General features: G+C 42.6%; 3 protein-coding genes and 1 long non-coding RNA gene across 5 annotated transcripts; 2 read left to right on the top strand and 2 right to left on the bottom strand.

Moving 5' to 3' along the window:
- Positions 1 to 18,968: 18,968 nt before the first annotated feature.
- On the bottom strand, positions 18,969 to 28,784 carry gmppab (GDP-mannose pyrophosphorylase Ab). The gene is made up of 12 exons (XM_062528013.1): positions 28,465 to 28,784; positions 28,054 to 28,151; positions 27,672 to 27,775; positions 27,208 to 27,400; positions 26,827 to 26,886; positions 26,564 to 26,694; positions 23,829 to 23,963; positions 23,569 to 23,666; positions 23,445 to 23,491; positions 22,826 to 22,918; positions 22,374 to 22,542; positions 18,969 to 21,216 (listed from the first exon to the last, which is right to left on the bottom strand). The coding sequence occupies exons 1-12, from the start codon at positions 28,502 to 28,504 to the stop codon at positions 21,116 to 21,118; spliced, it is 1,269 nt and encodes a 422-aa protein (XP_062383997.1). The 5' UTR covers positions 28,505 to 28,784; the 3' UTR covers positions 18,969 to 21,115.
- A 2,231-nt stretch (positions 28,785 to 31,015) lies between these two features.
- LOC134071084 (hepatic and glial cell adhesion molecule-like) lies at positions 31,016 to 36,782 on the top strand. 2 transcript variants are annotated; one of them, XM_062527665.1, is made up of 7 exons: positions 31,016 to 31,094; positions 31,392 to 31,661; positions 31,771 to 32,016; positions 32,446 to 32,715; positions 32,825 to 33,070; positions 35,680 to 35,829; positions 36,153 to 36,782. In XM_062527665.1, the coding sequence occupies exons 1-7, from the start codon at positions 31,031 to 31,033 to the stop codon at positions 36,434 to 36,436; spliced, it is 1,530 nt and encodes a 509-aa protein (XP_062383649.1). In that variant the 5' UTR covers positions 31,016 to 31,030; the 3' UTR covers positions 36,437 to 36,782. The 2 variants fall into 2 exon arrangements, with proteins under 2 accessions (XP_062383649.1, XP_062383650.1); XM_062527666.1 differs by lacking the exons at positions 32,446 to 32,715; positions 32,825 to 33,070.
- A 5,529-nt stretch (positions 36,783 to 42,311) lies between these two features.
- Positions 42,312 to 43,310, bottom strand: LOC134071031 (putative nuclease HARBI1). The gene has a single exon (XM_062527596.1). It carries the CDS (start codon positions 43,308 to 43,310, stop codon positions 42,312 to 42,314), a length of 999 nt encoding a protein of 332 aa, XP_062383580.1.
- Positions 43,311 to 45,438: 2,128 nt separating this feature from the next.
- On the top strand, positions 45,439 to 46,280 carry LOC134071390 (uncharacterized). Its single transcript, XR_009937060.1, has 3 exons — positions 45,439 to 45,514; positions 45,594 to 45,657; positions 46,005 to 46,280. It is a non-coding gene; the product is annotated as an uncharacterized LOC134071390 (long non-coding RNA).
- Positions 46,281 to 72,089: the final 25,809 nt, after the last annotated feature.

Raw genomic sequence — 72,089 nt, 5'->3', positions numbered from 1 at the left:
ATCTAATGCTAACGCTCATGCGTTCATGCTCTCCTAGGGCGAAACACAGGCATCACTTACAAAGGGGGAGTTTTCAGAGCGTGTTGCTTCTCCGCTGCTTAATTCCGATTGGCAGCTTGTGTCGAGCAACCCGAGCCTTTCCCGCGGGGCCTTTATGGGCAATACGTGTCTCAGACAAAGCCTAAAACCCCCCAGTGTCGGCCGCTGAATCTTTCAGGGAGCGGGTCTGAAGCTGTATTATTTAGCAGTCATTTGAAGTCATTTGCTCGTCTCTGGCGGCACCTCCTCCCGGAGCCTGACGGTGAAATATTTAATATTAGAAGTGGGGGTAGCCAGGTGGAAAGTGGCGTTGGGATGGAGGCAGAGGCAGAGATGTTTTGGAGGTTATTAGCGCACGCTGCGGAGGCTAAATTAAGCCCCAGCTATGGAATCAGGGCACTGAGCACACCTCAGTGTGCTCCAGACTGCCACTCGCCTCCAAGCATGTCAGTTGCTGAATGTGTGTGTGTGTGTGTGTGTGTGTGTGTGTGTGTGTGTGTGTGTGTGTGTGTGTGTGTGTGTGTGTGTGTGTGTGTGTGTGTGTGTGTGTGTGTGTGTGTGTGTGTGTGTGTGTGTGTAGGTGGGTGTGTGTGTGTAGGTGGGTGGGTGTATGTCTGCATGTGAGTGTGTGTGCCTTTGTGCTGGGAGACAGTTTCAAGCTGCAGTAACGTTTAGGCAATAGGGAGTGTGTGTGCGCACAGTATATATATATCTATGTCTCTCTCTCCCTTTGTGTGTGTGTGTGTGTGTGTGTGTGTGCGCTTGCTCTGATGCATGGCTCATTAGATTCAATTACACCCTTATTTCAGATAATTAAAATCCCCTCAACATGTAAAACAGCTTTAGGTTAGTGAGGAGGGCACAGACAGAGCAAATCACATCAACACAGGCCGTTTAAGTGAAACATTAATGATCAGAACAATCAGTCTGGGAAGTCAGCACCTGCATTAGTAAACCAACCCAGAGCTGATATCTGATCGTTTGAATGAGTATTTTTTTTAGCTCAAGATGGCATATTCCTCAGATAGCATTGGACCACTTGATTAGCATACAAGCCCAATTAAGGGAGGTCAGAATCGATACATTGAGCAGTCCCGCTGAGAAAGGGCTTTGATTGGAGTGGTCATCATTGCTTATTTTTGGAGTAGAGTCACAACAGTGACTTACTCTCCGACTCTTCAGAAATGCCAGATTCATTAAACATCATGCACTGGCCCAGTGGGTTAGTAGCGTTTCCACAGGGTGTCCATGGACTTAGAGCAAGAAAGAGTTAGACCAGAGAGAAAGTGTCAGGAGCATAGCAGAATAGTAATTGTACAATTAGCATGATAATATTGCAATAATTATATTAGATGAATAATCATAATTAATTATGTTTTGTTTCAATTATTATTATAAACCATTTAACAATATTGTAATGAAATACTCACTAAGTAGTTTGTCATTATTGTTGTTAATTATCATTAATTAACTCTTATTTATTATTCTGAACTATTTATTTTGTTTATTTACTCAAATGTTTTGTTGTTTTGTTGTACTTAATTCCTTTAGCTGTAAATGATTGGAGGGTAGTGGGCAGAGGATGTGTTCTTTTTAGTTCACAAATATCTTTCATTCTCATTCCAGGCATCACTTTTCCTTTTGTGTATTATCTTAGGTCTACTTATTCTTGATTTGTCCTGCCCTCTCTGTCTTTTGTTACTTAAAAATAGACCTTGAATCCTTTAACCATAATGACTAAATGATGAAACGGCAAGTTGTTTAAAGGAATTAGGTGCTGTTGTCTGGACCATACGCAAGCAGTTTGGGTTACCATGGTTATGTATCAGATTTTGAAACAAGCGAGTCATTTGTGTGGCATGAGGTATTTTTAATCTCCACTGTAGGTTTTCTTTGCTCAGACAAGCATTTCCCAGATAAGCTCCAGCACGCTGCGCGAACATGGCTTCCAGGAATGGGACTTAGTGACAGTCTTGGCTAAATTGTCTTAGAGTAAGTGCTGAACCTCCTTATCGAAGTTGGTTTCTTTCTTCTTGGGAAACAAAGTCATAGTGCTCTTCTATTAGTTAATTCATTGGTAATATTGATAATCAAGCAAACATCACTTCACCATGTTAAGTTCTGACAGCATTGCCAATACATTTCTATCCAGTAATCTGAGAAGTCAAGTCAACCCTGCCGGAAAGTCAACCCTGCCGGAAAATTAAAAGCATGAATGGCTGGTTGAAAATGAAAAGCATTTTTTGACAGAAGGCCAGTTATGAAAATGCTTAATGTCTAAAATAGTCTAAAGATGCTTAATGTTCTGTAAATTTGATGATTCCTCAGAAAATGCTCCATATGGTGGAAACAGTTTTTTGCTTTCCGACTTTATATTTTGCACAACACAATTTTTGTTCTTCGCATAAAAAGAAAACATCTGATGTGGGTATACCATGCCTTATCTCTTGTTTAACTGAATAAATACACTCCTCAACCTTAGCCTGTCCCTTAAGTTGGGGTCATTTGAAGCTGCATAGTGAAAAGAGTGCAGAAATGTGTGAATGTGAAGAAACAGACAGAGCCCTATTGAGGAGGTCTTGTATTAAATGTTTGAAGACGTAAAAATAGGATAATGTAGGAATTATGCTTAATGTTTGCGTTAGGTGTTGTGGTACTGGCAAGTAAAATAATTTCGCAGGAGCTGTTTGGTGTGCAGATCTTTACTTTTTTCAAAATTGTTGTTGTTGTTTTGATCCTGTGCCCATCCTAGTGGACATTGTGATGTGTGTGTTTTTTTTGTCATCTTTTATTTCTGATGACTTAAGACATGAAGATCTTGCAAGAATGACGCTAAGTTTTCAGAGAGCACCAAGTGCATTCATTAAATATTGCCTTTTAAAAACAGATTTCATTGCAAGGTCATTTCTTGCCATAAGATTTGTGACTTCAGTGATACTTTTGGCCCAAGACAGTTATTTTTAAATCTCTAGGCCTTGAGATAAAAAGCCCATTTTGGCGACATTCTATGTTCATTATTTAACCATGCCAACCTTTCTATAGCGATAGTCCACCTGTCTTCAGTCAACACTTCTGCTTAGAAAGTTAACTTCAATCTGCCCAATTCTGCCCAACAAATGCCTCACCTACTCCAAGCTAAGCTATTCTGAAAATATGTGTTTGTTAAATGTGTTCTTTGCCCCCTATTCAGCACCATATTCATCTGTGATGAGAAGTTTCAGTTTTGAAGGTTAAAAAAACTGTTTTATTCAAATAAATAATTCTCTGAGTGAGTGAATCTCATCCTACCCACCCACCTACACACACACACACACACACACACACACACACACACACACACACACACACACACACACACACACACACACACACTCCAAACTGCACAACAAAACTAGCATGCTGTTAATTACAGTGCATGAAAATGCACTGTACTGTTCTTCCTAGGCTTCAACTTCTTATTATTCTTCTTCTAACGCACGCAATTCAGCTTCAACCGCTTAACGTAGAAACTCCATTCAAACTATGTTGCGTAGGTCTTACTTACGCGATGTGTGCTTTGTATTTTTCAACTTTGTAACTTTTATACTTTTTAAACTATTAGTTAAAAACTATTACAATTTCCCCCATAGACTTAACATTGCTCATTATGACATCACGGCAGCAATTAGAATCTTACGCCAGGTGGCCGGCCACCTGGGCACCAACTGTCAGTTTCTCTGGCTTTAAGCATACAGTCTCTTAGAAGACTACATATCCTGTTAACTGTTTCCTCTGTCCACAACTGTTTCAAAATAAAAGTCCTCACTGCAATAATACACTATTAAATCATTTAACCATTGAAACTACTCAACTATTGAACTGTTCAACCATTCCAACTGTCAGTTATCATCCACTATGCCTCCAGTCAACTACATGAAACCTCCATGTACCTAGCAACCAACATAGCAACCATTAAAATTAAGTGTTTATGACCGTTTCCATAGCAACCAACATGATTATACTGCAGTAACTTCTTGTTTCCTGATAGTGGCCACCATGGATACCCTAGCAACAAATGTTTCAAAATAAAAGTCCTCACTAGCAAGTTAGCTAGCTAGCATGGTTAGCATAGTTAGCATTGTTAACATTTTTAGCATAACTGCAAAAAATCATCAACTAAGTTATCTAATCAACCTGGTTAGCATTATTAGCACATTTAGTATTGTTAGCATAGTTAGCATTACTGCTAGAAATCATCGGTTAAGTTAGCTAATCAACCTGGTTAGCATTGTTAGTAAAGTTAGCATTGCTAGCATAATTAGCATTTTTAGCATAACTGCTAGAAATCATTAGCTAAGTTAGCTAATCAACATTTTAACATGAATAGAAATCATTAGTTAAGTTAGAACTGGAATGTCTCATCGTTAAACTGCCTACCTTCACACTATCAACTCTCTGTAAACAATGCAACCACCATGTTTACCCTAGCTACACCTTAGTAACCATATCTACATTATCTATCTATTTTTGCATTTTCATGCACTGGTAATTCCTTGGAATTGCATTTCTAGTTAAACTTTCCCACCCTGCAGAAAGAGATAAAGTCTTTGTGGCCCCAGCGCGCTGACTGATGTTCTTAATGAGCTTAAGGTGGAGGACTAGAGAAGAGAAGAGCAGTGGAACAGAACAGAGGAGGGGGGAGCTACAGAGGAGATGAAGGCAGGGAGCCACGGAGAGGTTATTTACACCAAAGATCGGAGTTTAATCTTCCTTGACGTACTCTGATCTCTAATAAAAGGGAAAAGCCATCGCAAAGGCCCTAATTAAGGCAATCCACCACCCTCTCGACATGCAACCGGAGTGTCAAAAAGTGAGTGGGGTAAAGAAGAAAGAGAGAAACGCAGAATCGCTTAGTCATCGAAATGCTACATTAGAGCTTAGGAGTGCCCCGTCACAGCTTGCTAAATGCTAATAAAGGGCGTGTGATGGGGAAAACACCTCAACAGCAACTGCCATAAAGAGGTGGTGATTTAAGAGGTGACTTAAGCAACTGATGCTTGAGGAACTTGCGTTTGCTGCCTGGGTCGGGCAGACATCAATATTTCTGTCGACTCAGTGGGGAAAGACGAGTCAGTATAGTGTGTTCTCAGAAAGCTAATGGAAAGCTAATGAAGATGACATGTTACTTCACTAGAGTATAGGGAGAAGAGTGAGAACCCAAGCTCTAGGAATCAGGCTCACATTACAATACAAAACAAACAGATCATATAAGTTTCTCCCTAGTCTCAGAGTAGGGTTTTATGTAGTTCCGAATCACATGAGCTTATAGAGTCTATTTCATGTGATTTTTCCTGTCGCTGTTTTATGCCTTTATTTTTTTATAGAACTTTTATGTGCCATATATATCCTACTTTTACATACAGTATGTACTCCAATGACTCACAATTGATGATGTATAATAAGCGTTAAGAAAAGGAACAGGCGTTTGACTGTCCACACGGTCCCATATACCAGTTTTTGAGAAGAAGCACTTTGAACTACACCCTGAAGATAAGCCATTTTATTTGCATAGTGCCTTTATCATATGACACCAAAGAGAGTATTAAACCAGGCCTGGTTGTATAGGCCAGGCCTACATTTTTATATAACTGAGGGTCCCTTTATGAAGTAGAAAATGATGTATAATAAATAGCTACTACAGTAAAACGCTTTGTGTGTTATTGACACTAAGCATGAGGAGATAAATGTCAGCCACTGCTGAGACAGCACAGTTGCCGTGAGATGTCAGTCTGTCATATTAGTGGTGCAGAAAAAAAGGCCATCTGGTTCTCTGCCATTGCCTGATGCTGAGCTCCATGATGGACATATTTTTGGCTTTTAAGAGTAGTTGTTCATCTGAGGTATACCTACGTCAAAGGTTTACGCTTTGGGATCAGATTTGGAAGGAACTTTTGTGGTGACTGCTTCGTCTAAAATGACTCACAGTCTATTTTGTTGTACTTTGACTAATAAAGTACATACTGTAGCCATGTAATGAGAAATGTGGTAGAGGATTTCTTCTTGTGTTTTCCCTTTTTTGGCTCTAGAATTTGATTAAGCTGACTGGCTGATTGTCATGCTGTGCGCAGTCAGATACCAGGCAATGCTTGACTCATTTTCTCCGTCTTGTAGCCATTTGTGAAATTATGTTGAAGTTGCTGAATTAATCGAGAAAGCTTATTTAGCTTCAAAAGAGATGGGGAGTTGTCTGACGCTTTGACAGTTGTTTTTATGTTTTAGTGAGTGAATGCTTGGAGAATGATATGTCTGTTCGAAACTGTATTTTTTTCTATCTTTCATCCCATATCCATAAGAGTAGTCTGAGTCAGTTGCTTCTTATTGTCTAGTATCTGCTTAAAGCAACACAATGTAGTTATTTTATCCTGAAAGCAGCACTAAAGAAGATCTCGGGGTTTCCCTTGAGTTGAAGTGCCACAATGAATAAACTAAATATGTGTTTTTTTGCAGTAAAGTATGAACATAACTCCAACGCAGTGTAGAGGGAATGCACTGACAGCACTCTGAAATAGATCTCTGAATTCCTGTAGCATATGCTCTTTTCCATCTCCATATCAGTCAGGGGTACCCTACTGAAAAAACAGCAAGAAACCAGCTCATGCTGGTAGCTGGCTTTAGCTGGTTCTAGCTATAGTCTTTACTGGTTTTCTTCATATTGCTGGTCATATATTCTTCATATTGCTAGTGTAGCTGGTTAGGCCACCAAGTGGACATGCAGGTGTGCCCATCTGAGGAAGCTGGTCATGCTGTTGTGACCAACCTGTTAGGTGGGATACAGCTGGTGTGAGATGGTCATGCTGGTGACCAGCATACCAAGTTTGACATTGTTGATATAAGATGGTCATGCTGGTTAGCTAAAATGACCAACATAAGCTGGCATGGCCAGTAAAAACAAGCAACCAGGAACACCAACTAAAATGACCAGCTTGAGGTGGTACGACAAGCAATACCAGCTGAAAGTATGTTTTTGAAAGAGTTGTGCTGGTCTAGCTGGTCAACCATCATAGGTCAAACAATAGGTCAAACAATCTGGTTAACAAACTGGTCAACCAGCAAAACACCTGAAGCTGGTCAGGGTAGTGATCCTAGTATCCGAGCACCAAACTTCCTATGGCTGTTTTTACAAGCGTTAAAACCCGCTCAGAGTGTGGCAGAAGTGTCGTTCGCCCTGCTAGGAGTTTGCCATCTTAATTATTTTGTAAATGTTATTCTAACTCTTTAGGGGGCCTTTAAATAAATGACTTCTAACTCATGTTGATGCTACACTGACTTGCTAGACAACGGATGGAGTCTCTGACATTGCTGATTAGCACCTGGTACACCTAGTATGATGCAACGTTGCTGTTGTGGGAAGGAGCATGACCCTTTTTGTTAGTATTAAAGAAGTGGCATACTCACAGGTGTCGTAGATGTGCCATTGACGCACGGTCACATACAGGTGAGGCCAAAATGATTAGCCCCCTTGAAATTTCCCCCAGGTCTTTCAGCATGATAAGTGAGTAATTTATTTATATAGCGCATTTAACGTGCACAGAGTGCAACCCAAAGCGCTTTACACAAGATAGAGACAGTGCCGAACGGAGTGGCGTAGTCGCCAGCGTACCCGTGACAACAAGACAACAAACAGATTTACAAAATAACAAGACACAAGACAAAAGATGCCGGAGGGAACAGCGTAATCGCCAGCGTACCTGTGACACCAAGACATGCAAGACAGACAAATAAACAAAAATCACCCAATAATGATGGATAATAACCCAAAGCATAGTGAAAGTGGTCCAAAACGTCTTAAAGGATACCAAAATCAAGGTGTTGGAGTGGCCTGCACAGAGACCAGACCTCAACCCCATTGAGAATCTGTGGCATGCGCTTAAAGCAAGAGTGTGTGTGTGAAAACCATGCCGTTTGGACGAGCTGGAGCTAAAGAGTGTCTAAAGAGATATGTGCGAACCTAGTGAAAGACTATCCAAAGACGCTGATGTCAGTTGGAGCAAAGAAAGGCAAAAGAAATTAAATGGTCTGGGGGCTAATCATTTTGAACATGTACATTTTTCCTTTTCTTGTCACAAATCAGAGAATGAGTAAAGAAAATATCATCAAACTTTGTGGACATGCTGTCTTTGCTCTTTTGTAATCATACTGTATAAACTATGCACATTTTTGGAAATAGTCATTTTTATGTATAAACAAAGGATTAAGTCTGATTTCACAAGGGGGGCTAATCATTTTGGCCTTAACTGTATGTTGGAAGACACAACATTCCATGCGTGCTGCATTGATGACGCAAATGGACACAGACGCAGGACCATTTTTGGGCGCTTAGACAAACTGGGCCCCTTGGCGCGACATGTTTAGCCAGATGTTGAAAATGGATGAAAAAGGGAATTCCTACATTGTGTTACTTCAATACATCTTAACAAATATGTATTTTTCTATGGAGGTCTTACTGCTATATAGACCAGGTGACCTTACAACATAAGTCGGTTGCAACCAACGTCAATAGAAGTCAGTCATACAATACCATAGTTTGATACTATAAATAGAGCCAATAGAAAGGCATATTCAAGGACAAGGACGGACAGTCAAGGGCTTGTTAGAGCCGTCATAAGTGACAGTTCTACAAGGGGAATAGTAAAGCGATCAATCTAATGTGTGGTCACTTGTTCACTAAGTGAGGCACATTTTCCCTTTATACGTGTTGACTATAAATGCTCATATCGTCGTGTGGTTGGGGTAGGGTTTGGTTTGGATGGAAGGACTTTTTTTCACTTTTCGTTTGTTTTGGTTTTTTAGTTCCCTTTAGTAATGGCTATTCTGTATCTCTTTAAACACCAAAAACTCATTTACAAAAAAAAAAAAATAAAAAAAAAGGGATGGAAAGAACGGAAAGAAGTCCCCCAATGTGGGGGGGGGGGGGGGGGGGAGCTCATATTGTCACCTTCTTAAAATAATGGCTGTCATTTTTTGTCAAATATATGTATATATATATATATATATATATATATATATATATATATATATATATATATATTCATTTAGTTAAATCATCATTTGATTTTTGGTAAATCATCATCATTCAAACTTTTTTGTATTGTTTGTAAAACCTGAAAAAAAGACTTATGCCGTTATTTTAGGAAGGTGACGATATAAAACTGTATTATGTAAATTCACTGCTCTAGTCGCTTATCTCATATTATCTCCCTCAACAATGGAATTCTCTTCTCTGATTGGCTGATGGGGTGGCCATTAACTTCGTATAACCTGCTACCTTTGAAGTAGGCTAGTTCCCGTATCACACTTGAATATTAATTCGCCAAACTCGTGCAGAACCATAGTAACATTGTAGCATATGACGGAGGTGGATTGTAGCTAGTTTGATGCCGTGTAGGCTTTTGGCCATAGCAACCATCCATTTAGAACTAGTAACGGCAGTTTTGTCCTGCAAGTAGAAAGTTGATATGTGGCGGAAAGTAGTCCCACAGTCAAGACAGTTTTAGCGATGTTAACGGGCGCAACGGTGGAATAAAACTATGTTCTAAATATACAGGTTATGAATACAAACGGGAGATAAGCGGGATAACGGCCTTCGAGGTCGACCGGTTCGATGGAAATAATGGCACGGCGGAGGTAACTCCACCTAGCCATTATTTCCATCGAACCGGTCACCTCGTCAGCCGTTATCCCTTACTTGAGCGTATCTATTAATAAGTGATCACAGTATGGACACATGTAACATCCCCTTCTGATTGGTCAGGCCGGTGTATTCTGATCAGAGAGCAAAGCAGTTTCACTTTGTTTTGGTTTAGTTTGTTCATGTGTTTGTCTGTCTTGTAATGGAAGCAGCGCACACACATTCATCTGTTTGGTCTGTTTTCTTAAATGTGTTTGACACATGCAGCTGTGTTTGCAATGCTGTGTGTAGATTACACTGCAGTTAGGGGAGATAAAATGACAGAGTAATTCAAATGAAAAGTGCCATGATTTCTGTACGAGTGAGACCAGACCATTTGTAACCAACATTAGAAGGTGCTGGACAGGAGAGAGAATCAAAGAAACAGCACAAATGAAGAGATAAAAATGAGAGGTGAAAACAATAGATACTCTTAAAGGGGATATCCAAAGAGCTTTCACATATCTCAGTTTTTCGAGGTTACCCAGTACTGTTGGATCAAAAAAAATGAAAACGATTGGTTTTACCCCTCTAGAGTTGCTACAGCCAGCAGCTGACACAGCTAAGCAGATACAGCACTACACTGGCATGTCCGTGAGCCCCCATGTACTACATGCCCCCAGAGTGTAGCAATGTAGCTGCCTGGCTGCATTAGCTGTGCTTGCTTTTTCGTACCTTTCTTTTTCTCTTTTAAGTTTAGCAACTATTTCTTTTTTAAGTTTATCCAACAGGTGCCTGAAAGTAAGAGCATACTGTATCTCCTCTGGTCCACTGATGTTTACCAATAACTTATTTGACATACAGCTACTTCTTCATCTCATCTTGTGTGGAAAGGGCTTGCCTTTGTCCTACCTCCTTCCTATCATAACATGTATGTGTTTTTGTTGTTGTTTGTTTAAAAACAGAATATATTGACATTGTGCTGACCACCTCAAACACAATTTTTTCAGATGGGTTTTCATTTGCGCTGGTGAAAGCTCTCATGAGCACACACAGCAGCTGTCGAGTGTGAAGACCAAAGATTGCCCTCCAGGCATGTGACGGTGAGGTGCTATTTAAATCCATCAGTGTGACACAAAAATTGCGACACGAAAAACGCCTCAGTTTAAAATTCTTCTGAGACACCTTACTGTTGACTAAAGCACATCATAGACGTCCACCATTGTTATTTTCTGTCTCTCTGTTGTTTAATCCCTCAAACAGCATTCACATCTTTCGTGTGGCCAGACAGAATTGTCTGCCTTGTCAGGAGAAAATTGAGCTACAGAATATAATCAATAGAATTATCTTGACCAGTTGCATTGTGATGAATCTGGCTAGAAATGAGCTTGTCCACTGTTTGTGTTTGTTTGCATACATGCTTGTTTTGGTTTCACACTTAGTTATTACTTAAGTTGAAAAATATTGATGTTACTCAAAACATTCTCTTTTTTAAAAGTACAGTAGGCTATCTCATATAGCATTTGGACATACTAGTCTTTTCCCCTTTGTCTTTGACTTCATCAGGAGTCACCACCACCACACCACAAAGCTTTAGTTGTTTAAAGTATTGTAAACATTGAAAGTATACAGAAAGACTTCACTGCTGATTAGCAGAGAAAGAAATACTGTAGCGGGGTCAATTAATTGGAGTAAAGCTGTCAGACACAGAGGTTGCAGTGAAACAAATTTAGGAATGTATATCTATAATAATTTGTGGGGAAAGGGATGGGGAGCAGAAGGCAACTAAAATCGTTGGTCCTGTACTGATGCAGTCAGAGAGCTCATGCCGGCCTCTGAGACAAAAGAGGAGAGGGAGAAGGGGAGAGGGACACACCATTACTGGGGAGTGTGCGGTCCCTGCCATTGACCTATCCACCCAGCCCTCCTGGTCATCTAGGTGTGTAGCCCTTGAAATTCGGGTAAAAATGTGTGGGGTTAGTTCAGTGTGGAATAATTCTCTAAAACTAACTTGAAGGTGTCAGCACAATATGAGAACTTAAATATCTCTTATTTTTTAGGCAGCTGAGTTCAGTCTTACATAACATGCACAGAACACAATTCAAGTGGAATCATTTGAATCATCAGTTCAGAACTACCAAATCAAGTAGGCTGCTGTATAATACTCCATACAGATTCACAGTATTCTCCTCTTTATTCGTTTCTTTATTTTCTATTTGTTTACCTTGACCTCCCTCCTCCGCACATTCAAAGCACTTAATGGATACTAAGCTGCTATGGACAAACTGTTCCTCTCTTTTTCAGGGTATGGAATTTACTCGTACTTCCATTCACTGTTACAGAGAGAAGATTTTTGGGCCTTAGAAGTTATGATCGGTATATCTCACACAACCCATGTGTGGAGCAATTGGCCTTTTGATCCAAATTGACAGAGCCAGCCGAGTTTCTTTTGCGTCAGAACTTCAACTTTACAGAAACACAACTTTACAGAATGCTAAGAACTTCCAACTTACTTTCTCAATTCTGTCCACATTCCATAACCAACGACAAAGAAAGATAAGACATTATGTGATCTATATTTTATAAAACTCTTTGTTTTTTAAGGCAAGGATAAACAGAGGACATAAGATACCTGAAAAAAACATCTGACAAACGGCCTTTAGCCCAGGGCAGATGGGGTTTGGCGAGCTGAATTGTTAATATTCTCATTAAAATTTAAAAATGTCTTTTGAGTGGTGCGAAGAAAAATCATATCAGTATGCTGAAACCTGATGACTACCTTTCCCTGGTCAGAGAATTCTTTGAAAATGAAAACTTTATTACCAAAGGGGCATTTGAGTTGGACTTCTGCATCACGGGGCAATTACAGCCACCCTGTGAATCACCACCAGTGTGTAGCAGTATTATCTCTGATGATTAATACGTGCTGCGTTCTGGCATTAGAACTGGGTGCCTGAGAACCTACAGTAAATGAGTTCTGTTGCCTCCTTTGAGTGTCTGGGAGGGAGAAAGGGGGGATAGAGAGGGAGAGAGGGGGAGAAGGAGAGAGAAGCTGGAGGGTGCATATACTCACTCACTCATACAGGAATAAGAGAAGAACAACTCAGGAGGCAAACGTGGAATCAGCGCTTTCCCTCCACAGTGAAGTGAGATTTACATTAGTGTGGCATAAACAGAGGTAATGTGTGTGTGTGTGTGTGTGTGTGTGTGTGTGTGTGTGTGTGTGTGAGAGAGAGATAGAGAAAGAGAAAGAGAAAGAGAGAGAGAGAGAGAAGGCCAATGGCTGTGAGTGAGAGAGAAAGAGAGAGAGAGACTTGGAACCACTGAACTTTCATTATGCACATAAACCTGTGTGTGTTTGTGTGTGTGTGTGTGTGTGTGTGTGTGAGAGAGAGAGAGGGAGAGAGAGAGAGACTTGGAGCCACTGAACTTTTATTATGCTCACAAACCTTAAAATTGTACTGTGTGTGTGCGTTGTGTGTGTTTGTGTGTGTTTGTGTGTGTGTGTGTGCGTGCGTGCGTGTGCTCGCTTGCATGATGGAAATTTACAAATTGTTGTGTCATTTGAAACTGAAAAAAAAAAGACTTGGCTTCTTCACATCACTTCGTCTCCCTGAATGTCATTCCAACTGTGACATGCTTTGGGGCGGTAAGCTGAAGGGGTGTTTGCAGACATTATCACGTTGTCCCTTTAACCACGCTAAAAGTATAGGGAGGTGTATGTGTGGTTTGTTTGTGTGTGTGTGTGTGTGTGTGTGTGTGTGTGTGTGTGTGTGTGTGTGTGTGTGTGTGTGTGTGTTTGTCTGGATGTCTGTCTAACTGACTATCCCAGTCCCATTCTGTCACGTTCGGTAAACATTTAGGTGCTCTGAGCTCTTTTTAGACTTCTTCAGAGAGGGAGCGTTTCTCTCCACAGATGAAAAATCCCATTATGACGCGAGGGAGACAGATCCCTGAAAGAGAGACTAACAACCTGGCCCACGACTGCAAACTTGTGGGGTCTCCCCAGGTCGACACACAGGAAAGAAAAACTTACTTCTAAGACTTCTCTTGAACGTTTTAATATCTTTCATTCCTGCCTCAATGAAACACTGTATACAAAATAAAAATATTTTTCTGAATAGGCTACCTTGTCGATGTTGCCTCATAACTAGTGTAACGATAGCCAGCTGTATTATCCAGTCGCTGTGTAGTATCTAGCGCGCTGGATTAGTCCAGTAGATGGGAAGGAAACCTTCCTCCCTCCAAAGGTCTGGAGTTGCAGGTTAGAGCCCTAGGCAGGTCCAGAGCAGCTCCTGTCAGCAGAGATCAACAGGCCCAATTTAATTACATAACATGAACGCTTATTTGGCCCATGGCCCTCCACCAATATTAATTTTTGGAATAGAATTGGGTACCCCTGGTTTATATGGTGATTACAAGAGCTGTTTACCTGATGAAGGGAATGCTTAGTAAATCCCATGTAATAGCACAGCAAGTCATTTCTGTGGACTGACAAAAACAGTATTAATCCTGCCTTCATACCTCTGGGCCAGAGCTTCTGCACTTAAAGTATTGCATTACTCATGTCAAAGGTGCCTTACTCCAAAATGTTAAAGCTAGCCTTGAGGGCCACTCTATTCAATTCGGTGTCTCTGTCAGTTCAGTTCAGTTTCAATAATGATCATATTTCCCAATGAGCTATCTCACACATATTCCATTCAGAATTTCAGATATACCGGTACACTGAAACTGTGACTGATTTAGGAGGTTGATTGATGTCTTGATTCTGGAGCACTCTATTCTCATAGGTCGGCTACAACACATTAGTGTGTCTACTCCTCTGATGTTAAAAATGAACTTGAGTCCTGCAGCTCAGCTCACCTTATCCTGCATCCCCTTACGAACCCAGCAGACCCACCTTATTTACCTGCTGTGTTTGGTGTGCAGGAGTTGCTAGTACAATAGGAGTAAAGGGCCGTTCACACCAAGAACGACAACGATAACGATAACTATAACCATAACGATAAAAGCGTCCACACTGGCCAACGATAAGAAAAGTCTCTCCTCATGTTAATGAATGTGATGGCTAGAATATTATGGGTTCTGATTGGCTGTTGGCTTTTTATCGTTCTCAAAATCCCTCTGAAAGTGATCAACAACGATATCGTTCTTCATGTCGTTATCGTTATAGTTTACGTGTGAACGCTGTCATTCATATTAATGAGAGCGATATTTGTTTATAGTTATCGTTATCGTTCTTGGTGTGAACGGCCCTTAACAGTTCCATTTCAATCACTGTAACATTTTCCAGTGATCTATTCCACACTTTTTTTTTAAACATTGCACAACATGACACAGGAGATAAGAGCAATGCACAAATGACTGATGGCAGTTGTAAATGCACTGTATAGTATACAGTATATTGTCTGAAAAGGTCCTCTTTTGTCGTACAACATACTGTACGCTGTCAGCAGGCCAACCAAAAACGTCGCTGACAAAGCCGCTTTCATGAGCATCTGGTAGACTTCTATAGCAAGTGCTTCTGCCCTGTTGATGTAGCAAAGCCAGTAGCCTCAATAGCCAACAAAGCAATCAAAACAGCAAAAAATAAGTAGACTTCTTTAGCATGTGCTGATGCCCTGTTGATGTGGGCTCTAAGCAAAACCAGTAGCCTGAGTACCCAACCAAAGAACCAAAGTAACAGAAACAACATCGCTTACAAAGCAGCCTTCATGAGTAACAATAGATGTGTCGAGTGGGGTACTTCCTTCAATTATATGGGAAAACTTTGACATCAAATGCATACAAATACAAACAAGAACACCTCCACTTTTTATTACCTTCCGCTATTATTGTCTTTATGTGCACCTTTTCTCTCACTCTCATCTCTCTTAAGTATATAGTATGCATGTACATCAGAGCTATATTTTTTATCATCACAATGCCCTGGAGAGGTTTTGTAGGGAGAGGGAGAGAACACTGGAGAGAAAGAAAGAGAGAGAGAGAGAGAAAGAGAGAGAGAGAGAGAATGAGCAGTTTTTTCCCAGTGATGTGCTGGTCGCAGGAGGAGAGAGTGGAGAGGAGACAACAAACGGCCTGATAAAACTGGAAGAGTGACCTGCTCACAATAGATCCATTATAACTCTTCTGCTTCAGTTCCCAGTCTCAATACACACACCATGCCTCCTACTCGAAGGACCACAGATTTCTCGTCCCACGGAGTGGTGCTTTATCTCCTTGCCCTGAAAGCCTTATTTTTCTATATGTGAGGTAACAACACTGACTGTACAAGAACGAAAAGGAGAGAGGATGGAGAGAAGGAGGGAGAGCAAGAGAAAGATAATGAAGAATGCAATCTCCTCCCACTGCATGCAGGGTTGGGTTTTGTGTTTGTAAACAGAAGGATTGGCCCTCTGATGTGCTGCCTGCATCGCTGCTCTCAGCAGCACAAAGCCATAAATCAGAAATAAGTCCGACTCCATGTATTCACTCCTGTGCCAGTATTATTCTCCTGGAGGAACATACATTCAAGTAGAATAATCATGGCATCCAACTTTGGTGAAAACAAGATCCTGGTAACCCCACTTTAATGAAAAGACATTTAAAACACACACACACACACACACACACACACACACACACACACACATATATATACAGTATATACAAGCCTGAATCAAAGTCGGGATGTCGTGTAAAATGTGAATAAAAACAGAATGTAATATCTCGTAAAATCATTTTTAGTTTAGTAAAAAAAAAAGACACAGACAACATCTCAAATTTGACTATTTCATGGGAAATATATGTTAATTTTGATACCAGCAATACGTTTTTTTTTTTTTAACTCATTGAGTGCCAACAACGTAATATTGCGTTTTTAGCTCCCATGCGTAGAGTGCCAATAACGCAATATTGCGTTTTTCGCTTTTTTTTTTTATTACGAAACTAGACACTCTAACTCACCTTATGTGTGATTTTTGGAAGTCTATCATGACTGAAGTAGATGACGATTGAAAACTCATGAAATCCTACAATCCGGACATTTTATCTGGGCATTATCACAACGCAGCATTTGATTGATATTGCTGCATGAATTGTGTCGAATCAGGCACGTCAAGTCAATACAAGGTCATTTCGTAATTTTGTGGGTTCATCACAAGGTGGCAGTCTCAACAATGGGATAGTCTATCCAGGGTTAGTTAGTAGGCCCTAGATCAGTGGGACCGAGCATCGAGAATCGAGGAGAGAGTTTGAGAACCACCCCAGGAGTATAAGCTATGGAAGAGCCTTGCTACATTAGCCTACCTGCAGCGTGTTATAGAGAGATCGAACTGTTCATTGACATAGGGTGCTTTAAATACACGTAGGCTAACGCTTCCCTTGATCATCACTGAAAAGTACAAGTTTTACTACAAGTAGGTAAGAAATGTCTTTTTTTCACCATTAACAAGCTGCTTGTTAACACTTACAAGCTGCATGTTAACTGATAACAAATATGCTTGTAAGTCACTTTAAATGCTGCTTATTAACACTTACAAGCTGTATGTTAACAGTTAGTTAAAGGAATACTCCACCCAAAAATGAAATTAAGCCAATCTCGGTCACCCCCGGAGTTAGAACAGTGAAAAAAACCTGGTTAAAATCCGTCCGGGCATTGTCCTGCTTTGGGAGCAGCGTTTTTAGCTTTAGCTTAGCACAGTTGCTGTAAATGAAGGGTGTCAGTTATGATGTGATGAGGCTGAATATAGTTCCAAGTAAATATCTGCCCAGGTAATAGCCTTGTTTTGATTTAACATTATGATTTGTACTCGTTCTGAACACACGTCTCACAAGATATATTTAGAAAAAAAATTAGATGTCTCGTCACTTTTTTGGAGGACGTGCTAACTGACACCCTTCCTAAAACTCTAACAACTGGTCTCCACAGTTCCTAAACATTTACAGGTGAAGCAGCACAATGGCCCCTGTCCCAACTCCCAACAAAAAAAAAACATTTTGCTGGCATCAAATTTCCATGAAATAGTAAAAAAGATATTTTCAACATTTCATATGTTCTATATATTTTTGTTGCTAAATGTAGGTAGACATACAAGACTATATCACATATACAGTATTATAGTATATTATCACATTCTGTTTTTATTAGCATTTAACACAATGTCCTGACTACTGTATGTATATAGAGAGAGAGACTGTATAGATAGTTCTGTTGTGCACAGAGTTGCTGAGGAGAGGGGCATACAGTAGGACTTGTTTAATATTAGCTATTTCCTTGATGCTTTCACAGATAGCAAACACAGCTACAGTATATAACGCTAGACTGTGTTTTGTGTATTTGTTTGTTTCTTTGTTTGCTGAAACCCCTTGGAAACCTCTCTATTAATAATATGATCAGCAAATCAGCTGCATTGTCAGGCCATACTTAAAGGTGTACGTAGGTGACATTGTACCTGGAATGTGTCTGATAGCTAAAGACCCTGCTACGCTCTCCCTGTCTTTGATATCTGCCTCGTCCTAGAAATGCAGTGATTAGTGCTGAGCTCTTCCACAGCACTCACCCGCAACGATCAGATGATGTAATGATCTGTTTTGCTGGTGACTGATTTAGGAGGTTGATGTCTTGATTCTGGCGCAATCTATTCTCATAGGTCAGCTACAGCACATTAGTGTCTTCTCCTCTGATGTTAAAAATGAACTTGAAGGGCTTTGGAGAGGAGATGAAGAGAGGGGTGCAGGTTAATGACAGAGTCCTGCAGCTCGGCTCACCTTATCCTGCATCCCTTTATGACCCCCCTATTTATCTGCAGTATTTGGTACACAGAAGTCATCATGCGCTGGATGAGTAATGTGGTAGGATCGTACCATGTGCCTGTGAGTGGGTGGGTGGGGGGTTCAGCAGCTGCTGGGTCATTATTGATAGATGTGCTTCTAATGAACATCAGCAGACATCCCCTTACCCACCCCCAACAGCAGGCCAATGTGGACGGGCTGAATCTGTTCAAGACAAAGCGTGTGTGAGGCTCTTCATCTCATCTGACATCAAGCACTTATCCAACCAACCCATCTCCCACCCCCACAAACACACACACACACACACACACACACACACACTTAAGAGCAGAAACATGCTATAAGTCAGTCAGATGTGTAGTTGAGAGTATGTGTGCCCATATGCCTGTGTGGAACAGCTACTCAGCTCACCGCACAGCGGGCGGGAGATTTGATCCGATGTGAGACGTGACAGAGCGTGCGGCGTCACCGTCCACAAGAATGACTTCTCAACACAGTGGCCATCAAGATGCCGTGTTAAAATATATATTTTTTTATTTCAAACGTTTACAAAACAGAAGGCTCGACAATATGGCCCCTTAGTTTGTCAAAACAAGCCTTCCCATGATTCAGCTTCAGAGGAAATTCAGTAAACTTCACAGAAAGACAAAAACAAATAGATGTTTAAAAAAGTTTCCAGTGTATAATCTGAATTTGCAGATGTTATTAGGGAAACTACTGCGGAAAGTGGTCTTTGCGCTCTTCGATCTTCATTTCTTGTGATCTTCATTTCTATTCTATCCTGTATATCATCATAGAATCACCACATATTGGAAGAGAGTGTTACATAAGAACACAGAGGAATTCACAGGAAGTGTGGGAATTGGACATTGGCTGAACCTGTGGATATTTTGCCCTAACTGCAGATGTTGCCTACAGTAGCTTTACATTACGAGAGAGGACTCAAAAGCCCCAGTCCTTACCAGAGACAGACGCAAACACCACACACACACACACACACACACACACACACACACACACACACACACACACACACACACACACACACACACACACACACACATTTCTGAGGGTTAACACAGCGCTGACTTCTTTGTTCTCTCACACCAAGCAATTTCTCTTTTTAACAAAGCCCTCTTCCTGATTGCTTCGCACTTGTTGCCTTTCAAGGCCAATCAATAATTTCTTTGATTAAAAGAAATGAAAATCAAAAAAACTCCAACGAGAATAAAGCCCAAGTGTTACGCAGATGTGGCCAATTAATGTCACACAATTAGCAGAGGTCCTTGGGAGTGAAGTGGCAGAGTTCAAAACTAGCAATAATCATCTCACACAGAGAGCCATTCTGCTCTGCTTCTACCCAATGTAGCGAGCTTCACCTCACTCACTCTGGAAAAGCAAAGCACTTGCACATAAAGGAGGGCACTAATGCAGTCTAACTGACACTTCATGCATTCAATAGTGAGACCGGATGACTGCAGTCACACCTCCACAGCTCATACAAATGGGTTATCTGACAGTTCATATAAATTAGTAAGGGTTCTTCTTGTCTATGCCGTTATAAGGATCTGCTTCAAATCATTATGAAACGTTAGGTTCAGTGACAGCAAAATAAGCATATAAAATCAGTATTCATCAGTGCGATCAGTAAAAGCATATGCTACTAGTAAATGCAGAAACACTTAATGAAGTGTATCAGAAACACATTAGGCTCTTATGACTCACATGTCATACAGTTATCACGCACGCACGCACGCACGCACGCACGCACGCACGCACGCACGCACACGCACACGCACACGCACACACACACACACACACACACACACACACACACACGTATAATACCCAAATTCCCCAAAGAGTCCACCAATGTTAATGTATACACCTTGTAACTGTGTTTCCCTAGTGCTGGCACTGTGGAGTAGCTTGAGCTAAATTGACAGAAGATGCTACCTGGAAGCAGAGGTTGTTGTAACAACACCAAGATGATAGGTTGAAATCCTATGAAGATGTCACTGTAAATCTGTAGTAGAAGTCCCCTTGGACATAAGCTTCTGCTACATCAATGAATACATACATCTTGAATCGAATAAACAAAAACCTAGTGTGTGACACTTGGGTGTGTGGCTTTTGAGAAATCTATATCTAGTATCAGCGTCAGCTATATTAGCCTCGGCTAAATGCATAAGTAAGTCCTTATTTGCTATGGCTCCCTTGACTAAACTGTAAGTTTGGCATTTTGAGGATTGGATTTCGTTTTACTTCTCATTACTTTGCTTTGACCTAAGTAGCAACCAAAAAGGCAGAGAGGAAGAGAGAAAGCAAGAAATAAAAAATCGTTTAGAAAATGAATGAGGCAAACAAACAGCGATTGCCTGTATCATTAACAGACAGAAGCACTCAGTATGGTTGTCTGTTAGTAGGCGAGTAGCCATGCTCACAATGATTTGGCTTGTCAGTGCAAAAGAGCTCTAAAATTTCAATATTTACTAATAGTCTATGTGCACAACTACATATCCCCTATTCTTAGTGAATGTAACAACTGCCCCAAATATATATACACCAGCAATAAAATCATACACTTCTGTTAGTATGTAGTGTCTCAAATCTCAGTGTGGTCTCCACAGTCTTCTTTGTGCCCAGTCTGTGAGATGCCTAGAGGATGATTTGGTTCTTGAAGCTACGGTTCAGGTCCTTGTGAGGCAGAACTATGGAGTTGCGGATGATGACCTCAGAGGGAATGCTCACCTTGCAGCCTAGAGTGAAATACACAGACCTTTACTCATATGCAGGAAAGAGCAGACAGGAGAACTAGTGTCTGATGGCTGAAGGCAAGATAAGTGTTCACATCCTCACGCTTTTATATGGGATAAAATGTGTTTACATTCTCTCTCTTTCTCTCTCTCTCTTCTCTCTTTCCAACTATTTCTGCTTCTCACTTCATGTCTTTGATTCCTTCTGTACCTGTATCAGTCATTTCTCCAGCCTTGTTGTGAATGACAGATGTGTTCAGAATTGCCCTATCATGTGAAATGAAGCACTCACAGAGAACTGGGTGAAAGTGGGCAACAGTAAATAAAAACAAAAAACAACGCTTGTATTTATAGCACATGTGAGTGCTACAGTTGAGGTTCAATCAGCTTATTTCTTTTCCAGCTGGATAAGTCTTATTTTCTTTTTAGAACAGGGAGCATATTATCAATAGGCAATATAGCTTAAAATACCAGAAATGTTGTGTTATTTATTACATAGTATATTATGATTATAGTTCCAAAAAGTATATGAAATGAATGCTCTAGAGATATATAAGTGATTCTTCATAATACTGACACCCATAGGATCATTACTGTAACAGAATACAACAGCTCCCCCTAGTGGCTATATTTCTCCTCACAGGGCTTTTACGTTTTTGTAAGATTTCTCCTACTAAACCAGGAGTCATATTTAAGCAATCGAAATCGATAGTCTGTGGAAACTGTAATGAAAAACAGTTATTCCTGTCTAATTTGTGTGACAGGGTGGTTGGATTAAGTTTGACAGACCCCCTAATAGTGATGGGAAAAAGCAAAAAAAAAAAACAATGTAAAAGAATGTCAGATTTGTTTTGTTTGTTTGTTTTTGCTTAGTTTCTTGGGTGGCAGACATTATCAAAAAATGACTTTGTGATTTCATTTCAAGTTACAGAAAAAAAAACAAGTTAATGTGACCGGGTGGTATGTCATACCAAGGGATAATAAATTGTCTAATGTCATCAGAAAAATATGTAGAATTTTGAAAACAAACAAAAGTTTGATAGAAATATAAAATTGACCTTAACATTTATTAATAAATGAATAAAAATCCAAAGGCCTACGTTACCAGAAAACACCTGATTGAATGAATCCAAGTCAGTGTTATTACACGTTACACATACCTAGGATAGTGATGGACGGAGTGAGACCGCCATCTCTGAAGAGCGTCTCACTGTCAATCTTGGCGTAGGGGTCATTGGGATTGGGGTCGCTGGGCGTCCCTTCAACGCGCGCCCACTTCCCAACGGTGCTGTCCCATCCCACAATGCTGTTCAGCACACAGCTGTGGTCCTGCAGCCGATGAGAACAGCCGAGAGTGGATAAGTACTTATTTACAGAGGTGATCAATAAATTAACTCACTGGCTATCAAGGTGTATAAAAAGTATCCTAAAATAACAAAATAATAAAGCACTATAACAAACTAATAAAGAAATAAATAAAAGCAAAACACTGCACAAGGCAACCTATCAGTGAGAGCACATCTTTACCGTGTACCTGAGCCCTGTGCTTGCAATGTGGTTGTCTTTGGCACAGAGCAACCTATCATAAGAACTGTAAGAGCAAGACACCTGCCTGTAAAGTGGCACCATGAAGGACGATGGACTCTCTGACTCGTACCCCCGCACCAATGCACACACCTTTACCTATGGACACATTGGGCCCCAGCTGGAGACAGAGGAACAGGCATTCATAAAGAATCAATTAAAAGTAGAGGTTAAAAAGGTATACTGTGTGTGTGTGGGGGGGGGGGGGGGGGGGGGTAATGGGATGTTTGGTGTTTAGGGGGTAAAGTGTAATGGTGTGTGTGTGTGTGTGTGTGTGTGTGTGTGTGTGAGGGGGGTGTACCTGTATGTGGGAGATGTGGGGGCAGGTGGCAAGAGAGATAAAGATTTTATATAAATATAAGATAAAGAAATTTGATTGATTAGAGGGTAGCTGAGCTGATATACAAATAAACAGAATAAAACATAGTAAAGACATTAAACAAACATAGACACAAAGACACAGTGAACAAACAAAAACAATACATACATTTATGAGTGAAGGAAGCAGATGTTAAGGTATGTATGTGTGTGTGTGTGTGTGTGTGTGTGTGTACTGTATGTGAGAGAGAGAGAGAGAGAGAGAAAGAGAGAAAGCAAGAGTGAGAATGTGTTGTGTGAGTCTAAATTAAGTGAATAAGTGTACTTACCACAGCTGTGGGGTCAATGTTGGCTGTTGGATGAATGTATACGTTCCCTGGAAAGGGCAAATTCAGTCATTAGTCAGTGTTTGACGCTGAGAGTAATGATTATGGATGAGTGAGGTGTAATTACCAATGATCTTGGGGCCTCCCTCCTGGTTGATGGCCAGCCTCTCTGGGTGTGTGTGGTGGTACTGGTTCAGGTACAGTCGGCTGGCATATATTGCTGATCTGTTGGGACCATAGAATACAGTATTTCATGACTAAACGGAAATATACTTCTTATCTGTTGGAACAATAGAATGCAACATTTCATGACTAAACAAAAATATATTTTTGATCTACTGGGACAATAGAATAATCTTCTGTACTGTACGTGCTCTGCCTGCTCACCCAGCTGATTTGATCTGGCTCCAGAAGTGCTGTGTCTTGTAGACGTGCAGCTGCTTCTGTCCGGCCAGCGCTGTGAAGATGTCCTGCTCCAGGTGGATGACCTCTTCCCTCTGCCTCCCCACCGGCTGCTCCTCCCTACAGAGGGACAGACAAGCGTGTCACACCCACAGAACAGTACAGTGATAAACCACCAAACATGTGGAGACTCAGTGTGCTTATGACTTTCTCCTAGTAATAGAGTCAGCCATTCTGGCCAAAGGTGTTTGCTATTGGAGCTTAACAGTCAATCATATACTGGTAATAAATACATAAATAATAAAAATAAACATGAAACTGCTATGGGTTTTCAGCATTTACATACTGTAAACATCGGTATCAGTATTGTACCAAAATGTCACAATCAGCGCATCTCTAGTATTTTCCACTATTATATTATGATATGTCACAAAGCCTAAAGCCAACGACAAACAATTCACTCGATGCCTGACTAGTCAGGGGGCCTACGTGGTTTCCGTGGAAATGACATTTTCATTTTTGGAGAGTGGTTGGACTGTCTTCAGTGGTCATTGAACATGAATAAAAATTAGGTCTACATTTTTTTTTTTACCTGTTATAACCCTATTTTTCTGATATTGCTTATTTCACTGTAAGGAGATACACGTGAAAAGGGTAAACATTTTAACTAGCAGATATCTCTATGAAACCTCCCCAGTTGATTACTTACATTAACATAAGAAAATGTATTACAAGTTTTCTGTAATTTAATGTTTGAATATGCAAATTAGGCATGATCTAATTAAATATGCTATAATTTGCTAATAATTTAAAAAACTAAATCTGAGCTTTGGATAAAGCCAGGTTCAAAATTATTATTTTTTTCATTGTGTTAACATATTAGATGGGAGAAAAATTACAGAGGGATTTATGGGGTGTCAAACTTGTTCTGCCTCTTTTTTTTGTCAAAGTTCACAAGCCCAGCCAAGAACTCCAAAATATTTTTTTATCAACTTTGAGGGACTGCTATGACCATGCAGGATCATCCAGACTACTCGTGGTGATTTTACTGCATACTCTTCCTATTTATGCACCAGCATGCAAAATTTGAGCCTCCTACAGATTCTAGTTCTTGAGCAATGAGCAAAAAAAAGAGGCAGAACAAGTTTGACACCCCGCTCCGCCCGTAAAACTGGCTGTTACTTGAAAAGTATTGATCTTAGCGCAAAACCATTTTACAGAGTGTCTCCTGGGTAACATTTGCACGCATGGTATTTTTTTCAGATTTTTTTGAGACGCAAGTGCGTGCGCTGGTTGATTTGATGTGGAATGACCCTGTAGCCTATATTACAATTACATGAAATAGTCTAGTTCTGTATGAAACACATCCTTACTGTGCTCAAATAGTCATTCCGATTGAGTAATCCACAATTGAATCAGGTAAAGTAAGCATACTGTATATATTAGTGGGAAATCCAGGTCTCTCTCTCTCTCTCTCACATTCACACACACACCTGTCCGTTTGTCTATCTGATCCTTTTACCCTTTATTTTCTTCACACTTCATACATAGGCTAAAGAAGGCCTTACAGGCCTCAGCAGGTGCTGGCTATGTAAAAGTCGATTATAGTTAAGTTATATATAAGTTATATATAACAGATATAACAGAGATCTCTGCACGTTGTACTCTGAATGGGTGTAGACAAGAACTGGCAGAGCAGGCTACATTAGGCCTACCAGAAATGTGAGGTTTATGGGCAAAACGCCTAATTGGACCTTTTCAGAATTTGACCTTTGATTAGGGTCACTAAAACCTTCAAAAAAATATGGAGACATTTTTTTTTTTACGCTTAAGAACTCATAGAACAAAGATATAATAGTCTCCAAAAATTAACATGCGATTCCCACGAGCCCCCAAATTAGACACATAGGCCCCTTACACCTGCCTGTTTGTCTATCTGATAATTTTACCATTTATTTTCTTCACACTTCATACATAGGCTACTAAAGGCCTTACAGGCCTGAGCTGGTGCTGGCTATGTAAAAGTCAATTAAACTTGATACAACAGGGATCTCTGCACTTTGTGCTCTGAAAGGGTTTAGACAAGAACTGGCAGAGTAGCTAGGCCTACACTAAAGCACACTAATGGCATGAACTGATAGTATTGCTATTGAAATATTCTTTTAAGCGGATTTTGACAGCAATTTTGAGCATTTTAGGCACAATTCCTTGCTAAAGAGATCAATCATCAGTCTACAAAAATGTTTTATAATGTTGTATTGTTCATGTGGACCACTTTTGCACACAACTTGTAGAATATCTTTACTTTTTGGCAACAAACCCTGTGCTACCAGAAATACCAGAAATGTGAGTTTTATGGGCAAAACACCAAATTTGACCTTTTCGGAATGATGAGGGTCACTAAAACCTTCAAGACAAAATGGAGACATTTTTACTCTTAAGAACCTATAGAACAAAGATGTAATACTCTCCAAAAATTAACATGTGATTTCCACAGGATCCCAAATTAGACACATAGGCCCCCTGACTAGACGCTTGTCAGTTGAAAAACATTTAAACGTTGTCACACAACGTCTCGCACTGCCAATTTCAATAACATTCCATGGTCTCTAGTCTCTGGTCTGACAGCAGCTAAAGATACACTTCTAGCGAATAAGTGTGTCCAAGTGTGAGTAAAAGAATCAAGGAATCAAGGCTATGCATTGGCCTGGCAAACTCACTGAAGTGGCTCCTGCTGGTTGCGCTGGAACACTGCCCCTATATGGGCGAAGATCTCCGGGGTGAACAGGTAGATGCCACAGTTAATGATGTCACTCACAAAAGTGCTGGGCTTCTCTACATAATGCAGTACCTGAAAATAGGACAGATATGTTAGGACTTACTACATGACAACAAGCAAGCAAAAAAAACAATGCATCATAATTCATGGATTATTACACTGCAGTGAAGTAATATACTGTAACAGACACATTTGTTTAGGCACCTCATTGGTCTCTTGGTTCTCCACGATGCAGCCATAATTCAGTGACTGTGTCCTATTGGCCTAGAGAGAATTAAAACATGTCTTAATTCAGTCAGACTCCAAAAGCCAGCTCCAGCCAGAATTAAATAGAGCAATTGCATAAAATCAAATACTGTATGTATTTGCTACACTGTGGGTTGGTTCTGGATGAATAGAATTGCCACTTTGTTGTCATCCACAACCCAAAATCCACTTCAGAGCATAAAAGTTTAAATATTCAAATAAAACAACAGCCAAGTTAAACTGCTTGAACAGATTGATCACCTCTCACCACCAATGATTGACCTAAATTGTACATAGGTATATCACTGAGCAATTAACCTGACACTGCTTTGAACTCACAGTGGTCCCCAGGAGAACACCGCAGTGGGCATCCCCGTGGTTGCCGTGGAAACGCAGCATCTCCGACAGGGGGAATTCCGAGCAGACGTCTGCGTTCATGAGAAAGAAGGCCGAGGGGGCACCAGACAGGATCTGGTCCCGAAAATGATAGATGCCACCAGCTGTTCCCAGGGCGGCAAATTCCTGAAGGTACCTACGATGTACAGGGAAATGGATATCACAGTGACAAAGAGAAGACATTTTAGAAACCTTGTTACATCAAATAACATATGAATAGGCTACATAAAATACAAGGACTTAGCGTAAAAGGTATTATGAGTGACATGTTGCCATGCCTATGTAGATGGAGATGTGTTACAATGAAAGATATATCAACCAAAATGCAATGAAATTCTGCAGGTGAATTGTTGTTTGTCTATTTTGTAGCCCTGTAAGTGGCACTAATTCATGCAGAACAAACAAACCTGACTGAAATTTTTAACTCCTGTTGCACAGTCATCAGAAAGCGATTGAGCTCCTCGTTTGGTTGATAAAAACCAAGCAGTATTATCTCCTTCATCCCAGGCACCTGAGAAAGCGAGACATGCATTACTTATTATTATGCCAAAGAAAGGATGAGGCCTCCCAGGTATTTGATTAGCCTATATAGGCTAATATTTCTGTAGTTCTAGTGCATAATAGGCCTATGTGATGTTATGTAATAAAAGGCTACCTGTAATATCTCTTACAATCTATAGGTAATGTTCAGGCCTAGGCCATTCCTATGTGATTACTATGATATTTTGTCACAAAACAGGCTTCTATAAGATTCCTCGCCTAGTTATTTTCTGTGTAGTGACATCCTACCTTGGCACAAGCCTCAATGTGGTGTTGTAGCATGGGGACACCAGCCACCGGGAAGAGGGGTTTGGGAACCTCGAATGAAAGGGGCCGAAACCGTGTCCCTTGAAGAAAACATCATGACTTAGTCAAGAGCTCTAGCCTATTCAAGAATGACAATAAAATCTCGGGCTCGCACGTTGACAGCAAATCTTAAGATTGTAACTGACGTTACTTCTAGACCAGAATGCTCAATTTATCTTACAGATACAGAGTAGCCAACGCGAATAGGCCTGCAGGTGCCACAGCATCATGTGACAAGTCCCTGTCATGTAGCCTACATCTGTGCCACGTCACCTCAATCCCGATTGTAGCCTATGAGCAGCAGATTTTCATTCATTCCGTGATTAGACGAATGCATAAAGTTGGTCAACTCACCTTTCTGAGGTCCCCCAATTAAAATAACCGCTTTCAACATTGCCGGCTTCTATCTCTGTCAGCACTGCAAACTTACGCGAATATCTCAGCTACCTCGAAAGGATTTGTTGGAACATCAACATGCAGATAAAAAATAGGTTAAGTTCTGGTTATTTATGTTATGTAGCCAATACAAATGAATTTGCTGCTAGGCTTAACTATCTATTTAAACCAGAACTTCTTTTTATTTCCCTATCCGATTAATCCTTTATTTCCATTTGCCTTCTCAGTAAACAAGTATGTGTTTATTATAGACGTCTCGTATGTATGCGAAAGAGTAAGCTTCCAGACATGCGGAAGTAGGCTGCCACAGCGAAACCCATTAGACCCACCCCTTTTCCCGCCCCACTCTGACATCATGTACCCCAGCAACCAATCAACTAGCTGACCTGGCCAGGCTCTTTATTTCATTGAGGCTACTGAAAACGTGTGTATTGTGTCAGGCAGTGACCAAATCCAGTCTCAAATGTGTTATTTGTTTAAGACCTAGAGTCCAATTGCCTTTTTTTTCTTCATAAAGACTTCAGCAAGCAAATTATGAATATCTGTCGATCGAAACGTTGCCTTTTATAGAAATAAAGTAGGCCTAGGCTACTTCTGGAGCCATTGCACAGTGTGCAGACCATCCCCTTCAAACTTTTAACATTCAAGAATCATTCTCCACATTCACAATGTAGCCCACACTCATCAACACTGTAGAAACCATTTAATACCAGTGTTATAAACATTGGACAATAGCCATAATTTAAATTTTAATCAGAGTGCCAAAACATTACACATGTCTCATGACGCTTTACAGAGCTTTAAATCATCACCAACATGTTCTGAATGCCTTTTTCAAAAATCTGACACCACCACATGGCACAGTCCACTTTACTGTGATCAGATAGGCTAATTCATAATTTACCCACCTCTTATTTTAGTATTACTCCCTGCTTATGGGGACGTGTGAAGGTGCTTCGATCCTCGGTCTACAGTATACTGATACTGCACTATTCTATTGCATCCTGCGTCTTGCCTGGGCCAGTTGGGGTGTCCATGGCCATGATATACCGTGACAGGGACAACAAGGCCACTCATATATTTATTTGTAAATGTACATACTGTATTTATTCCTTTATTATTATAACTTACTGGCCCTATTCTTTTTGACTGGTTTTTATGTTATTGTTGAGTGTTGTAGCCTACTTGAGTGCAAAGATTAACCGAGGTCAAATTCCTTGTTTGTTAACGCAAACCTGGCCAATAAAGCTGATTCTGATTCTGATTCTGATTCTGATGCCCTTGTAGCCCAGTGAAATCTGTAGGCTACTCCTGGTGAATCAAATTCACAACCTCTGGTCTGAATTATGCCCTGCTTTATCTGTTTAGTTTCACATACAGGATTTTCTGTCCCATCGGGCTTTCAGTGTTGTTTTAGCCTGCTCTGAATAAGAACCATCAACCATGAGTGTAGTTTGTAGTTGCCTGGGACACCAGTGTAGGCTATTTGATTGGCCCAGTGTTTGTATTTTAATACCCAATATGCCTACACAACATGTTTTGTGATGTAAGTGTTTAGGAGCAAACACGTGTTGGGGTCCGGTTCACCTTTATTTTGTTGTTTGTTTTATCAGAGTTTGTGGATCTAATTTTCGAGTCATAAAAAAATATGATTTAAGGTTTAATTAAGTGGCCTATAGTGTGTACTATATGAACTGAGGTATTGGTATCTGGATAGAGGTCTAACCTTCAGAAATGCAATATCAGCGTCCAACTTCCTTTATGGGAAATTCCAAAGGAAAATTAAACACATCTATGTACATCTATGTACATCTAGGTCTTTTAAAATGAAAATGTTGATCACTTTTCCCAAAACAATATGAAAAGTATTTGAATTTGTGATATCCTCCAACAGACATCCTACCTCACCAGCTCTGCCAGAGGCCAACTACAAATAAGCATCAATAGGTGTCAGTAACATTTTTGAAGATTCTACACTCTGGGCGTATTTGCCTTATTCACATGGCATCTATTGTAAACCTAAATATAGGCTGTATGGGGTACGCCAACCATTTCGTTGTTGTGTTCTATGCAGTCACCAGTAGGTGGCGAGAACGCTTTAAATTATAGTCAATGTACCCCATTGTCTCAATTTGGTTTACACATGGCCACCGCAAGAATAAGGTTAAAAAAAAGTATTGTTGAGCAACTGAGAGACAATCATTTTGAACACTTCCTGCACTGTAACAGTGGTTGCTCAATCTGAAATTATCTGAAAGTGAATTATATTTAAATACTTTAATTCAAGACTATTCCTTACTTGTGAGAGTTGATATATAGGATCATTCTACACCTGTTTGTTAAGATATAAGGGAAATATCAGTCATAACATATAGACGTCATAGAGTCATCTGATTCTGACACATACACAGAGAGAGAGAGAGAAAGAAAGAGAGAGAGAGAGAGAGAGAGAGACAGACATGCACAGATAAATGCATTTCTGTCAGACGAAACTTGCCATTTCCGTGGCAAGACACAATAGAGGATGTACCTTAAAACAGCTTCTGTGTTTCTGAGTCTTTCTTTCCTTGCAATACATGCATTCAAAGGTGGGTAATATTCTATTTTAATTTATTGGATCCATATTTGAGAATCGTAACCCCCAGAATTTGAGCTAAAGTGGTGAAACAGATGTTTAAGGGCTGTTTAAGTTAATCAATTGTCATTACCCGACATGACTTGTTGGTGCTTTTCCACATCATGTTAAACAATTTATTTGTTGCGTATTATTATTATTATTATTATTATTATTATTGTTATTATTCTCAATCGATCATTTTGGCTAGGTTTATATTCTAAGAACGTATTTTGTGTCACTGATCTCATTTGGCCTTCTCTTCACACAGATAGATGTACAGAGAAATTGGAGGGAGACTCCCATACCATTACACTGAATTCAGCTAGGCAAAGAGGCGATAAACTAATCTGGAAATGCAATGATACAGTGATTTATCAAAGGACAAATGACACGGTCCAAACTTCTGTGAATGTGGATGAAAAAGGATCTCTTTCTCTCACAAAGCTAAACAGTTCAATGTCTTGCACATACAAAGCTGAACATCATGACAGCCATAGGAAATTAATTAAAGCAACAACAGAAACACTCTGTGTGCTCCGTAAGTATTCAACCCTAAATGTAATTTGGCAAAAAAAATCTAATGTTAAAGCAATGTTTTATGGCCTATCGTGAGAGGTGGAAGTAATGAGGAAGCGTGTGTGTTGTAGCCAGGGCTCCGGTTCCAGAGTTGGCCGTGAAATGTTCCTCAGCAGGTGTGGCGACCCTCCACTGTGAGCAGGAGAGCATCGCAAGATTCACCCTCACTTGGGTCCTCAACAACAAGGACCTACAAGAGAAGAGGAACCCTTTTCAACCCAATCAGCGTGGAGAAAAGGATCGTTACAGATGCAGACTGAGCAATAGTCTCGGCAAGCAGGACAGTAAAGAAGTCACCATATCATGTGGAGCACCTGGTAAATAACTCTGTGTGTGTGCTTGTGTGTGTGTGTGTGCATGCGTGGTGTTGTATTATTTCATATCATGTCATATAGCTTACTGTTTTCCGTAAGTCATTGCTAAAAGGTCATTGCAAATTTAGAATCTACAGAGCAGATTCCCTCTGTCAAACCAAATGGCATTATTATCAACTTTAGTCAGTAATAAACTACAGACTACACAGTTACAGCAAGTGCATTAATCTGAGAGAAATCAATTAATTGAAAGGGAAGGCTATTCTAAACTAAGATGATTTTGTTGAAAAAAAAGAATGTTTTGTTTTCTTGTTTTCTTTTTGTTTAGATTATTTGTTTGTCTCCTGTTTTTTTTTTTCATGCGGGGTCTCCATAGTTGTACATGGTCTAGCGATACATTTATTTTGAGATGCTGGCCTTCTCTTCACACAGATAAATGTACAGAAAAATTGGAGGGAGACTCCCATACCATTACATTAAATTCAGCCAAGCAAAAAGGAGATGAGCTTGTCTGGAAATGCAACGATACAGTCATTTATCAAAGGATCAAAGAAAAGGTTCTATCTACTGTGAATGTGGATGACAGAGGCTCTCTTTCTCTCACAAAGCTAAACAGTTCAATGTCTTGCACATACAAAGCTGAACATCATGACACCCATGGAAAGTTAATTGCAACAAAAACAGAAAGACTCTGTGTGCTCCGTAAGTGTTCAACCCTAAATGTAATTTGGCAAAACAAATCTAATGTTAAAGCAATGTTTTATGGCCTATCGTGAGAGGTGGAAGTAATGAGGAAGCGTGTGTGTTGTAGCCAGGGCTCCGGTTCCAGAGTTGGCCGTGAAATGTTCCTCAGCAGGTGTGGCGACCCTCCACTGTGAGCAGGAGAGCATCGCAAGATTCACCCTCACTTGGGTCCTCAACAACAAGGACCTACAAGAGAAGAGTAACCCTTTTCAACCCAATCAGCGTGGAGAAAAGGATCGTTACAGATGCAGACTGAGCAATAGTCTCGGCAAGCAGGACAGTAAAGAAGTCACCATATCGTGTGGAGAACCTGGTAAATAACTCTTATTGATGCATATGTGTGAGTATTAGATCAATTACAACTAGGGCATGCAAGCAGCTGAAGTATTGTTCCATATCAGCAATTATACTGTAGGAAGCATGTTTATTTGGAGGAGACAATGTTTCCTTGGACCTTTACAAACTCATGATAGATTGCTGAAATGCTTTGATATACTGGATTATTCAGAAGATTTGATTCCTATGTAACTTGACTTTTAAAGTGGGATCAAATAAAGTATATCAAATGTCTGTACATGCATGCTTGTGAATAGGAATACGGGTTATTGCAGTATGTGGAGTTGCCTTTACAGGCACGTTGCTCAGTGGTCACTCCTCTTTCTGTCACAGTTGTACATGTAGTGTGCAGCTAGTATTGCACAATATTATCATCTCTTAAAAATCGATTTTCTTGTGGTCTTCACTGGCAAAGAATATTGGATAAATAGATTGAAATGTTGGATAGAAGTTGGAATGTACAGCGCCCTCCATAATTATTGGCACCCCTGGTTAAGATGTGCTCTTTAGCTTCTAATAAATTATTTTTTTTCCCCAAATAATATAGGATCACAATGAAAAAAGTGTAAAATCCAACCTTTAATACAAGTGCATTTATTTAGAAGGAAAGAAATCCCTCATTAAGAAATAATTATTTTACATCAAATCATGTGTGCCACAATTATTGGCTCCCCTGATGTTAATGCTTTGTACAACCCCCTTTTGCTAATAAAACAGCACCTAATCTTCTCTTATAATGTTTCACAAGATTAGAGAAAACAGAAAGAGGGATCTTCGACCATTCCTCTTTGCACAAAATCTCCAAATCATCCAGCGACCTGGGTCCTCTCCTCTGCACTCTCCTCTTCAGCTCACCCCACAGGTTTTTAATGGGGTTGAGGTCTGGGAACTGAGATGGCCATGGTAGGAACTTGATACGGTGTCTGGTGAACCATTTCTGTGTAGACTTGGCCATATGTTTAGGGTCATTATCTTGCTGAAAGACCCAGTGATGACCCATCTTCAGCTTTCGGGCAGAGGCCACCAGATTTTGATTTAAAATGTCAAAAAGCTCTAACTTTGTATCATCTGACCAAAGCACACAGTCCCAGTTGAAGGCCCAGTACCGCTCCAGACGTTTGTGCTTAATATATGATTTTGAGTGAGAAAGGTTTTTTTTTTTCGTGCATGCCTTCCAAACAACTTGTTGGCATGTAGATAGGGCATGATGGTTGTTTTGGAGACTTTGTGACCCCAAGATGCAACCATTTGATTTGCAATTCTGTAACAGTGAGTTTTGGAGATTTTTTTATTTCTCTTACCATCCTCCTCACTGTGCGTGGTGGCAAAATAAACTTGCGTCCTCTTCCAGGCTTGCTTACCACTGTTCCAGTTGTTTTAAACTTCTTAACGATTCCTCTGACCATAGATATGGGCAGGTATGTGAGTGGCTATTTTCTTGTAGCTATTGCCTTACTTGTGAAGGTCGACACACATCTGCCTTACTTGAACAGTGTGTTCCTTTGTCTTTCCCATGTTGAAGAGAAATGGCCTCTGTCACGTCATATTTACAGCCCAGGGAAACAGGATGTTAAGAATTACTATTTAAATGTTCCTACATACTCTGATTGACTTTGTAAACTACTGTAGAAATGACAGAAATGACAGAAATACTTTAACTACATTTATTTCCTAGGAATTGTTAGGGGTGCCAATAATTGTGGAACAGGTGATTTTATGAAGATTAATTATTTCTCAGTCAGGGATTTTTTTCCCACTCTAAAATTCACTTGAGTTGAGGGTTACATTTTTCTACAATTTTCAGTGTGAGTATGCTTCTACAATAAAAATTTTATTTATTTTAAGGCTTTTAACGCATCTTAACCAGGGGTGCCAATAATTGTGGAGGGCGCTGTATTTCCTTGTAGTTTGGGGTAGCTGGTGAGGAAGTGCAGTTCTTTTTTATTACAGTACACACAAAGCCTGTTTTCTTTAGGCATCCAGGTCTGCCTGCGTCTGCCTACTGTTATTGCCAGGCTGTTGTTGCTGAGCCTTTACATCATTCTTTCTTTAAAAGTTGGTGTGTCTTACCCTTTTTTTGCTAATTGGCATTCTCTGTTCAGAGTCAAATAACTTTGTTTTTCTGCTGTGTCTGTTCAGTAAGTGAGATATTTATTCTTATTTCTGGGTGTTGATGATTTTGTTGGGATTTATTCTTTCAAGAGGGTTGGCAGTGTCTGTCTTCTTTGATTAATTTTGTAGTATTCAGTTTAAATCAAGAAAAAAGTATCCCATCATCTTGCTTTCATTCTTCTTCTAGTTATTTCCAAGATTTGTCTGAATTCTGTAGGTTTGGTTCATCTGCAAATGTCTGCAAATATTCAGGAGCTCAAGTGAGGCATGGCTTGAACTAAACATACTAAAAGTTTTATTGACAAGGCAAATGGTTACACATGCAAAAAATAACAACAATCACTCCCCCCCGGCACCACACACAGACACACACACACAAAGCAGCAGCAACAACAACAACAACAACAACAACAACAACAATATTTGTGCTCAGAGAGGCATTATGTTCATTCCTTTCCCTTTGGTCTCTCCTAGGTTCAGATACTGTAGGGAACAAGCTGATCTGCATTAAGAAACAGGTGATGCTAGTGGTCCTGGCTGGACTTGGATTTCTGTTGCTGGTTTTGACTCTGTCACTCGTGATTGTAAGCTGCAAGAACTGTGGCCAGCGAAAGAGGAAACACGGTGAGCCAGTTCCCTTCTCTTTTTGCGCAATCAGGAAATGTGGCCCACGTGTTTTGGCACTGCTTTCCTACCGATCTTTCTGAATGCATCAGGGGTGCATTTCCCAAAACCATAGTTGCTAACCTGTTGGCAACTTAGTCAGTTGGAAATGGGAAATTGCATGACAACCTACAAAGTTGCTAAGTTAGTTAGGAACAATGGTTTTGGGAAACGCGCCCCAGGCTATTAAGATCATAAGAGAGGTTTCACATCACTATTGTCTAACGTGTAACATACCTAAACAAGTCTCTCTTGCCTAGTCACTCTTTTATTAATCCCACCAGACAATGAGGAGCTGAGGCTTTGTTACCTCAAGGACACCAGCACGGATCCTCAGCAACTGAAACAAGCCATTGGGGACAAGGACCATTGCAACATCCAGACCCAAGAGATGGTCCCCGTCCCAGCTGCCTGTCAACCCAGTTCCGAGCCCCAACCGGCCCCAGTGGAAAATGCCCCAGGAACACCGGGAACGTCAGGAACACCAGGGACACCGGGAACACCAGGAACATCAGGGACGCCAGTCCCACAGCCACGTCGGAAGCTGAACCTCATCCCAAAGTCCTAGGACTATGCCAGTTCAGAATTGTATATAAAATGTTTTTGTCGCATTTATGGCATTTTGGGTTGGAATGTTAAGTGTTGTTCTATGACGATAATAAGAATAATGAAAAAAATATGAATATGTGAATATGTCCAACCATTCTTTTTACCCATGGTTACATCACCTCACCTCAAAGTCTACATGTCATGAAAGGAAATATGTTGTATGTTATACTGTATATGAAGCACCTTTACAAGAAACCAAACTAAAGTTAACATTACTGACCATGTTTTGTTGGTGCATAATGTGTTAGCCTTTGACTGCATTTGTTTTCATCAAGCTCAAATAAAATACTAACACAGATAAAGAAGAGTGGATGTAAACTCTGTATCAGATTCACACAGCAAAGCATATGGACTGGTAAAAATGTTGTTTTACACCTTACCACTTTCAAGCCACTATGGGCACAGTTTTAGGTCAATAAGGATCTGCTGTTGACATCTGGACATTACTGATGGTTGCATGATGTAAAATCCCACATGAAGCTTATGACCGGAAGAAACTGAACTGACTCCTCATAATTCTAAGAACAGGATTTCTTAGGCTCAACATTGCAATACAACAACCCCTCTAGTGGGCATATCTGAAAAGCACATTTTCTCATATTGCATAATTCATTTACAGGTTATTCAAAGTGCTTTAAAGATACAGAACAGAAATAAAATATTAAAAAGCTAAACAATAGGGGGGAAAGTAGGTTGACCAAAATATTAAAGAGTTTGTAAGCTACTGCATGTTGTGTTCTTAGGTTTCTGATACATCTTGAACAGATTGATGAAAAGTTTAACATAAAAGAGATAGAGCCATTCTAGTTATGTAGCTGAAATGAATACATTTCATAACCATATGAACATCTGTTTCATGTGAACATCTATAAATATTTCTCATTACAGAACTCTACTCATAAATAAACTTTAGGTTTATAGAAGGAAAAGAGAAAAGACGGACAACTGGTGCTGGATTCCACAGTGTAGTTATTCCATGATGAAAACAAAAAAGTTATTTTACTATCTCTGCAAAATGTACATAGCACTTTGGAAAAAAGGGATCCTTCAGAGAAGGAAACAGTGTAACAATTCCCAGGGCACACATCTCTCTACTGACAGGTGGGAAGAAAGAAAAGACAACCGCCAATCTTGAGAGTTTTATTTAGCTTAGATAGAAGTTTGAACAATTATCATTACAACAATATTTGGTCCTTCTTAAAGGGATATTGTGTAGGACTGAGAACATTTCATTGTGAAATTCTCCAATCTAGCGGTTACGGATTATATCGCAGCCTGTAGAAACTACGGAAGCCATTGCACAACAAAACATAATGGAGCTTGGGATCACAGTTCACAAATGGAAAATATCATCTTTTCCATAGCACGTGAATGCGAGTGCATGGCTTATTTTTCTTCTCTGGACAGCCTTCAATTATGTTTGCTCAGCCAGTATGCTATAGAAAACATCAACGCTGATGGCTCGGACAACTTGTTAAATTCAGGCCTCATATTCACAAGGATATTTTTTTATGAGATCAACTGATTGTTTTCATCTTCAGTAAAGATTTTTGAATATATTTTACAACAGTTTTTTTTGTTGCTTTTGTAAATGTTTTTCCAGCATTTAGGGAGAACTTAAGATGATGGCAGAGGACATACCTGAATGAATGAACTAATAAGTTCAAACGAATCTTTTGTGTAGCCTTTGCGAATGATACCTTATTGAAAATAAATAAATAAACAGCTTCATGACGTACCCAAACGACCATCTCGAGTCAATACCCCTCTTCCGTCGCCGGGTGCAGTGGCGTGCGCCTGTAATCCAAGTGTCTGGGAGGCTGAGGCTGGCGGATCGCTTGAAGTCAGGGGTTCGGGACCGCCGTGCGCTATGTCGAACGGGTGTCCACGCTAAGTTTGGTGCCGATATGGTGATCTTAGGGGAGCTTGGGATCACCAGGTCTCCTAAGGAGGGGTGAACCGGCCCAGGTCGGAAACGGAGCAAGTCAAATCCCCCGTATCGATCAGTAGCGGGATAGCACCTGTGAATAGACGCTGCAGTTCAGCCTGTCCAACACAGCGAGACTCAGTCTTTTGCGCACCAAATAGCTTCTATTACGTGTAACCATTGAGTGACATGACTGCCCTGGCTGGTTACTTCCGGGTAAGTTCTGTTTACGTTTTAGTTGCTGCATTCACTTCAACCAGAGCCCCTTTAGGGAGAGCCGGTCCACTTCCTATTAACTCCATTGTACCGGATTGTTCCTGCAATCTGTTGAAATTCCGCTAGGGACGTTGCCGAGCAAGTGATAAATGAATTGTGGTCTATGGGGCTAAGCGGCTAGAACTCGTTTTTTTCACAGTTGACAACTTCATTTCTTAATGTACATTGTCGTAGTAGCTACCTGAGTATAGGTTTTCCACTGGAAATGCAATAAAAAGTCACTCATGTCCTTTCTGCTTTTCATAGGATGGGCCGTTTTCCCTGTAACATGCTAGCATTTAGCTCATGGATGCTCGCGACACTCGCGACCGATTACGACCGTCGTGAAGCTGAACTTTGGCCCTTTCCGAAACCAGCCCCTAAATCCTAACACTACACACTTCCACTTCGTTTGCGCGTTCACGCGAGGGTCCGCCACATTGGCCCAATCCCAATGTCCGGACTCACGAACTCACAGACTTTGGTGCGCGTTCTCGCGAAATTCGTAAGGGTTTAGGGCTGTCCCAATGTCGAATTACAACGGGCGGGAGGGTTTGAGTACAGACTTACCGAGCCCTTTCCGTGAGTCTGCATCGGTGCAGACTTAACCTAAGGGAATTACCCACAGTTCAAAGTGTTGTGACGTTTACCGCGGAGATCATCGAAAAATCCGGAAATGAAGGTAAACAACAGCACGCACGACACACGTGCAGTGCAAATGTTAGCAACGTCTTTGTTAGTAAACATCGCCAAGGTAGCCTACATGTGATCTCGTGAAGTGCTGTCCCAATCCCAAATACCTATCTGAGCCTATGTGGCCTCACACACTCACTCACTTAGCACCTGAGATCAATTAAGTCTGTGAGTCTTTAGTTCTTAGTCTTTAGGGCTGACATTGGGATTGGGCCATTAAGTATCATCCGAAACGAATTTTGAGTCGAGTGAAGTGCCTAGGGAGAGGGGCTACCACACCTCCAGGAGCAAGTCAGCATCGATGCTGACTTGAAACGCAGGTGCAACCGTTTTCAAGTGTTCGTGCAGCTCGTGTATCTCCCTGCCAGTTGCTTTTTGGTCCGTATGACAGCATTTACAGACAAAAGCGTGATTTAAGCTACATTGTAACAACTCATGTTCAGTTTGATACTCAGTAAAATGTGCAAGATCGTACAGAAGTAGGCTGTAATATTTGAACACATGTGCAGGTCGCATTAACAGCACTTTTATAATTTGATGTTAAATAAAGCATAAAATGCAACTCCTCACTCATAGTAATGAAAGGAGAGAAGAGGGATGTATATCCTAATACATAGGGGTGTCCAGAACATCTTAATTGGCGATTTAATATATATTGGCTTCATAATTTCTATGAAAACGAATATGACGTCAACTTCCTTCTCCCTTCAAGCGCATCCGAAATGTAGCGCTGTTTTAACCCCCTAACCCTTCAAATGCGAGTGTTCTCCGCACCCACGAGTGAACTTGAAAAGGAAGTTCACTCGCTAACCGAGTCGAAGTGAGTAGGGACTGGTTTCGGAAAGGGCCCTTCTTTTAGGTCTATGGCCGTAAAGTGGTTCGCTTGTGTCACGTGACATGAAAACTTTGAAAGGGTTTTTAGGAATAACAACACATATTAAAAATGTTATTGGTCAGCTGATTGTCAAGTCAAGTTATCCTGCATCGCATGCATTAATGCAATTTTAGGAGAAAAAATTATATAACGACAAATGTGGTACTGGGGGGTTCAGCTCCATTGCTACCCATTCATTCATCACTTGCTCGCGATCGCCCTCTAGTTGCAGTACCATGCGGAAGTATTTCGCTAGTGGTCCTTCTCCCCTTATTAGACATTGGCCCTTTCCGAAACCGGCCCCTAAACCCTAGTCCTACACACTTCCACTCCGTTTGCGCGTTCACGTGAAGGGTGAGTCAAATCAAGTGCCATCCGAAATCAATTAACCCAAGTGCTAGTGGGTTATAAAACCCTTAAACATCGAGACAGCACCGATGCTGACTTGGCGAGGCTGTGCACCAGTGAAAGACGTCGTCATGGAGGACAACGTTTATAAATGTTAGTTCCGAGTAACCGTAGGTGTACATGTGTTTTGCTGTTTTGATGACCTATTATGCTAACAATCGAACGTCGCCATGTACAAATCAAACATTTGGTCGTCGTTTTTGTGTGTATACAACAAATAATCATGCTGTTTGTCGGGCAGAAAATAGACTTATAAATTAGAACTGGCCGACAGCTGTTGTCATACGTAGCGTAATGGGATAAGTGTCGGACTGCGCGCTGATAAGATCAGGAAGGACGGGGTTCGATGCCCTGCTGTGATTATGATGTGACAAATATTTTTCGAAGGTAATGAGATTTGATTACGTCGTTTCTCATAGTGTAAGTTTTTTGGTTACAGGGTCTGCAGAAAAAACCAAACAGCTGATAGTTCTAAGAATGCAGCATGATGGCCTCTTCTTAAAAAAAAGAAATGCCACAAAGCAGGCTTGGGAGTAAGTGCGTGTGTGTGTGTGTGTGTGTATGTGTGTGTGTGTGTGCGTGTGTGTGTGGTTAATATTACACATGCTGCAAATTTAATCATTTATCTATCAAAAATATACAGTAGGCTATGGATGAATAATGACCTTGTACATTCCCTATTGCTGAAAAGGTTCATTGTGAAAGAGATGGGGTTGGAGGGGGCCATCACAGAGAAACAGGTTGGGAAAAAATGGGAAAACCTGAAGAGCAAATATAAGGTAAGAACGTATCCAAATATTATGTTACAGCACATTGTAACACTTTTAACATGCAACTGTTTGTTCTAGTCCCTAAAAAAGCCCCCAACTGGGTCTGGGACTGACCAGGGAGAGGAGACCGCAGCATCATGGCCTTTTTTCCAGCTGATGCATGAGGCATTGGGGTCTAGGCCGGCCATAAGCCCTCCGGTCCTCATTGCCTCATGCCTCCCTAACCCCGCCATTTACCCCGACCCCGGCCCCAGCTCCAGCTCCAGCTCCAGCAACCCTGGCCCCAGCTCCAGCTCCAGCAACCCTGGCCCCAGCTCCAGCTCCAGCAACCCTGGCCCCAGCTCCAGCTCCAGCAACCCTGGCCCCAGCTCCAGCTCCAGCTCCAGCAACCCCGGCCCCAGCTCCAGCAACCCCGGCCCCCCACCCAAATCCCTACGGCCTACTCTAGGCAAGAGGAGGCCCCCATCTGATGTGTATGATTATCTGGAGATGGAGTCGCAAAAAGAGGATGAGCGACACCAGCAAAACACGCAGCAGACGGAAAGACTGCTGGATTTATTTGAGAAGATGGTTAAGAAAATGTAGTTTGGTTTTTTTCTTTTTTTTTTTAAAGTGTAAAGAAGTTTAAGTTGTGTTTAAGGTTTTTGTTTTTTGGATCTTGTTTTTTGGATTTTGGAAACCTCATTTGTGTCCTTAATAAAGATGAATCTGTTTTGACCTGGAACAGGTCTTCACAAATGTCGCAAGGCTTCAATGTTGTAAAGCGATAAATCCCACAAAACACTCAGACAAATGACTGTCAACAAATTCCAGAAACACTTGAATGTTTGCAACAACTTTTATGTGCTGTGAAGAAACTAAGGCTCAGTCATATAAATCAAAATACCCCGACACATCCAAAAAATAATCACCAATAATTGTGCTCATGCAGGTGCTGTGGTAGATGGCCAACTGCATTCATTAATGCAATTCTGTCTCTTGTGTGATTCCCAGATCTTTCTGGTCCTCTGATGGGAGGAGCAATCTGGGGATCAGGCTCCGGCATCTCAATGTCCTCCAAGTCATCGTTCATGCTGAGGCACAGATTGTGGAGGAATGCACAGCAGGCAATGATGTCTGGGGCGAAAGCTGGGCTCACCTCCAGGGCCTTCGAAAGGGTGGCTCGCCAGCGTGCCTTCATCATGCCAAAGGCCCTCTCCACCACTGATCGAGCCCGGGCATGGCAGACGTTGTACTCCTCCTGAATCCTGCCTCTCAGGGGATGCTTGTATGGGGTCAGGATCCCTATTGGCCTCTCCAGGCAGGGATATGCGCCATCACCCAGAAGGTAATATCCTGCTGGAGGATACAGGGCCTGGTGGAAGATGGGACTGTTGCGCAGGACCCTGGCATCATGCACTGACCCTGGATAGCCCACAAATATGTCCAGGAACCTGCCCTTTGCGTCACAGACTGCCTGCATCTGGATAGAGGGAAACAGCTTGTAGTTGAAATAATCCGCTTGGTGCAGGTTCCCTGGCGCCCTGATGCGTATGTGGCATCCGTCCATGGCCCCAGCTACATGGTCGAATGCTGGACTTCTTGAGAGGTCCATGAAACCTTGGGCCACATCAGGCAGATCTTCTGGAGATGGCAGGGAAATTAAGATTGCCAGCTTGCCCTTTATTTCCCTGCTCACCCGGTGGATCATGTCATGAATAGTGCTTTTGGGGATCCCAAATGCTCTGCTCACGACCGACAGGGAAAGCCCATGAGCCAAACTGTACAGGAACACCAAAACCTCCATGTCCTGGCCCCAACCATGATCCTGTGGACTGGCAATCAGGCGCATGAGGCTTTGTGCTGTCGCCCTGGTGACACGGAAGTCCCTCTTCAGACACATGTCTGGATTTCCATACAGTGCCATAATTGGGGTGTCAGCATTTAGGCACATGTATGGACCTCTGGCTTCCTGGTGAAATATACACAAACAACAGATATCTGTACAAAATTGTGAAGCTTACAGTTGTTTATATTTATATGTTCAATTAAATAAAAAAGGTGTTAAAACACAGTAAGTTGTATGATGATGCATGAGCTTCTGGAGATGAACACAGGAGTTGACCCATGTTATTGTTGACTTGTGCCCACTGCCACTGCTCTACCTGCCTGTAGGCTATTGTTGTGTTGTCATGGAAATTCATAGTCAAGTAATATTTAACATGACTACAATGAATGTTAACTGTATAGTAGTAGGTCAATATGATAATACCAGTATATGTCAATATTAGCCATAAAATGTCACATCGTCTGGTAGTACATTGGTAGCGCATTCGCTTGACACGCAAGAGTTCCGGGTTCTATTCCCGAGCGTCATTTCCAATTTTGCCGATTTTTACTGCTAGCATGGGTATATGCCAAATAATGTTCCTTCTCTCTTCGACTCAACAGCGCACAATGTACACTCTCACCTATTGAGCGAGCGACATGCGTTCAATCCCGCGCCGCTCCATTATCATGGGAGTCAATCGTTCAGTAAAACATGACTATCAAAAACATCTTGAAAACATCAGAATCAAGTGGCGCACATGGTAACGATGCCGCATGCTACGCCAGCGGCCCGGGTTTGATTCCACAGCAATGTTTTGGAATTTCACTTCATATGACAAATTATTAGGGACGGGCACAAGAACACCGTGAAATACTTCTAATAATAATATTGTTGCAAACATAATGCGCCGTCACAAATCTCTTCTATGCAACACGGGTGAGGATTGCAGAAAACCTCACATCAAAGCCGGCCAGACACTACGCTATGGGCTAAGAAATACAAGGCACAAGTCATACACAGGAAATGCCTACCTTTTGTTGAAGCATCCAAATCATGACATGTCTTAAACGTCTTCGTCTCCTACAGGATCTTTTCCTTTCTTTCGCCAACATCTGGTGTATGAAAACAGCTGTTGCAGCTCCCGCGAGACACTGGTTTACGTCCATCTTGCGTCAGTTCCTCTTCCGTCTACTGTAGGGACGTTTGTCCGAAATCACCTGCCATACTTATACCCTTCCCCATCACGAAGGGAACTCGATTAAGCTGTGAGGGTGACTCCCACCGGAGTGCACTTCACGATCAGGTGGTAGGGAGTAGGGATCCGTTTCGGAAAGGGCCATTCTCTGCTTCAACCTACGATTCACACACCTGTAGCCACTCTTACTTATGTGTGTCAGTATAAAACCCGGAAGTGACAGTCAAGGGTAGGCTCGCTTTCGTCTCATTTGGGTGTCTATCGGTGGGGAATAAGACCGGGATCCTGGTGTGAGGTATGTTGGTTGAACCAGAGCCCCTTTAGGGAGAGCCGGTCCACTTCCTATTAACTCCATTGTACCAGATTGTTCCTGCAATCTGTTGAAATTCCGCTAGGGACGTTGCCGAGCAAGTGATAAATGAATTGTGGTCTATGGGGCTAAGCGGCTAGAACTCGTTTTTTTCACAGTTGACAACTTCATTTCTTAATGTACATTGTCGTAGTAGCTACCTGAGTATAGGTTTTCCACTGGAAATGAAATAAAAAGTCACTCATGTCCTTTCTGCTTTTCATAGGATGGGCCGTTTTCCCTGTAACATGCTAGCATTTAGCTCATGGATGCTCGCGACACTCGCGACCGATTACGACCGTCGTGAAGCTGAACCTTCTTTTAGGTCTATGGCCGTAAAGTGGTTCGCTTGTGTCACGTGACATGAAAACTTTGAAAGGGTTTTTAGGAATAACAACACATATTAAACATTTTATTGGTCAGCTGATTGTCAAGTCAAGTTATCCTGCATCGCATGCATTAATGCAATTTCAGGAGAAAAAATTATATAACGACAAATGTGGTACTGGGGGGTTCAGCTCCATTGCTACCCATTCATTCATCACTTGCTCGCGATCGCCCTCTAGTTGCAGTACCATGCGGAAGTATTTCGCTAGTGGTCCTTCTCCCCTTATTAGACATTCTCTGGTTGAACTATCGTTTGTCTAACACGCTGATGCAGGTCTTCACATTTCAATTCTATTTCTTAACAGTTGCCGGTTTTCCCCTTGTCTGTGTTTGGCTGTGGCGTGGGCATGCATCGCTAACAGGACAACGGTATTTTAAGATAATTTATTGTTTTCATGCTGTGTTCAGTGACTTGCCGTGATTTCAATGTTTAAATTGCTCTTTTTAGATTGCTGCTGCGTCCGAGGGCTACGAGTTTGTTTGTGCGTGCTTAATTATGTGCTAAGATACAGGTACGATGCATATGTCACCAACTTGCACACATTATAAGACCAGCGAACTAAGTATGCGTGTATGTTGTTGCTATGGGGTGATGCTAACGTTGTGTGTGTATATTCACAGGAGTTTGCCATTGCTGTTTTGCCTGCTTATTAGTTTTGTTTCGTTTCTTTTTGTTTCTTTAGCATCTTGCAGCTGTATGCAAGGTGGTGTGTTGCCTATCGAGGTTTGAGTGGGTAATGAGAGGATTCAGACTGTATTAGGCCTATGTGCTTTCCTACTGAGCTCTGCTTCCGGGTACTGGTTGGTCAAGTAGCTTGTGCAACTGATTGTGGCTTACATTCCTCCCTTCTATCAACAGGAGCCGGTGAACGTGGTACCAGTGTTGTGGGGTTATTTGACGGGGGTTACTCTTCTGCACTGCTTGAGGTGAATTAGAAGTAGACCTAATGAGCACCTTCACATTTATTATGAATTGCTGTGTGTGTGCCTGCGTGTATGCGATGTGATTCTAGATATTGGAGCACTGGGAGTGATTTGCTGTGTTGACCTCCCCTCCCCCACTTCTCCAGGTAACTAGTCACTGGTCCAGTTTTCCATTAGTGAAATTTAGTGTCATACAATTGTGACAGCCAGTACCTCGGTCTTGCTATTTACAACCTGTCTTATGCTTGTTTTAGAAGCTTTTAACTAGAATATCGTATATTTTTGTAATAAAGGCATACTAATTATTGCTCTGTCTTTGATGCCAGTTGATTTAATAAACATTGCCCATTCAATTGGAATGCACGTCTCTGCTTCATCTTTATATGCTATTCACCTGTATTGGGGAACCTTGAGTTAACCGTAGTTCATACATCTTAAGGTGCAAGGCCTTAGGTGGCGTAGTCTGGCATCTTGCCATAAACTATGTAACATAGGGTTACAAACTGGCGTAGTCGGGCAGGATTGTATTGTTAACAGAGACGAGCATTCCAGATTGTGCCTCTTGTTGTATATTTTTTTGTGTTATTGTTTTGTGTTATTGGATTAGTTTTATCAGCAGGCAAAACAGCAGTGGCACATCGGGGGACTCTCCAGGGCACCAGTTTGCAGATTCACCTTCCAGGCTGTGCAGTGGATTAACCTCTTCGTTCCCTTTGAGTGACCGGAGTCATGTCTGAGGAGGTACAGGAACTACAGGACATGGTTCAACAGCTGCAAGCTGAAAATGAACGCCTTAGGCAGAGCCGGACCCCTAACCAACCTGGCACTAGTGGCCAAAGGACTGATGGACTTTTGTCTAACCCTGTTACTGAACGGATGTTGTATATACCTAGAGAAAGGAAGTGTCCAATATTTCGGGGGAATTCTGGGATTGGGATTGAAGAATGGTTGGAGGAGGTAAAAGCTAGCATTAGGGCTAGACATTTGAGTGGGGTAGATGAAGCATATTTTATGTATGACCACCTAGAGGGGGAGGCTAAAGATGAAATTCGATATAGAGGCAAAACTGAAAAGGAGGACCCGGGTGAAATAATTTTGATTTTGAGGGAATTGTATGGTTGTGCTAAGTCATATGTTGAGCTTCAGGAGAGTTTCTTTTCGCGTAAACAGCTGGAGGGAGAATCTTTACAAGAATATTCACATGCCCTCTGTTCTTTAATGGATAAGGTAGTGCGATGTGCTCCTACTGCTGTACCAAATTCTGACGCACTGTTACGCGACCAATTTATTGAATATGTGTACGAACCTGCGCTTCGTAGAGAGCTAAAGCGCCTGGTCCGCCAGTCCCCCCGCTTATCCATGCTTGAAGTTCGGGCTGAAGCCATTCAGTGGGAACGGGAGGGTAGGCCCAGTGAGGGTGGGAGGGGGAGAAGCTACTCTGTCCCTTCACTGTGTGCGTTGCACTATTCAAGGCCCTCACATAACGTTAAGGTGGCCTCATCTGGTCAACCTAGTGTAGAATTGGCAGAACTTAAGGAGATGCTATTGAAACAGCAACAGCAGATTAATCACCTTACCCAGAGTATTGCCTCCCTATCAGATCCACAGCGCCCCATGAGAGCCAGCCGCCCAAACACTGTTATCTGCCGCAGGTGTCAGCAACCGGGTCATTATGCACGGGAATGCACCAATGACAGTTTTGACTTATCACATCCTCATTCCCAAGGCCAACACTACCTCCCAGCCACCGGGAAATTAGCCCCACCAAATGTACAGAGCCACACACTGGAGGGGGCCAGTCCTGGTTCCAGTCTACCTACCCCGGTAAGCCAGTCCATTTCCTCTTTATTGGGTCAGTGTCCCACAGTAACCATCAAATTGGGGGGGATTGGTGTGGATTGCTTATTGGATACAGGGTCCATGGTATCAACTATACAGGAAAGCTTCTTTCGACAGTATTTGCAGGGCCAACTTAAAGATTGCAATTGGCTGCATTTACAAGCAGCCAATGGTCTTGCAATACCGTATGTGGGGTATGTTGAACTGGCAGTTGAAGTTTTGGGAAAATCTATACCAAAGAGAGGGTGGCTTGTGGTTAAGGATCCCCCCGGGTCATCCGGCCCCATTAGTACACCAGGGATACTGGGAATGAACGTAATAAGGGAGTGTTATTTTGAACTGTTCACTCAGCATGGCCCTGCTCTTTTTGACAGCCCAACAGCCTCCCAGGACACTAGACTATGGAGGGATGCCTTTCAGTTATGTCATCAGGCCCAGACTAAGCCCCCTTGCCACACTGGGTTGGCCAAGGTAAGAGGCCGGAAGGCCGTCTATATACCCGCAGGTTCAGTTAAGTTTGTTGCAACAACATGTGCCCAGCAGTTGGGCAAGACCCAAGGAGTGGTGTTGCTTGAGCCCCTTAGTACCCCCCAGCAGCTGCCCAGGGGATTGGTACCCCTCCCTGCATTGCTTAAAGTACACGACGGTACTGCTTATGTTCCCCTCTTAAATGTTACCAGCTTTAGGGCTGTTCTCCGTCCACGCTGCCCAGTGGGTATACTGTCACTGGCCCAGATAGTTGGTCTGCCCCCAGGGGTCACAGAGAGGGTGGAACCATTAAATCCTGTCACGGGGAGGGGGGATATACTCTTGGTAGACTAATAGTTCCTGTTTATACGCAAACTGGCCATTGTCCTACGATTCTGGAACAAATTAATGGGCTAGACTTAAGTACACTGTCGCAATCAGAGCAGGAGAAGGTTAGAGGGTTACTCTGCCGATACTCGTCTGTGTTTTCCACATCTGAGGGTGATCTAGGTTGCACTAATCTCCTATCGCATGACATTCCCTTGATTGATGACAGGCCCATACGGCAAAGGTTTAGACGCATCCCCCCCTCAGACTACGAGTCCGTAAAGGCCCATATACGACAGCTGTTAGACAACCACATTATCCAGGAGAGCTGTAGTCCCTTTGCCTCTCCCATTGTTCTGGTCAAGAAGAAGGACGGCAGCCTTCGAATGTGTGTCGACTACCGGCAGCTAAACAGTCGAACCCGCAGAGATGCCTTCCCCCTGCCCCGAATTGAAGAGACTCTTGATTCCCTGTCCGGAGCCCAGTGGTTTACAACCATCGATTTGTCCAGTGGATACCACCAAATCCCAGTCACTGAAAGAGACCGCCCTAAAACAGCTTTTTGCACACCCTTTGGGTTATTTGAATTCAACAGAATGCCCTTTGGGTTGTGTAACGCACCCGGCACGTTCCAGCGGCTTATGGAGCGGATATTTGGAGATCAGAACGGGCAGTCATTATGGCTGTACCTGGATGACATCATAATATTTTCTTCCGATGCTGACGAACATCTTAAGCGCCTGGAACTGAGCCGTTTACAAAAAGAGGGCATCAAGGCGAAATTGGAGAAGTGCTGTTTTCTTCAAAAGCGGGTCCGCTATCTGGGTCACTTAATATCTGAAAAAGGTGTCTCGACAGATCCAGAGAAGGTGGCTGCAGTAGCCAACTGGCCCCGGCCACGAAACACCCAAGAGTTGCGATCTTTCCTCGGTTTTACCAGCTATTATCGCCGCTTTGTCAAAGGATTTGCAGAGTTGGCAGCACCTTTACATCGTATAGTGGCTGAACAAGGAGGAGGAAAGGGTCGGAAAGGACATCGGGCAAGCTTAGAAACGGTCTGGTCTGAAGAGTGTGAACAGAGCTTCCAGGAGATGAAGGTAAAACTAGTCCACTCCCCAACCTTAGCTTTTGCTAACTTTTCCCTCCCATTCATTGTAGAGGTAGATGCTAGTCACCATGGTCTGGGAGCTGTACTCTCGCAGGAGCAAGGCGGGAGGGTGCGTCCGGTGGCATATGCCAGTCGGAGCCTTAACCCGGCGGAGCGGAAGTACAGCTCTATGAAGCTTGAATTTCTAGGGTTGAAGTGGGCACTGACCGACAAGTTTCGTGAGTATTTGTGGGGACAACAGTGTGTGGTATGGACTGATAATAACCCATTAAGCCACCTCAACTCTGCTAAACTAGGGGCTACAGAACAGAGGTGGGTTGCAGAACTAGCAGCGTTTAACTTTTCTGTTCGTTACAGACCTGGCAGAACTAACCAGAACGCTGACTCCCTGTCCCGACAACGCCTGGAGACCTTTACAGACGCGACAGCAGCTGTCTTTCCAGGAATCGTCCTGCCAGCACCTCTACAGGAGGCCATCGGAGAAAGTGTGCAGCCGGTGACTCAGGCAGCCATAACAGTCCTTCCAAGTCATTCCCCCACCGACCTGAAGAAGCTTCAGGAGACTGACCCGACCATTGGTGCCTTCCTCCCCTTCTGGCACATGAGCCGGGTGCCAAGCCGGATGGAACGGGAGGGGCTTTCCGCAGATGTACAAGGGCTGTTACGGGAGTGGGGTCGGATAACGGTGGTAGACAACCTCCTGTATCGTAAGATTTTAAGAACTGATGGGGGAGAGGAGTGTTTGCAACTACTGCTTCCTGAGTGCCTGAGGGATGAAGTCTTGCACCAGCTCCATGATGCGCAGGGACATCAAGGGAATGAACGGACGGTGGAACTTGTCCGACAGAGGTGCTTCTGGCCAGGTATGGCAAAAGACATTAAGCAGTATTGCCAACAGTGTACACGGTGCACCCTAGCGAAAATATCTCAGCCACAGAGTAGGGCACCCATGGGCCACCTGCTGGCAACTAGGCCTAATGAAGTGTTAGCCATAGACTTCTCGTACCTAGAACCTTCCAGGGATGGGGTAGAACAAGTATTGGTATTAACTGATGTATTTACCAAGTTTACTCAGGCCATACCGACCCGGGACCAGCGGGCGCCCACTGTGGCGAGCGTCCTACTGAAAGAGTGGTTCTACCGGTTTGGGGTCCCGGCCAGGCTCCACTCAGACCAGGGTAGGTGTTTTGAGAGTGCCATTGTCCACCAGCTGTGCGGCTTGTATGGGATCCAAAAGACGCGCACCACCCCATACCACCCCCAAGGAAATGGCCAGTGTGAGCGGTTTAACCGCACAATGCACAACTTACTGCGCACACTCTCAGTCGAACAAAAGAGCTACTGGCCACAGTACCTCCCACAGTTAGTTTTTAGCTATAACACGACTACACATCAAACTACTGGTGAGTGCCCACATTTCTTGATGTTTGGCCAAGAGCCTCACTTGCCTGTTGATTTTCTCCTAGGTCGAATCCCTGAACCTCAAACTGGCACTGTGTGCAACTGGGTCCAGGAACATCAGAGGCGCCTGGAGGTGGCCTTCAGCAGTGTCAAGGAGAGGTTGAAGCAGGCAGCTGAGCGCCGGAAAGCGAGGCATGACCAGAAGGCACAGTGTGAAGAATTGGAGGTGGGTCAGTTAGTGTATTTACGGGACCTATCCATACGTGGCCGTAATAAGATCCAAGATGCTTGGTCCCCTATTGTGCATCAGGTGCTGCGAGCCCCTAGCCCTGGGGGTGTGGTGTACACTGTGGCGCCAACACACAATCTGGGACAAGTAAGACAGGTGCATCGGACTATGGTGAAGTGCACTCAATCTAACAACCCCTCCACTCAACAAGCAGAGTGGCTCATGGAGCTGCCAGGAGACTCCGACCAAGCAGATGCCCCACATCTGGATGAAGACTCTGTGCCTGGGGTACTGGTGGCCATGCCGGCTGAGTCCGTCCCAGACCCACAAATACTCACTCCACCGCATCGTCCCCCATCACCCACTATACCGGAGGCCGATTTCTCACCCAGTGGCACCAGACTGGACGCAGCCATTGGCTTACCGATGGATTGCCAGGCCACACCTCTCAGTTACACCGGAGCCTCCCGTCGGAGCGTCCGACCAACAGCAGGTCACCATAACAACCCCCATCGCCTCCCAGTCTCAATGGCGAGTTTTGGCAAGGGGACTGCGGCCTCCCGGCTACCCAGCTCTAGGGAGGACACCTGTTAGTATTCCCGCTATCCTCTCGCTGTAAGCTGTCAGATTTATCGACGGGACGTCGATTCAGAGGAGGGGGTATAATGTAACCATTGAGTGACATGACTGCCCTGGCTGGTTACTTCCGGGTAAGTTCTGTTTACGTTTTAGTTGCTACATTCACTTCAACCTACGATTCACACACCTGTAGCCACTCTTACTTATGTGTGTCAGTATAAAACCCGGAAGTGACAAGTCAAGGGTAGGCTCGCTTTCGTCTCATTTGGGTGTCTATCGGTGGGGAATAAGACCGGGATCCTGGTGTGAGGTATGTTGGTTGAACTATCTGTTTGTCTAACACGCTGATGCAGGTCTTCATATTTCAATTCTATTTCTTAACAGTTGCCGGTTTTCCCCTTGTCTGTGTTTGGCTGTGGCGTGGGCATGCATCGCTAACAGGACAACGGTATTTTAAGATATTTTATTGTTTTCATGCTGTGTTCAGTGACTTGCCGTGATTTCAATGTTTAAATTGCTCTTTTTAGATTGCTGCTGCGTCCGAGGGCTACGAGTTTGTTTGTGCGTGCTTAATTATGTGCTAAGATACAGGTACGATGCATATGTCACCAACTTGCACACATTATAAGACCAGCGAACTAAGTATGCGTGTATGTTGTTGCTATGGGGTGATGCTAACGTTGTGTGTGTATATTCACAGGAGTTTGCCATTGCTGTTTTGCCTGCTTATTAGTTTTGTTTCGTTTCTTTTTGTTTCTTTAGCATCTTGCAGCTGTATGCAAGGTGGTGTGTTGCCTATCGAGGTTTGAGTGGGTAATGAGAGGATTCAGACTGTATTAGGCCTATGTGCTTTCCTACTGAGCTCTGCTTCCGGGTACTGGCTGGTCAAGTAGCTTGTGCAACTGATTGTGGCTTACATTCCTCCCTTCTATCAACAGGAGCCGGTGAACGTGGTACCAGTGTTGTGGGGTTATTTGACGGGGGTTACTCTTCTGCACTGCTTGAGGTGAATTAGAAGTAGACCTAATGAGCACCTTCACATTTATTATGAATTGCTGTGTGTGTGCCTGCGTGTATGCGATGTGATTCTAGATATTGGAGCACTGGGAGTGATTTGCTGTGTTGACCTCCCCTCCCCCACTTCTCCAGGTAACTAGTCACTGGTCCAGTTTTCCATTAGTGAAATTTAGTGTCATACAATTGTGACAGCCAGTGCCTCGGTCTTGCTATTTACAACCTGTCTTATGCTTGTTTTAGATGCTTTTAACTAGAATATCGTATATTTTTGTAATAAAGGCATACTAATTATTGCTCTGTCTTTGATGCCAGTTGATTTAATAAACATTGCCCATTCAATTGGAATGCACGTCTCTGCTTCATCTTTATATGCTATTCACCTGTATTGGGGAACCTTGAGTTAACCGTAGTTCATACATCTTAAGGTGCAAGGCCTTAGGTGGCGTAGTCTGGCATCTTGCCATAAACTATGTAACATAGGGTTACATACGCATTGATAAAATACATGGTAAACGTCACATTTTCATAATTGTTTGTGACGTGCACATACCTCGTCTTTGTCGTGGTTTTACAGAGTATTCAAACGAGTGCATGGCTTATTTTTCTTCTCTGGACAGCCTTCAATTATGTTTGCTCAGCCAGTATGCTATAGAAAACATCAACGCTGATGGCTCGGACAACTTGTTAAATTCAGGCCTCATATTCACAAGGATATTTTTTTATGAGATCAACTGATTGTTTTCATCTTCAGTAAAGATTTTTGAATATATTTTACAACAGTTTTTTTTGTTGCTTTTGTAAATGTTTTTCCAGCATTTAGGGAGAACTTAAGATGATGGCAGAGGACATAACTGAATGAATGAACTAATAAGTTCAAACGAATGTTTTGTGTAGCCTTTGCGAATGATACCTTATTGAAAATAAATAAATAAACAGCTTCATGACGTACCCAAACGACCATCTCGAGTCAATACCCCTCTTCCGTCGCCGGGTGCAGTGGCGTGCGACTGTAATCCAAGTGTCTGGGAGGCTGAGGCTGGCGGATCGCTTGAAGTCAGGGGTTCGGGACCGCAGTGCGCTATGTCGAACGGGTGTCCACGCTAAGTTCGGTGCCGATATGGTGATCTTAGGGGAGCTTGGGATCACCAGGTCGCCTAAGGAGGGGTGAACCGGCCCAGGTCGGAAACGGAGCAGGTCAAATCCCCCGTATCGATCAGTAGCGGGTTAGCACCTGTGAATAGACGCTGCAGTTCAGCCTGTCCAACACAGCGAGACTCAGTCTTTTGCGCACCAAATAGCTTCTATTACGCATTGATAAAAGACATGGTAAACGTCACACATTTTCATAATTGTTTGTGACGTGCACATACCTCGTCTTCGTCGTGGTTTTACAGAGTATTCAAACGAGTGCATGGCTTATTTTTCTTCTCTGGACAGCCTTCAATTATGTTTGCTCAGCCAGTGTGCTATAGAAAACATCAACGCTGATGGCTCGGACAACTTGTTAAATTCAGGCCTCACATTCACAAGGATATTTTTTTATGAGATCAACTGATTGTTTTCATCTTCAGTAAAGATTTTTGAATATATTTTACAACAGTTTTTTTTGTTGCTTTTGTAAATGTTTTTCCAGCATTTAGGGAGAACTTAAGATGATGGCAGAGGACATACCTGAATGAATGAACTAATAAGTTCAAACGAATGTTTTGTGTAGCCTTTGCGAATGATACCTTATTGAAAATAAATAAATAAACAGCTTCATGACGTACCCAAACGACCATCTCGAGTCAATACCCCTCTTCCGTCGCCGGGTGCAGTGGCGTGCGCCTGTAATCCAAGTGTCTGGGAGGCTGAGGCTGGCGGATCGCTTGAAGTCAGGGGTTCGGGACCGCAGTGCGCTATGTCGAACGGGTGTCCACGCTAAGTTCGGTGCCGATATGGTGATCTTAGGGGAGCTTGGGATCACCAGGTCGCCTAAGGAGGGGTGAACCGGCCCAGGTCGGAAACGGAGCAGGTCAAATCCCCCGTATCGATCAGTAGCGGGTTAGCACCTGTGAATAGACGCTGCAGTTCAGCCTGTCCAACACAGCGAGTCTCAGTCTTTTGCGCACCAAATAGCTTCTATTACGCATTGATAAAAGACATGGTAAACGTCACACATTTTCATAATTGTTTGTGACGTGCACATACCTCGTCTTCGTCGTGGTTTTACAGAGTATTCAAACGAGTGCATGGCTTATTTTTCTTCTCTGGACAGCCTTCAATTATGTTTGCTCAGCCAGTGTGCTATAGAAAACATCAACGCTGATGGCTCGGACAACTTGTTAAATTCAGGCCTCACATTCACAAGGATATTTTTTTATGAGATCAACTGATTGTTTTCATCTTCAGTAAAGATTTTTGAATATATTTTACAACAGTTTTTTTTGTTGCTTTTGTAAATGTTTTTCCAGCATTTAGGGAGAACTTAAGATGATGGCAGAGGACATACCTGAATGAATGAACTAATAAGTTCAAACGAATGTTTTGTGTAGCCTTTGCGAATGATACCTTATTGAAAATAAATAAATAAACAGCTTCATGACGTACCCAAACGACCATCTCGAGTCAATACCCCTCTTCCGTCGCCGGGTGCAGTGGCGTGCGCCTGTAATCCAAGTGTCTGGGAGGCTGAGGCTGGCGGATCGCTTGAAGTCAGGGGTTCGGGACCGCCGTGCGCTATGTCGAACGGGTGTCCACGCTAAGTTCGGTGCCGATATGGTGATCTTAGGGGAGCTTGGGATCACCAGGTCGCCTAAGGAGGGGTGAACCGGCCCAGGTCGGAAACGGAGCAAGTCAAATCCCCCGTACCGATCAGTAGCGGGATAGCACCTGTGAATAGACGCTGCAGTTCAGCCTGTCCAACACAGCGAGACTCAGTCTTTTGCGCACCAAATAGCTTCTATTACGCATTGATAAAAGACATGGCAAACATCACACATTTTCATAATTGTTTGTGACGTGCACATACCTCGTCTTCGTCGTGGTTTCATGTGCTATAGTAATTATGGTACATACCAAAAGCCGAGGTCAAAAATGCACATGAACACCATCTCATATGGTATTTTCCACTGAGCAACTCGTAGAATATTTTGATGGACGAGTTGCCGAGATGAGATAACCTTTGACATTTTCAACATGGCGGAAGAGTTGTGAATGATAGCATTTTGCACTACTAAACATGTTTTGCTACTGTTAACAGATCGTATTTGTAGCCTATACAATGTTGTGTCATTGACCATTGTAATATAATGCTTTAACACTCAGTTTCATTTTTAAAAAAGCTGTTATGGTATGGTGTTACCTACCCAGAGCGATATGCTAGCTAGCAGTAAATAGGAGTCTCTATAGTGATGAGTGACAGGCAATTTACTCATTTAGCAGTACAGCAACATAAGCACTTGAACACAACACACTGGTAACTACCAGTTCCCAAATGGAAAATATCATCTTTTCTATAGCACGTCAATGCGAGTGCATGGCTTATTTGTCTTCTCTGGACAGCCTTCAATTATGTTTGCTCAGCCAGTATGCTATAGAAACCATCAACGCTGATGGCTCGGACAACTTGTTAAATTCAGGCCTCATATTCACAAGGATATTTTTTTATGAGATCAACTGATTGTTTTCATCTTCAGTAAAGATTTTTGAATATATTTTACAACAGTTTTTTTTTGTTGCTTTTGTAAATGTTTTTCCAGCATTTAGGGAGAACTTAAGATGATGGCAGAGGACATAACTGAATGAATTAACTAATAAGTTCAAACGAATGTTTTGTGTAGCCTTTGCGAATGATACCTTATTGAAAATAAATAAATAAACAGCTTCATGACGAAACGACCATCTCGAGTCAATACCCCTCTTCCGTCGCCGGGTGCAGTGGCGTGCGACTGTAATCCAAGTGTCTGGGAGGCTGAGGCTGGCGGATCGCTTGAAGTCAGGGGTTCGGGACCGCAGTGCGCTATGTCGAACGGGTGTCCACGCTAAGTTCGGTGCCGATATGGTGATCTTAGGGGAGCTTGGGATCACCAGGTCGCCTAAGGAGGGGTGAACCGGCCCAGGTCGGAAACGGAGCAGGTCAAATCCCCCGTATCGATCAGTAGCGGGTTAGCACCTGTGAATAGACGCTGCAGTTCAGCCTGTCCAACACAGCGAGACTCAGTCTTTTGCGCACCAAATAGCTTCTATTACGCATTGATAAAAGACATGATAAACGTCACACATTTTCATAATTGTTTGTGACGTGCACATACCTCGTCTTCGTCGTGGTTTTACAGAGTATTCAAACGAGTGCATGGCTTATTTTTCTTCTCTGGACAGCCTTCAATTATGTTTGCTCAGCCAGTGTGCTATAGAAAACATCAACGCTGATGGCTCGGACAACTTGTTAAATTCAGGCCTCACATTCACAAGGATATTTTTTTATGAGATCAACTGATTGTTTTCATCTTCAGTAAAGATTTTTGAATATATTTTACAACAGTTTTTTTTGTTGCTTTTGTAAATGTTTTTCCAGCATTTAGGGAGAACTTAAGATGATGGCAGAGGACATACCTGAATGAATGAACTAATAAGTTCAAACGAATGTTTTGTGTAGCCTTTGCGAATGATACCTTATTGAAAATAAATAAATAAACAGCTTCATGACGTACCCAAACGACCATCTCGAGTCAATACCCCTCTTCCGTCGCCGGGTGCAGTGGCGTGCGCCTGTAATCCAAGTGTCTGGGAGGCTGAGGCTGGCGGATCGCTTGAAGTCAGGGGTTCGGGACCGCAGTGCGCTATGTCGAACGGGTGTCCACGCTAAGTTCGGTGCCGATATGGTGATCTTAGGGGAGCTTGGGATCACCAGGTCGCCTAAGGAGGGGTGAACCGGCCCAGGTCGGAAACGGAGCAGGTCAAATCCCCCGTATCGATCAGTAGCGGGTTAGCACCTGTGAATAGACGCTGCAGTTCAGCCTGTCCAACACAGCGAGACTCAGTCTTTTGCGCACCAAATAGCTTCTATTACGCATTGATAAAAGACATGGTAAACGTCACACATTTTCATAATTGTTTGTGACGTGCACATACCTCGTCTTCGTCGTGGTTTTACAGAGTATTCAAACGAGTGCATGGCTTATTTTTCTTCTCTGGACAGCCTTCAATTATGTTTGCTCAGCCAGTGTGCTATAGAAAACATCAACGCTGATGGCTCGGACAACTTGTTAAATTCAGGCCTCACATTCACAAGGATATTTTTTTATGAGATCAACTGATTGTTTTCATCTTCAGTAAAGATTTTTGAATATATTTTACAACAGTTTTTTTTGTTGCTTTTGTAAATGTTTTTCCAGCATTTAGGGAGAACTTAAGATGATGGCAGAGGACATACCTGAATGAATGAACTAATAAGTTCAAACGAATGTTTTGTGTAGCCTTTGCGAATGATACCTTATTGAAAATAAATAAATAAACAGCTTCATGACGTACCCAAACGACCATCTCGAGTCAATACCCCTCTTCCGTCGCCGGGTGCAGTGGCGTGCGCCTGTAATCCAAGTGTCTGGGAGGCTGAGGCTGGCGGATCGCTTGAAGTCAGGGGTTCGGGACCGCAGTGCGCTATGTCGAACGGGTGTCCACGCTAAGTTCGGTGCCGATATGGTGATCTTAGGGGAGCTTGGGATCACCAGGTCGCCTAAGGAGGGGTGAACCGGCCCAGGTCGGAAACGGAGCAGGTCAAATCCCCCGTATCGATCAGTAGCGGGTTAGCACCTGTGAATAGACGCTGCAGTTCAGCCTGTCCAACACAGCGAGTCTCAGTCTTTTGCGCACCAAATAGCTTCTATTACGCATTGATAAAAGACATGGTAAACGTCACACATTTTCATAATTGTTTGTGACGTGCACATACCTCGTCTTCGTCGTGGTTTTACAGAGTATTCAAACGAGTGCATGGCTTATTTTTCTTCTCTGGACAGCCTTCAATTATGTTTGCTCAGCCAGTGTGCTATAGAAAACATCAACGCTGATGGCTCGGACAACTTGTTAAATTCAGGCCTCACATTCACAAGGATATTTTTTTATGAGATCAACTGATTGTTTTCATCTTCAGTAAAGATTTTTGAATATATTTTACAACAGTTTTTTTTGTTGCTTTTGTAAATGTTTTTCCAGCATTTAGGGAGAACTTAAGATGATGGCAGAGGACATACCTGAATGAATGAACTAATAAGTTCAAACGAATGTTTTGTGTAGCCTTTGCGAATGATACCTTATTGAAAATAAATAAATAAACAGCTTCATGACGTACCCAAACGACCATCTCGAGTCAATACCCCTCTTCCGTCGCCGGGTGCAGTGGCGTGCGCCTGTAATCCAAGTGTCTGGGAGGCTGAGGCTGGCGGATCGCTTGAAGTCAGGGGTTCGGGACCGCCGTGCGCTATGTCGAACGGGTGTCCACGCTAAGTTCGGTGCCGATATGGTGATCTTAGGGGAGCTTGGGATCACCAGGTCGCCTAAGGAGGGGTGAACCGGCCCAGGTCGGAAACGGAGCAAGTCAAATCCCCCGTACCGATCAGTAGCGGGATAGCACCTGTGAATAGACGCTGCAGTTCAGCCTGTCCAACACAGCGAGACTCAGTCTTTTGCGCACCAAATAGCTTCTATTACGCATTGATAAAAGACATGGCAAACATCACACATTTTCATAATTGTTTGTGACGTGCACATACCTCGTCTTCGTCGTGGTTTCATGTGCTATAGTAATTATGGTACATACCAAAAGCCGAGGTCAAAAATGCACATGAACACCATCTCATATGGTATTTTCCACTGAGCAACTCGTAGAATATTTTGATGGACGAGTTGCCGAGATGAGATAACCTTTGACATTTTCAACATGGCGGAAGAGTTGTGAATGATAGCATTTTGCACTACTAAACATGTTTTGCTACTGTTAACAGATCGTATTTGTAGCCTATACAATGTTGTGTCATTGACCATTGTAATATAATGCTTTAACACTCAGTTTCATTTTTAAAAAAGCTGTTATGGTATGGTGTTACCTACCCAGAGCGATATGCTAGCTAGCAGTAAATAGGAGTCTCTATAGTGATGAGTGACAGGCAATTTACTCATTTAGCAGTACAGCAACATAAGCACTTGAACACAACACACTGGTAACTACCAGTTCCCAAATGGAAAATATCATCTTTTCTATAGCACGTCAATGCGAGTGCATGGCTTATTTGTCTTCTCTGGACAGCCTTCAATTATGTTTGCTCAGCCAGTATGCTATAGAAACCATCAACGCTGATGGCTCGGACAACTTGTTAAATTCAGGCCTCATATTCACAAGGATATTTTTTTATGAGATCAACTGATTGTTTTCATCTTCAGTAAAGATTTTTGAATATATTTTACAACAGTTTTTTTTTGTTGCTTTTGTAAATGTTTTTCCAGCATTTAGGGAGAACTTAAGATGATGGCAGAGGACATAACTGAATGAATTAACTAATAAGTTCAAACGAATGTTTTGTGTAGCCTTTGCGAATGATACCTTATTGAAAATAAATAAATAAACAGCTTCATGACGAAACGACCATCTCGAGTCAATACCCCTCTTCCGTCGCCGGGTGCAGTGGCGTGCGACTGTAATCCAAGTGTCTGGGAGGCTGAGGCTGGCGGATCGCTTGAAGTCAGGGGTTCGGGACCGCAGTGCGCTATGTCGAACGGGTGTCCACGCTAAGTTCGGTGCCGATATGGTGATCTTAGGGGAGCTTGGGATCACCAGGTCGCCTAAGGAGGGGTGAACCGGCCCAGGTCGGAAACGGAGCAGGTCAAATCCCCCGTATCGATCAGTAGCGGGTTAGCACCTGTGAATAGACGCTGCAGTTCAGCCTGTCCAACACAGCGAGACTCAGTCTTTTGCGCACCAAATAGCTTCTATTACGCATTGATAAAAGACATGATAAACGTCACACATTTTCATAATTGTTTGTGACGTGCACATACCTCGTCTTCGTCGTGGTTTTACAGAGTATTCAAACGAGTGCATGGCTTATTTTTCTTCTCTGGACAGCCTTCAATTATGTTTGCTCAGCCAGTGTGCTATAGAAAACATCAACGCTGATGGCTCGGACAACTTGTTAAATTCAGGCCTCACATTCACAAGGATATTTTTTTATGAGATCAACTGATTGTTTTCATCTTCAGTAAAGATTTTTGAATATATTTTACAACAGTTTTTTTTGTTGCTTTTGTAAATGTTTTTCCAGCATTTAGGGAGAACTTAAGATGATAGCAGAGGACATACCTGAATGAATGAACTAATAAGTTCAAACGAATGTTTTGTGTAGCCTTTGCGAATGATACCTTATTGAAAATAAATAAATAAACAGCTTCATGACGTACCCAAACGACCATCTCGAGTCAATACCCCTCTTCCGTCGCCGGGTGCAGTGGCGTGCGCCTGTAATCCAAGTGTCTGGGAGGCTGAGGCTGGCGGATCGCTTGAAGTCAGGGGTTCGGGACCGCAGTGCGCTATGTCGAACGGGTGTCCACGCTAAGTTCGGTGCCGATATGGTGATCTTAGGGGAGCTTGGGATCACCAGGTCGCCTAAGGAGGGGTGAACCGGCCCAGGTCGGAAACGGAGCAGGTCAAATCCCCCGTATCGATCAGTAGCGGGTTAGCACCTGTGAATAGACGCTGCAGTTCAGCCTGTCCAACACAGCGAGACTCAGTCTTTTGCGCACCAAATAGCTTCTATTACGCATTGATAAAAGACATGGTAAACGTCACACATTTTCATAATTGTTTGTGACGTGCACATACCTCGTCTTCGTCGTGGTTTTACAGAGTATTCAAACGAGTGCATGGCTTATTTTTCTTCTCTGGACAGCCTTCAATTATGTTTGCTCAGCCAGTGTGCTATAGAAAACATCAACGCTGATGGCTCGGACAACTTGTTAAATTCAGGCCTCACATTCACAAGGATATTTTTTTATGAGATCAACTGATTGTTTTCATCTTCAGTAAAGATTTTTGAATATATTTTACAACAGTTTTTTTTGTTGTTTTTTGTAAATGTTTTTCCAGCATTTAGGGAGAACTTAAGATGATGGCAGAGGACATACCTGAATGAATGAACTAATAAGTTCAAACGAATGTTTTGTGTAGCCTTTGCGAATGATACCTTATTGAAAATAAATAAATAAACAGCTTCATGACGTACCCAAACGACCATCTCGAGTCAATACCCCTCTTCCGTCGCCGGGTGCAGTGGCGTGCGCCTGTAATCCAAGTGTCTGGGAGGCTGAGGCTGGCGGATCGCTTGAAGTCAGGGGTTCGGGACCGCCGTGCGCTATGTCGAACGGGTGTCCACGCTAAGTTCGGTGCCGATATGGTGATCTTAGGGGAGCTTGGGATCACCAGGTCGCCTAAGGAGGGGTGAACCGGCCCAGGTCGGAAACGGAGCAAGTCAAATCCCCCGTACCGATCAGTAGCGTGATAGCACCTGTGAATAGACGCTGCAGTTCAGCCTGTCCAACACAGCGAGACTCAGTCTTTTGCGCACCAAATAGCTTCTATTACGCATTGATAAAAGACATGGCAAACATCACACATTTTCATAATTGTTTGTGACGTGCACATACCTCGTCTTCGTCGTGGTTTCATGTGCTATAGTAATTATGGTACATACCAAAAGCCGAGGTCAAAAATGCACATGAACACCATCTCATATGGTATTTTCCACTGAGCAACTCGTAGAATATTTTGATGGACGAGTTGCCGAGATGAGATAACCTTTGACATTTTCAACATGGCGGAAGAGTTGTGAATGATAGCATTTTGCACTACTAAACATGTTTTGCTACTGTTAACACATCGTATTTGTAGCCTATACAATGTTGTGTCATTGACCATTGTAATATAATGCTTTAACACTCAGTTTCATTTTTAAAAAAGCTGTTATGGTATGGTGTTACCTACCCAGAGCGATATGCTAGCTAGCAGTAAATAGGAGTCTCTATAGTGATGAGTGACAGGCAATTTACTCATTTAGCAGTACAGCAACATAAGCACTTGAACACAACACACTGGTAACTACCAGTTCCCAAATGGAAAATATCATCTTTTCTATAGCACGTCAATGCGAGTGCATGGCTTATTTGTCTTCTCTGGACAGCCTTCAATTATGTTTGCTCAGCCAGTATGCTATAGAAACCATCAACGCTGATGGCTCGGACAACTTGTTAAATTCAGGCCTCATATTCACAAGGATATTTTTTTATGAGATCAACTGATTGTTTTCATCTTCAGTAAAGATTTTTGAATATATTTTACAACAGTTTTTTTTGTTGCTTTTGTAAATGTTTTTCCAGCATTTAGGGAGAACTTAAGATGATGGCAGAGGACATAACTGAATGAATGAACTAATAAGTTCAAACGAATGTTTTGTGTAGCCTTTGCGAATGATACCTTATTGAAAATAAATAAATAAACAGCTTCATGACGAAACGACCATCTCGAGTCAATACCCCTCTTCCGTCGCCGGGTGCAGTGGCGTGCGACTGTAATCCAAGTGTCTGGGAGGCTGAGGCTGGCGGATCGCTTGAAGTCAGGGGTTCGGGACCGCAGTGCGCTATGTCGAACGGGTGTCCACGCTAAGTTCGGTGCCGATATGGTGATCTTAGGGGAGCTTGGGATCACCAGGTCGCCTAAGGAGGGGTGAACCGGCCCAGGTCGGAAACGGAGCAGGTCAAATCCCCCGTATCGATCAGTAGCGGGTTAGCACCTGTGAATAGACGCTGCAGTTCAGCCTGTCCAACACAGCGAGACTCAGTCTTTTGCGCACCAAATAGCTTCTATTACGCATTGATAAAAGACATGGTAAACGTCACACATTTTCATAATTGTTTGTGACGTGCACATACCTCGTCTTCGTCGTGGTTTTACAGAGTATTCAAACGAGTGCATGGCTTATTTTTCTTCTCTGGACAGCCTTCAATTATGTTTGCTCAGCCAGTGTGCTATAGAAAACATCAACGCTGATGGCTCGGACAACTTGTTAAATTCAGGCCTCACATTCACAAGGATATTTTTTTATGAGATCAACTGATTGTTTTCATCTTCAGTAAAGATTTTTGAATATATTTTACAACAGTTTTTTTTGTTGCTTTTGTAAATGTTTTTCCAGCATTTAGGGAGAACTTAAGATGATGGCAGAGGACATACCTGAATGAATGAACTAATAAGTTCAAACGAATGTTTTGTGTAGCCTTTGCGAATGATACCTTATTGAAAATAAATAAATAAACAGCTTCATGACGTACCCAAACGACCATCTCGAGTCAATACCCCTCTTCCGTCGCCGGGTGCAGTGGCGTGCGCCTGTAATCCAAGTGTCTGGGAGGCTGAGGCTGGCGGATCGCTTGAAGTCAGGGGTTCGGGACCGCCGTGCGCTATGTCGAACGGGTGTCCACGCTAAGTTCGGTGCCGATATGGTGATCTTAGGGGAGCTTGGGATCACCAGGTCGCCAAAGGAGGGGTGAACCGGCCCAGGTCGGAAACGGAGCAGGTCAAATCCCCCGTATCGATCAGTAGCGGGTTAGCACCTGTGAATAGACGCTGCAGTTCAGCCTGTCCAACACAGCGAGACTCAGTCTTTTGCGCACCAAATAGCTTCTATTACGCATTGATAAAAGACATGGTAAACGTCACACATTTTCATAATTGTTTGTGACGTGCACATACCTCGTCTTCGTCGTGGTTTTACAGAGTATTCAAACGAGTGCATGGCTTATTTTTCTTCTCTGGACAGCCTTCAATTATGTTTGCTCAGCCAGTGTGCTATAGAAAACATCAACGCTGATGGCTCGGACAACTTGTTAAATTCAGGCCTCACATTCACAAGGATATTTTTTTATGAGATCAACTGATTGTTTTCATCTTCAGTAAAGATTTTTGAATATATTTTACAACAGTTTTTTTTGTTGCTTTTGTAAATGTTTTTCCAGCATTTAGGGAGAACTTAAGATGATGGCAGAGGACATACCTGAATGAATGAACTAATAAGTTCAAACGAATGTTTTGTGTAGCCTTTGCGAATGATACCTTATTGAAAATAAATAAATAAACAGCTTCATGACGTACCCAAACGACCATCTCGAGTCAATACCCCTCTTCCGTCGCCGGGTGCAGTGGCGTGCGCCTGTAATCCAAGTGTCTGGGAGGCTGAGGCTGGCGGATCGCTTGAAGTCAGGGGTTCGGGACCGCCGTGCGCTATGTCGAACGGGTGTCCACGCTAAGTTCGGTGCCGATATGGTGATCTTAGGGGAGCTTGGGATCACCAGGTCGCCTAAGGAGGGGTGAACCGGCCCAGGTCGGAAACGGAGCAAGTCAAATCCCCCGTACCGATCAGTAGCGGGATAGCACCTGTGAATAGACGCTGCAGTTCAGCCTGTCCAACACAGCGAGACTCAGTCTTTTGCGCACCAAATAGCTTCTATTACGCATTGATAAAAGACATGGCAAACATCACACATTTTCATAATTGTTTGTGACGTGCACATACCTCGTCTTCGTCGTGGTTTCATGTGCTATAGTAATTATGGTACATACCAAAAGCCGAGGTCAAAAATGCACATGAACACCATCTCATATGGTATTTTCCACTGAGCAACTCGTAGAATATTTTGATGGACGAGTTGCCGAGATGAGATAACCTTTGACATTTTCAACATGGCGGAAGAGTTGTGAATGATAGCATTTTGCACTACTAAACATGTTTTGCTACTGTTAACACATCGTATTTGTAGCCTATACAATGTTGTGTCATTGACCATTGTAATATAATGCTTTAACACTCAGTTTCATTTTTAAAAAAGCTGTTATGGTATGGTGTTACCTACCCAGAGCGATATGCTAGCTAGCAGTAAATAGGAGTCTCTATAGTGATGAGTGACAGGCAATTTACTCATTTAGCAGTACAGCAAGATAAGCACTTGAACACAACACACTGGTAACTACCAGTTCCCAAATGGAAAATATCATCTTTTCTATAGCACGTCAATGCGAGTGCATGGCTTATTTGTCTTCTCTGGACAGCCTTCAATTATGTTTGCTCAGCCAGTATGCTATAGAAACCATCAACGCTGATGGCTCGGACAACTTGTTAAATTCAGGCCTCATATTCACAAGGATATTTTTTTATGAGATCAACTGATTGTTTTCATCTTCAGTAAAGATTTTTGAATATATTTTACAACAGTTTTTTTTGTTGCTTTTGTAAATGTTTTTCCAGCATTTAGGGAGAACTTAAGATGATGGCAGAGGACATAACTGAATGAATGAACTAATAAGTTCAAACGAATGTTTTGTGTAGCCTTTGCGAATGATACCTTATTGAAAATAAATAAATAAACAGCTTCATGACGAAACGACCATCTCGAGTCAATACCCCTCTTCCGTCGCCGGGTGCAGTGGCGTGCGACTGTAATCCAAGTGTCTGGGAGGCTGAGGCTGGCGGATCGCTTGAAGTCAGGGGTTCGGGACCGCAGTGCGCTATGTCGAACGGGTGTCCACGCTAAGTTCGGTGCCGATATGGTGATCTTAGGGGAGCTTGGGATCACCAGGTCGCCTAAGGAGGGGTGAACCGGCCCAGGTCGGAAACGGAGCAGGTCAAATCCCCCGTATCGATCAGTAGCGGGTTAGCACCTGTGAATAGACGCTGCAGTTCAGCCTGTCCAACACAGCGAGACTCAGTCTTTTGCGCACCAAATAGCTTCTATTACGCATTGATAAAAGACATGATAAACGTCACACATTTTCATAATTGTTTGTGACGTGCACATACCTCGTCTTCGTCGTGGTTTTACAGAGTATTCAAACGAGTGCATGGCTTATTTTTCTTCTCTGGACAGCCTTCAATTATGTTTGCTCAGCCAGTGTGCTATAGAAAACATCAACGCTGATGGCTCGGACAACTTGTTAAATTCAGGCCTCACATTCACAAGGATATTTTTTTATGAGATCAACTGATTGTTTTCATCTTCAGTAAAGATTTTTGAATATATTTTACAACAGTTTTTTTTGTTGCTTTTGTAAATGTTTTTCCAGCATTTAGGGAGAACTTAAGATGATGGCAGAGGACATACCTGAATGAATGAACTAATAAGTTCAAACGAATGTTTTGTGTAGCCTTTGCGAATGATACCTTATTGAAAATAAATAAATAAACAGCTTCATGACGTACCCAAACGACCATCTCGAGTCAATACCCCTCTTCCGTCGCCGGGTGCAGTGGCGTGCGCCTGTAATCCAAGTGTCTGGGAGGCTGAGGCTGGCGGATCGCTTGAAGTCAGGGGTTCGGGACCGCCGTGCGCTATGTCGAACGGGTGTCCACGCTAAGTTCGGTGCCGATATGGTGATCTTAGGGGAGCTTGGGATCACCAGGTCGCCTAAGGAGGGGTGAACCGGCCCAGGTCGGAAACGGAGCAGGTCAAATCCCCCGTATCGATCAGTAGCGGGTTAGCACCTGTGAATAAACGCTGCAGTTCAGCCTGTCCAACACAGCGAGACTCAGTCTTTTGCGCACCAAATAGCTTCTATTACGCATTGATAAAAGACATGGTAAACGTCACACATTTTCATAATTGTTTGTGACGTGCACATACCTCGTCTTCGTCGTGGTTTTACAGAGTATTCAAACGAGTGCATGGCTTATTTTTCTTCTCTGGACAGCCTTCAATTATGTTTGCTCAGCCAGTGTGCTATAGAAAACATCAACGCTGATGGCTCGGACAACTTGTTAAATTCAGGCCTCACATTCACAAGGATATTTTTTTATGAGATCAACTGATTGTTTTCATCTTCAGTAAAGATTTTTGAATATATTTTACAACAGTTTTTTTTGTTGCTTTTGTAAATGTTTTTCCAGCATTTAGGGAGAACTTAAGATGATGGCAGAGGACATACCTGAATGAATGAACTAATAAGTTCAAACGAATGTTTTGTGTAGCCTTTGCGAATGATACCTTATTGAAAATAAATAAATAAACAGCTTCATGACGTACCCAAACGACCATCTCGAGTCAATACCCCTCTTCCGTCGCCGGGTGCAGTGGCGTGCGCCTGTAATCCAAGTGTCTGGGAGGCTGAGGCTGGCGGATCGCTTGAAGTCAGGGGTTCGGGACCGCCGTGCGCTATGTCGAACGGGTGTCCACGCTAAGTTCGGTGCCGATATGGTGATCTTAGGGGAGCTTGGGATCACCAGGTCGCCTAAGGAGGGGTGAACCGGCCCAGGTCGGAAACGGAGCAAGTCAAATCCCCCGTACCGATCAGTAGCGGGATAGCACCTGTGAATAGACGCTGCAGTTCAGCCTGTCCAACACAGCGAGACTCAGTCTTTTGCGCACCAAATAGCTTCTATTACGCATTGATAAAAGACATGGCAAACATCACACATTTTCATAATTGTTTGTGACGTGCACATACCTCGTCTTCGTCGTGGTTTCATGTGCTATAGTAATTATGGTACATACCAAAAGCCGAGGTCAAAAATGCACATGAACACCATCTCATATGGTATTTTCCACTGAGCAACTCGTAGAATATTTTGATGGACGAGTTGCCGAGATGAGATAACCTTTGACATTTTCAACATGGCGGAAGAGTTGTGAATGATAGCATTTTGCACTACTAAACATGTTTTGCTACTGTTAACAGATCGTATTTGTAGCCTATACAATGTTGTGTCATTGACCATTGTAATATAATGCTTTAACACTCAGTTTCATTTTTAAAAAAGCTGTTATGGTATGGTGTTACCTACCCAGAGCGATATGCTAGCTAGCAGTAAATAGGAGTCTCTATAGTGATGAGTGACAGGCAATTTACTCATTTAGCAGTACAGCAACATAAGCACTTGAACACAACACACTGGTAACTACCAGTTCCCAAATGGAAAATATCATCTTTTCTATAGCACGTCAATGCGAGTGCATGGCTTATTTGTCTTCTCTGGACAGCCTTCAATTATGTTTGCTCAGCCAGTATGCTATAGAAACCATCAACGCTGATGGCTCGGACAACTTGTTAAATTCAGGCCTCATATTCACAAGGATATTTTTTTATGAGATCAACTGATTGTTTTCATCTTCAGTAAAGATTTTTGAATATATTTTACAACAGTTTTTTTTGTTGCTTTTGTAAATGTTTTTCCAGCATTTAGGGAGAACTTAAGATGATGGCAGAGGACATAACTGAATGAATGAACTAATAAGTTCAAACGAATGTTTTGTGTAGCCTTTGCGAATGATACCTTATTGAAAATAAATAAATAAACAGCTTCATGACGTACCCAAACGACCATCTCGAGTCAATACCCCTCTTCCGTCGCCGGGTGCAGTGGCGTGCGACTGTAATCCAAGTGTCTGGGAGGCTGAGGCTGGCGGATCGCTTGAAGTCAGGGGTTCGGGACCGCAGTGCGCTATGTCGAACGGGTGTCCACGCTAAGTTCGGTGCCGATATGGTGATCTTAGGGGAGCTTGGGATCACCAGGTCGCCTAAGGAGGGGTGAACCGGCCCAGGTCGGAAACGGAGCAGGTCAAATCCCCCGTATCGATCAGTAGCGGGTTAGCACCTGTGAATAGACGCTGCAGTTCAGCCTGTCCAACACAGCGAGACTCAGTCTTTTGCGCACCAAATAGCTTCTATTACGCATTGATAAAAGACATGATAAACGTCACACATTTTCATAATTGTTTGTGACGTGCACATACCTCGTCTTCGTCGTGGTTTTACAGAGTATTCAAACGAGTGCATGGCTTATTTTTCTTCTCTGGACAGCCTTCAATTATGTTTGCTCAGCCAGTGTGCTATAGAAAACATCAACGCTGATGGCTCGGACAACTTGTTAAATTCAGGCCTCACATTCACAAGGATATTTTTTTATGAGATCAACTGATTGTTTTCATCTTCAGTAAAGATTTTTGAATATATTTTACAACAGTTTTTTTTGTTGCTTTTGTAAATGTTTTTCCAGCATTTAGGGAGAACTTAAGATGATGGCAGAGGACATACCTGAATGAATGAACTAATAAGTTCAAACGAATGTTTTGTGTAGCCTTTGCGAATGATACCTTATTGAAAATAAATAAATAAACAGCTTCATGACGTACCCAAACGACCATCTCGAGTCAATACCCCTCTTCCGTCGCCGGGTGCAGTGGCGTGCGCCTGTAATCCAAGTGTCTGGGAGGCTGAGGCTGGCGGATCGCTTGAAGTCAGGGGTTCGGGACCGCCGTGCGCTATGTCGAACGGGTGTCCACGCTAAGTTCGGTGCCGATATGGTGATCTTAGGGGAGCTTGGGATCACCAGGTCGCCTAAGGAGGGGTGAACCGGCCCAGGTCGGAAACGGAGCAGGTCAAATCCCCCGTATCGATCAGTAGCGGGTTAGCACCTGTGAATAAACGCTGCAGTTCAGCCTGTCCAACACAGCGAGACTCAGTCTTTTGCGCACCAAATAGCTTCTATTACGCATTGATAAAAGACATGGTAAACGTCACACATTTTCATAATTGTTTGTGACGTGCACATACCTCGTCTTCGTCGTGGTTTTACAGAGTATTCAAACGAGTGCATGGCTTATTTTTCTTCTCTGGACAGCCTTCAATTATGTTTGCTCAGCCAGTGTGCTATAGAAAACATCAACGCTGATGGCTCGGACAACTTGTTAAATTCAGGCCTCACATTCACAAGGATATTTTTTTATGAGATCAACTGATTGTTTTCATCTTCAGTAAAGATTTTTGAATATATTTTACAACAGTTTTTTTTGTTGCTTTTGTAAATGTTTTTCCAGCATTTAGGGAGAACTTAAGATGATGGCAGAGGACATACCTGAATGAATGAACTAATAAGTTCAAACGAATGTTTTGTGTAGCCTTTGCGAATGATACCTTATTGAAAATAAATAAATAAACAGCTTCATGACGTACCCAAACGACCATCTCGAGTCAATACCCCTCTTCCGTCGCCGGGTGCAGTGGCGTGCGCCTGTAATCCAAGTGTCTGGGAGGCTGAGGCTGGCGGATCGCTTGAAGTCAGGGGTTCGGGACCGCCGTGCGCTATGTCGAACGGGTGTCCACGCTAAGTTCGGTGCCGATATGGTGATCTTAGGGGAGCTTGGGATCACCAGGTCGCCTAAGGAGGGGTGAACCGGCCCAGGTCGGAAACGGAGCAAGTCAAATCCCCCGTACCGATCAGTAGCGGGATAGCACCTGTGAATAGACGCTGCAGTTCAGCCTGTCCAACACAGCGAGACTCAGTCTTTTGCGCACCAAATAGCTTCTATTACGCATTGATAAAAGACATGGCAAACATCACACATTTTCATAATTGTTTGTGACGTGCACATACCTCGTCTTCGTCGTGGTTTCATGTGCTATAGTAATTATGGTACATACCAAAAGCCGAGGTCAAAAATGCACATGAACACCATCTCATATGGTATTTTCCACTGAGCAACTCGTAGAATATTTTGATGGACGAGTTGCCGAGATGAGATAACCTTTGACATTTTCAACATGGCGGAAGAGTTGTGAATGATAGCATTTTGCACTACTAAACATGTTTTGCTACTGTTAACAGATCGTATTTGTAGCCTATACAATGTTGTGTCATTGACCATTGTAATATAATGCTTTAACACTCAGTTTCATTTTTAAAAAAGCTGTTATGGTATGGTGTTACCTACCCAGAGCGATATGCTAGCTAGCAGTAAATAGGAGTCTCTATAGTGATGAGTGACAGGCAATTTACTCATTTAGCAGTACAGCAACATAAGCACTTGAACACAACACACTGGTAACTACCAGTTCCCAAATGGAAAATATCATCTTTTCTATAGCACGTCAATGCGAGTGCATGGCTTATTTGTCTTCTCTGGACAGCCTTCAATTATGTTTGCTCAGCCAGTATGCTATAGAAACCATCAACGCTGATGGCTCGGACAACTTGTTAAATTCA

This window comes from Sardina pilchardus, chromosome 23, assembly GCF_963854185.1.
Source record: "Sardina pilchardus chromosome 23, fSarPil1.1, whole genome shotgun sequence".
In the NCBI taxonomy this organism is placed as follows: domain Eukaryota; kingdom Metazoa; phylum Chordata; class Actinopteri; order Clupeiformes; family Clupeidae; genus Sardina; species Sardina pilchardus.
Note: the sequence above shows the minus strand (reverse complement) of the source record. Positions and strands in the feature narration are given on the sequence as shown.

What these genes read in the sequence shown, in the direction of transcription:
- LOC134071031 (XM_062527596.1), bottom strand. Translation starts at nt 43,310, where the DNA reads ATGGCACTGTATGGAAATCCAGACATGTGTCTGAAGAGGGACTTCCGT.
- gmppab (XM_062528013.1), bottom strand. Translation starts at nt 28,504, where the DNA reads ATGTTGAAAGCGGTTATTTTAATTGGGGGACCTCAGAAAG. An exon ending in AATTGGGGGACCTCAGAAAG is followed by an intron (nt 28,152 to 28,464) that starts GTGAGTTGACCA and finishes GTTTTCTTCAAG; the next exon opens with GGACACGGTTTCGGCCCCTT. An exon ending in GGGAGGCCCCAAGATCATTG is followed by an intron (nt 23,492 to 23,568) that starts GTAATTACACCT and finishes TGCCCTTTCCAG; the next exon opens with GGAACGTATACATTCATCCA.
- LOC134071084 (XM_062527665.1), top strand. Translation starts at nt 31,031, where the DNA reads ATGTACCTTAAAACAGCTTCTGTGTTTCTGAGTCTTTCTTTCCTTGCA. An exon ending in CATATCATGTGGAGCACCTG is followed by an intron (nt 32,017 to 32,445) that starts GTAAATAACTCT and finishes CTCTTCACACAG; the next exon opens with ATAAATGTACAGAAAAATTG. An exon ending in CCAGCGAAAGAGGAAACACG is followed by an intron (nt 35,830 to 36,152) that starts GTGAGCCAGTTC and finishes TAATCCCACCAG; the next exon opens with ACAATGAGGAGCTGAGGCTT.